Source organism: Clarias gariepinus, chromosome 2 (genome assembly GCF_024256425.1).
Source record: "Clarias gariepinus isolate MV-2021 ecotype Netherlands chromosome 2, CGAR_prim_01v2, whole genome shotgun sequence".
Taxonomy (NCBI): Eukaryota; Metazoa; Chordata; class Actinopteri; order Siluriformes; family Clariidae; genus Clarias; species Clarias gariepinus.
In genome coordinates this window covers 40,876,783-40,948,871 of record NC_071101.1, presented here as the reverse complement: position 1 = coordinate 40,948,871, position 72,089 = coordinate 40,876,783, and the positions used below count along the sequence as shown (strand labels likewise).

Sequence of the window (72,089 nt, the reverse complement as noted above, 5' to 3'; positions counted from 1 at the left end):
ACTCCAAGTCCTAGTGAGCCTTAGCAGGCGCTACTGCGACGTGCTCAGGGGACGTTGTTACAAACATGTTATTCGGGGACGTGTAACCGTTGGGAATGTGCAGGCGTGTTAGGAAAGTGTACGTGAGGTTGGTTGCATTCCCGTACGGTATAACACCAGGTGCCGGGGTAATGATAATGCTTATATTTTGAAATGAGTATAATGTCCAGGTTGACTTGTTTAAGAATAGAGTGAATAAAAGGAATAAATAAGTGAATATGTGTTTTAAAGAGAAGCAAAAAGAAATGCCAAAAAATGAACTGGAACAACATGCACAAGGACCATGAGTCAGTTCAGTGTCTGATTCAGAGAAAGTCGCTCAAAAATCTGAGAAAGTGTACCATGTTTTAACTGGCACTCGACCACCAAAACCTTTTACCCATTTCCTTAGTACACATTGTACAAGGAGTTGAGTGTGTGTACATCTGCACGTTAATCCTGCCTCTTATCTACCTCTTATCACTACACCTCCTATCACTATTACTTTATGTTTGTGACATGGGGTCATGGATTTGAAGACAAAGTCAGACGTGTACCATAAGCAAAAAGCAGTATAGAGAGTATACTGATACACACGTGATGCATGTCGACATGTGTAGCCAGATCTCACCTATTATACCATAAGCCAGGGTTAGAGGAATTCTATCATATACAGTACTGTGAAAAATGTCTTGAGCCAGCACCTGTTTCTTCATATTTTGCATCCAAAGAGCCAAACTTTCTTGTATTATTAATATAGTATTGAGGAATAGTTCTCCAGGCTTCCTGATGGACTTTTTCGCCTCTCATTTTCAATCTAGTCCCTCTACCTGACCCGTTTCAGAGGAATGTTTTTGTATGTCAAGCCAAACAATGACCCATGGCATGAGGAACATTGTGAGGAACAGGTGCAGATGATGACAGATGATCAAGATGGTGATTAGTATACTGGTGATGCTGAATGGTCAGAACAGACGAGAGGGGAAATGAGGTTGCTGCTGAAGTTGAGGATCGAGGGTCTTGCAAAAGAAGATAGAAAACCACCATACCAAACCACACCACACCGCACCATAAGAAGCTTTTTAGGATTTTATATTGGATATGGAAGATTGTGCCACACTGTTGTTTCTCAGATTCTAAAATCTCATTGGTCAGATTGCAAGGCACGGCCCGGGTCACATTAATATCCTTTATTGTCCAAGATTATTTTTTCTAATAGTAACTTCGTTGACTTGCATGGTAGACCCTGCACATAATCTAGAGCCAAAATATGGATTAAATATATAAAAGTAATAAGATACATGAAGCCGATCTTTGATAATAAGTGTATTACAGTCATGTTAGCTTTCTGTCTTAAACAACACACACACACACACACACACACTGACCATTAAATAATCTACAATTTTATTTCTTATGGTAAAAATTCATATGCCGAGGTATAACAAAACCTACTTGCACTTAGACTTGGTGTACGATCATTTTTTTTCACCCAGCACCTGTACCTCCTAACTGTCTTAACTAAACCAGAACAGTGTGTTTAACCTGGGATCATGAGACAACACCTCTCCCAACATTAACCTCTGTGATAATACCCACTCTTCTGGGAGGGCTTTGCGCTTTGCACTGGATTTGGAAAGTGGGTGTGTGACCCTTTCAGCTACAGTAGCACAGTGTTATTGTGAGTGTTCATGTCAGTTCATCCCAAAGGTGTTCACTGAGGCTAGGCACGTCTTTAGGGCGTTGGTTAGTGCACAGGGGTGCCGTCATGTTCCTGTTAAGGGAAATCTGACAACTTTGTGTCGACAGTTCATGGAAGAGCCACATATGGGTCTGATTTGGCCATTTAGTGTGTTTACATTAAAAACAACAATCACGCATCCTTTCTACAACCACGTTGATGGTACTGGTGGTAGGCTACACGGCTGCTGGTTTTGGCTTATGATGTAAACACAGGCAACGGAAATGGCTGTCATGTTCTGATTTCCTGTTACAAAAGGAAATACATCAACGTATATAGCATTGCATCATGTTTAGTGTAGAAACACATATAGAAATGATTGAGAAAGATCTAAGAGAAAAATATAGGAGAAAGATCTAGAATGATTTCTAACATACAAAAACGTTCATGGCTTAATTTGAGTCGTTAGTTTTATTCAGCTTTGCTAAAATGAACAAGATGTGTAAAATACACCGCCACGAGACGCAGCACGGAAACCGGTTTCATCCGCCGTGGCCCCGCCCCCTGCAGCCTGTACTTTTCCGCAGGCGGGGCTAAGCCCCCTGACGTCACTGTCGGCGTGGCTTCCGTTATAAGCGTGCGTCGGTTCTGTGCAACTGAAAGCTCTCGCGCCCTCACGTCTAACGTAAGGTTCGTGCTTCGCGTGGATACCAGTCGACCCAAACCCGACCCGACTCGGACCCGTGCAGATCCGTTCGCCGTTTAGCCGCTGCTTGCTAGACAACTTCGAGTTGAACCCAAATATGTCTACCATCGTCTGCTGGCAAACGGATCAGGTAAGAGCGCGCGCTCGCGCGTGTGTGTAATGTAACGTTACGTGGAAGAATTTGATAACGGGCGTAGGGTGGCGTTGAAATCTGACTTTAAAAAATTTATTTTCGTTATAATATTAAATATATACAAAAAAGAATGAGGTATGTTTTGTTAAATTTACTCAAAGCGTAAAAAAAAAATAATAATCCCCATTAATGAACTGGCGCGCGCGTGGTTTTGGGGTGGTCACGTGGCTTACTCTGAGTTTGGTTTGCATGTTGACAAGGCAACAGTCAAAGAAGGATTTATCAAATCTTTTTTTTATTTTTTTTTATTAAATTACCGTAAACGATTTTAATGTCGGATAAAATTGACTGATTTCATGATTGATTTTTAAGAAAAGTTACAAGCCTGGATGCTAATATATTATAACGTTAAATAAAATGATTAAGCTCGCTTCTGGAAACCTGTCTAATATAATAATAATAATAATAATAATAATAATAATCCTAGCTAATATTTCTTGAGTGAGCCATAACCATGCTGAATCCGTGTCCAGCATATGGGAAGTCCTATTTCTGCTGATTGATGTTTGTTCTATCCAATAGCATCGCGCTTAATTGATCCGATCTGGCCAATCAGCATTCAGGAGGGTGTTGCTAAGAGGTTGCTATGCTGTCTCTAATGAGATTTTACCCCTACTTGGCTAATCAGGATGTGAGTGCTGTATAGGCTGACGCATTCGCATATTTTTCATTTATTTAGACTGTAAAATATATATTGTATAAAATAATTCAGGTTTTCAATAAGATTGATGCCTGATTATGTATCTGAAATAGGTTTAACATCACTGGTCTTCAATGCGCATGCGTGTAACGTGCGACCAGACAAAGGCTGAATACTGCATACTGCACCAGTGTGTAGTATAGTGTGTGTGTGTGTGGATTTGTCCTTGGTTTACTACATTTGTGTGACCTGTTGGTCATGTTCACTTGTGGCCCAGGCAGGTTTGTGAAGAGCATTTTTAGTTTGTGTTTTACAAAATCAGTTACAATCCTATTAAGACACATTTTGACCTCTACTGATGTCTAGGGAAGCACAGATCATTGTAATGAAAGCATTAGTGTACTATGTGCTAGATCTAGCCTGAAAGTTACCAGCTATATTCCTAGCTACATGCAATTCCCAGATGTGGCAGCAGTAGGCGCTGTTTCCAACCGAGCTTTACAGTTCTCGTGTCTAATAAGATGCTGTGTATCACAGAAACAGATGATTTAATAATAATATTAAGGAGGAATGTTGCTTTGTGGATGTAAGGTTACAAGAAAACACTTTGCAGTGTACGATGGTCCTTACAGGTTCATTACTTTATCAGGTAAAGTACATGGTTACAAGCAGAACTTGTTCAGGTTTCATTGTGGAAAGCGGCACATGGGACAGAGCTTTGTTGCACTTGTATTTGACCCAGATTCAATGTGCATCAAGTATCTTTTACATGTTTGCTTTCAATGGCCATGTAAGGCAACACAAGGGGTGAATATGGTGGGTGTTAAGGGGGGGGGGGGGGGGGAGGGGGGGGGGGGGGAGTACTTTTGTTTAAGTCACTTGTTATTAACGTTAAACAATGTCCTTGAAATGTAGATAAAATTATTCCCTGTATTGTTGTAAAAGTAAAACAACCACTTACTTTCAGGTTCATTTATTACTTGGAGGTTACATTTTAAAATAATTACATATTTAGCGCATATATTGCTGGTGTTCGAGTTAAACCGGGACATCCTGTTTTGACTTGAACATCCCTTTACAGTTTAAAACTGTATATAATGTAAAGCTGTTCTTGGTTAAGAATATTTTTAATAGGAGTAACATTTTTTGTGAGGCTTATATCTGACAATAATTATTTAAGGGGAAATGGACTTCCTTTCCCATGTATTAACAGCTGGTTAAATGAAATACAAGAAAATTTGGAAATGACTCTGGAGGAAGTAAAACTGCAATTACTCTGGAGAAAGTGCTTCAGAAGCTAATGACTAGTTTATACAGTATTACTGCGCTTGTTCTGATGTGTTGTTATAGAAACAGCCAGCCTTAATGAACTTGTCCGGTTGGTGTGTGACATAATTGAAACCTGGTGCCAAGCTAATGAAAAGACGTCAAAGGAAAACTGCCGATGTAATAAACCGTTCTCTAAGGAGATTTCATTTATTTTTAAAAAGTTTTTTGACAGGAGTTTTTATTATTAAACATTACTATAAGTGGATTATAGCATTAAAGTATTCTCTTATGTAAGGGTTGATCTGGTATAATAAAAATAAAGCACAGTGCAGTAGGATGTAAAGGAAAAATCTTGGCCACATGTAAAATATCCACTGCAAATGATGTCATTTAATGCAAATTATGTCATAATAAAGTTTTTACAAATAAATAAATAAATTAATTAATTAAAAGGCAATTAACAGTAATTAATACAATGTGTGCAGTTTTAAATAAAGAAATTAGCTGCTTTTTCTTCTGAACATCCTGCAGAAACAGCCACAATCCTTCCTGAAGTTTTTGTATGTCGCACCCGCTTCTTTTTTGCATGCAACACCCAGCAGCTTCCTTTTTTTTAATTTGAAAAATCGTCTTTAACATAATATTCTACTTTTTTTCTGGCCTATAGATATTTTTTGTACTGACCTGATCATAAACCTGTATAACAAAGTTTGTACTAAACCACAGAGTGCCAATATTAGTACATATATATATTTTCCCAGTATTACAGCACCCTTGGTTGTCTTATTTTATTCTTTGTCCTGCAACAAGACACTTTAAAATCTACTCAGGCCTTCACCTTCCCCCCTGGCAGCACTATAATAGAAGTAATGGAACATTTAGAACCGCTATAAAATGATTACCATAGTACAGATATTGTGAATCTTTATCGTGAATCATTTTTGTTGTTAATAGAATCCACTGGAAGCCATCAGCACAGCACTGTACCGGGTAGCTGCGTTAAGAAGGCGCTTTATTTGTTTAATATTTTATATTTGTAAGGATGGAGTGACTCATCGGATGGGGGGGGGACGGCTTGAGAGAAGGTGACGGTGCAAATGCAGTCTGATGATGCAGACTTTCTTTTTTTTTTTTTTTTTCCCTTTTTGAAAAATTTGAGGATGTGTAACACTCAACACTGGATTTTAGGCATGGGAAAACTTTTTCTATGGAAAGTCCACAGTATCGTTTTTATCCTGGTGTGTGAAAATAACAGAAAAAAAGTCTCTTTTTTTTTTTTTTTTTTTTTTCTTCTTTTTTTTCTCCCCCTTCCAAACCTGTAGTTAGGCAGTTCTGTTTTTGAGTAAAATATGATTCACAATGCCTGGGCTGTACATTCCGTACTCTCATGCCTTGGTTTTTATACTGTTGTGTAAGTCTGGCATGTTCTTAAAAGCCACATGCGGGTGTAGGCACGCATTCGAGTTCCGAGCACCCGGACTGATCTCATCTGTTCGGTCCCTGCAGATCAGACCCGATCTACCCAGAGTAAACTACAGACCTTTGGTGAAAGCTGGGGACTGGGGTGGCTTTAAAACTTTTTTTATTATTATTTTGCCAGTCTTGGCTGGGGAGCCTCACGATTCACGAATAGCGTGAGGAAGGGTCTCATGGTAGTGATTAGCGTAATCACAAACTCCTCGCAGCCTTACACGAACAGCTTGAATGCGTTCTGCTCATCATTTCGCCGTTTTTCTCCACAGCGAGCTAGTCTTGGCTGAGCAAAATTCTTTACGAGGCAGCAGAACAAGTCCCTCTTTATTACAGAGGTCACAATGCAGAAGGATGCACAGTAATGCCTTGTCTTCTTTTCCAGAACTCATTTACTCGTACAACCGCACCCCACTCCTCTAACCCCCCCTCCCCCCCAAAATGTCTCTGTCCTACCGTAAAGGACGTCATGGTTGTCTGCACAGAAGGTGGCTTATTTATGTATTTATTTTTTGCTGCGTCATGCCAGATTTCTTCCTGCAGTATAAGGTCTTAAAGTGTCATCCGGTGTGTTTAAAAAAAAAAACAAAAAAAACTGTCTGAACATCACGTTGGCTTTCAGGGAACAGAACAGTATAAAAATCTGTTCCTTAGAGATTCGTGAGACGTGTTCGAATCTTCTACCTCGGATAGCTTTGCTGACCGGGCTCATGATGGCATTGGCTCTGAGCCCACTGCAGTCGTTCATGTGAACATTTGAATCATTCGAACCCCCCCCAATACAGTCCTGACATTGCTCCACATGTTTGGAGTTCCTGGGAGGCCAGGCAGTGTGACTGTGGCTCTGGAGAACTGGGAGAGCTTTCTACCTTTTATTGTATCCAAGCGCTAGTGAAATGCTGAGAGAAATGGGGAGTTAAGTCGAACTGAGTGCAATCAAAAGTCCCAGTTTGACTAGAACACATTTTACATCGAGCGCACCTCTCCAGATGCCTCCCTACAATGATGGGCGTTCATATTGAACGTTCCTTCATACAGCCGTGGATCGAGACATGATCAGAAGCAGACAGCATTCTCCAATCCCCCCATACATGCCCTGTTGTTAACTTATTGCAAAAAATTTTTGTAATAACCAAGTCTGTAATTTTCTCTACCTGAGGAAGAAAAGGGAAGGCTTTGAATGAACGTGTCTGCAGGGTAAGTTAGTCACGCAGCCAAGCCCGATTATGACCGTGTTGGCTCAGTATTAGCTGCAGTAGTAGCTTAAGCCTGATTAGTATTTCGTGTTTGCACTCTTTTATCCACGTGACTGAAACACCCAAAGTGAGCTTTTGTTTTGTTTTAGTTTTTACTTTCTCAGTTTGGAGAAGAAAACTAGCTTTCAGGCGTCTACGACAACCAAATGTCTGCGTCACACACACAAATCAGCAGCCTTGCACAAATCCTAAGCCTGCTGTTAAAAACGCAACATAACGATCAGAGTAAAAAACAGACCAGTACGAGCATGTACCCAATGTTACATCAATCTAATAAATCTGCTCCGCTCTCATGTTCTGTGCCATTCTGCCTTTTTTCTGTTTTCAGGTTACAATACACGACCAACCTAGTAAAGGCTTCATTCTATAGCCAACGGGATCCCGAGGACTTGATTACAGTCGCTCTAAGCCTGAGAGTTTGCGTTAACGCGGCTGCCCCGCCCTTCCATTCGCCCTGGTTCTCTGGCATCACCTCTGCCACCTGCTCAGACGTGAAGCAAAAAGACCCGAAGCACAACGGTTTCTCTAAAAAATCTTCTAAGAATTTCTGATTAGGTAACATGACTTTTCTGGAAACAATTTAAAGCACATGTATTTAAATGTTTTTTCCTGTGTGTGTGAATCATTACAATTAATAGCTTCTTCTTTGTTTCATCAAAGGCTTTAACTTTCAAAACCAGCAAAAATGATTCCCAACGGATACCTGATCTTCGAGGACGAGACATTCCTTGACTCCACCGTCGCCAAGATGAACGCCCTGAGAAAGAGCGGACAGTTCTGTGACGTCAGACTGCAGGTGAAAAAAATAAATATATCAGTAAAAAGTAAAAGCTTTTTCATTCACTAGGAAATTAATTAAATGCAAACACTTATTAAATCATGTATTTGCGTTTCCCGTTTGTGCGCACGTCATTTACAGCATGATTTAAATCCCTATGCAAAGCACAGATTTCCAAGGGTTTTTCCTGAACGATGATGTAGAGCTGCTGTCAGAATTCTAATGCAAAATCTGTTCAGTGGTTAAAATGGTCATGAGTCATGAGGTCATGATTGACACCAGTACAGTCTTGTTTGCATTCTCGCTGTCAGTCAGACATTAGGGGTGTGGTGTTTTGGAAGAAATGAAAGAAGAAACAGTTAAAGTTTCTGCGTATAGTTGAAAGGTGACCCTTGATTGTTAAAAATATGAAGGCGTTTGAGTCAGTGATAGTTTCTCAAGAATGAAAGGCGCAAAATGAATGACATTTACAGGAGACTCTTAAAATACCAACTCCTAAAACATTTGAATGGCGCGAATATTTTATTCCGGTAAACAATCAAATCCCTGTTTGGCTCGAATGCCCCTTGTACGCACAGCTGTGTTTAAGTTTAGTGTTTAAAATGAGCGAGTTCGGGGCGTTACTCGAAAGTCATAAAAGCTGTGAGCACCACTACACTTCTTAGTAGCCATAAACTAATCACTAGAAGTTAATCATTATAAGTTTAATGATAAATTTCAAGCATTTTAAGATCTTTGCCAAAAAAAGGCTCTTATTTATTGCATAGGCACTTCTTGAGGTCATTTTTTTCCCTCTCCAAACAGCTCACTTGCTTACAGTTTATTTCAAGGTCATGAAGCAAAGCTTGTATTTCACATGGAGCGTGGAGACTCGGTACAGGGTTAAGCCGAGTCAATCCTGAAACACGATGCAATACAGGGACAAGAAGGAGGAGTGTCGTTTCAGTAGCGCAGATTCCGGGAACTACGGGTGGCTGTAACCTAAGCAGCACCCATTAAGTTGCTAATGAAGAGAAAAGACCTAGAAAGGACAGTCCTGGTTCCTGTGGTTAGAGAGAGAGAGAGAGAGAGAGAGAGACACTGAGGTGGGGGGGCTAGATACTGTTTTGACGCAACATTTTATTCTAGGCTGATTATTTGTGCTGCTAAACCCTTCCCTCTTATAAAACTGGCCCAATCATCATATGAATCTGAAATGACTGACAGTAAAGCCTGATCTTTATCTCTCAACATGTGTACCTGGTGTAACTTTTTATTTATTTATTTTTTTGCTGTCGTTGCCTCCGGACCTCTCCAGGTGTGTGGTCATGAGTTGATGGCGCACCGCGCCGTGCTGGCTTGCTGCAGCCCGTACCTGTTCGAGATCTTCAACAGCGACCTGGAGCCTCACGGCGTCTCCCACGTCAAGTTTGAGGATCTGAACCCTGAGGCTGTGGAGATACTGCTCAACTATGCCTACACTGCCCAGTAAGTGGGGGGAGGTGTGTGTGTGTGGGAGGGGGGTATTTCTAATGGGTGCCATCAGTTAACACTAGGCATTCTTTAAGCCTTGCTCACCAATTGTGCTGCTTCCTTTTCTTTCTTTTTTTTTTTTTAGACTGAAAGCGGATAAGGAGTTGGTTACTGAGGTCTACTCTGCAGCCAAACGACTTAAGATGGAAAGAGTGAAGCAGGTAAAAATATACGATTGTTTATTTAAAAAAAAAAAATTGGCTGCTCTGGCTATAAACCATACAAAGATCTCCATGTCTCTCTTTTTTTTTTTTTTTTTTTTTTTCCCTCACAGATTTGTGGAGACTACCTGCTCTCTAAGATGGACTCCCAGAACTCCATTTCCTATCGTAACTTTGCCAGCAGCATGGGTGACGCTCGTCTGCTCGCCAAGGTCGACTGCTACATCCAGGAACACCTTTTGGAGATCTCAGAGCAGGAGGATTTCCTCAAACTGCCTCGTCTTAAAGTGAGTTTGAGAAGAAGTACAGAAACGACTAATTATTCTGAGAAGCACAGGGTGTCCCAAAAAAAAGTTGGCATCATTTGAAATAGGACTATCTGAGTAACTCCATGTACTAGGCAAAGGAAATTAAATAGGCTTCTTGTTGAAAAATAAAAGAATAATTTATCAATTTAAACAAATATAGATGTTCTAACCAATTTCACATATGTTCAGTATGCCACCGCCTGTGACACGACACACACATCAAGTCGATAGTCCAGCTCCTGCCAAACACGCCATAGCATATCTTTGCGTAACATTTATCTCCAGCGGCTCACTGATTCCCTGCTCGAGTTTCTTTAGGCTTTGTAGGAAGAGGCGTGGATAAAAACCAGACCAGATAAAAAAAAAAAATCACAAGGTGTCAAGAGAGGTGAACGTGGTGGCCACCTTAATCACGACTGATCCATATTAATCATTAAACTTGAAAATCATTTGAGCGAGATTTAGCCATGTTTTTGGGACACCCTGGGTTTATGCATCTAGTACCACACCACAGACGTATGACGAAACGTTTTGTGTGTGCTCACAGTTGGAGGTGGTGCTGGAGGATCATCTGTGCTTGCCCAGTAACGGGAAGCTGTACTCGAAGGTGATCAGCTGGGTGCAGCGCAGCCTGTGGGAGAACGGGGAGCCGCTGGAGAAACTGATGGAGGAGGTCAGTACTGCGGTCCTTTTTGTGCTTTGCCTGCTTTTTTCCCCCCCTTTACTCTTTCTTCATTCCAACCTTTTTCCAATCAGAGATTCAACTTTTATTGTAAAGCTCACGCTCATCCAACAGACTTGATGATTTTTTTTTTTTATTGTATTCTGTATTCCATCTTTATTTTTCTTTATTTTCTTTGTTGTCCTTTTTTTTGCCTCACCACCAACTCCACCCCTTCCCTCTCCCTCCCCCTCAGGTGTTTTTAAGAGTATATATTTTGCAATAGGTACAGTGCGGGGCTGTTACACACTCTGCAAAGGCGAGAGGTTAGTCCAGGTGAGCAGTAAAGCTCAAAGTGACTCGAGAGCCTTTTGCTGTCTCACAGATGTCTTTGTCTTTTTTTTTTTTTTCTTTTCTAAGCAGGTGTGTGTGTGTGTGTGTGTGTGTCAGAGTGTGAGTGTGCGCACATATACAGGCGTGAAAAAACTAACAGTTTTTCCTCCCCATTGATTTCTTTTCTCTTTAGGTTTAATAGAGAAATCAACTGCAGGACTCTCTGAGCTGAGCGAAGAAGCCACGGCTGGGGCCTCCAGGGTAATGAGTCAGGAAAAAGAGAAAGAAAAGTGACGGAGCCACAGCCAAAGGAGAGCTGAGCTCCCGTCTGTTTGACGCAACACACTTGCATTCGCACAAAAAAAAGGCTCGCCAAAAAAAAGTCCAGAAACTACTGAAACCGAAACGTTCCATGTTAGAGGAAGCTTACTTTTTTATTTTTCTTAGGATTTCGGATTCAGAGTAACAGAGAGAGAGGAAGTTGTTTTCCCTGCATGTGTAGCAGTTTTTAACACTTTAACACAGGATTTCAGTTAAATCTCCCATCCAGTGTTGAGCGCCGAGTGTGCTCGTTCATCAGAACATCACTCTGTCTTTTAATACCTCCACTGTTTTATTTGACTGTATTTCTCTTCCCGTTTGGCCTTTTTTATTTTTTTATTTATTCTTTTCCCTGTAACCTTCTCAACTGTTTAGCTTGAGAAGAACCAAGTCGTCAGTTTAACCAACCGTTTCTGTGGGGGGAAAAATGTATGATCTCACTTCTCCAAGCTTAACTAACCAACCTCCTCAGTCGAGAAGAAGAGCGAGCGGCACTGTGGAGAAGAGCCGACGGCCGACACCTTTTTCTCCTCTTTCTCTCTTCAACCTTAACTGAATTCCTGGGTTGCAAAGCTACCAGCAGTGTGTGTGTGTGTCATACATATGTATGCGTGTGTATGTGTAAAAAAATAAAGCAGTGCAGAGACCTCTGGAGCACCGAAGAAAAGCAGCTTTCAAAAACAACTCCGTCAACAGAAGCCAGACTTTAAAAGATTTCTCAGCATTCTGCAGCCAACTTTTTTTTTTTTTTCTTTTTTTTATTCCCTTTCCAAACCCTCCCTCCTCTTCCTTGTTGTTGTTGTTGTTCTCCTTCTCCGGGTGTGCTGTTACCATGGAGACCGCCACATGGGTTCTTGTGTCGCTGTGTGTCTTGCAGGTGCAAACGCTGTACTATTCGGCCGATCACAAGCTGCTCGATGGGGGCCTGCTTGAGGGCCAGGCCGAGGTGTTTGGCGCTGAGGATGACCGCGTTCAGTTCGTGCAGGTACATCAAACCAGCACCGAAACCGGTTTAGTCCTGCCTTTCAGTATAGCTGACGCTGTTAACTGCGATATTTTTAGACTGAGAAGTCTAGAAAGGGCTGACTTATTTATTTATTTTTTGCTTCTTATTTTTTTTTTCTTCTTCTCTGCAAGAATGCATAAGTAATTAATTTAAACTTTTCTGGCTTCTGCCTCTTTCTTGTATGTGCGTTTGAGATTAGATTAATAGTCTTTTTAGCCTGGATTTCTAGAAGTACTTCCAGGTTGTTAGGACAGAGAATGCTAAGCCTTGTAGGGTGCGCCAGTGTAGGTCTCTGTGGGCCTCAGGAGTGTGTGTGTGTGACTGTCGGCCTTGGGAAAGGGTATCTGTAGCTGCACTGTGCATCTTTTTAGAAAAAGACACCGCGAGAGAACGTTCACAGGCAGCTGAGCAACAGCTCGTCCGGCAGCCTCTCGCCTGGCTCGGCTAAACAGGAGTGGAAGTACATCGCCTCCGAGAAGACCACCAGTAAGTGTCTTCCCCTAGTTACGTGCACGCACAGATTACCATATATGGAAATCGAGAGATCCTGGTTAAACAGATCCAGCAATAATGATAACTAGAGCTTCGTCGTAACAACTGACGATTTGTGTAATTCCATCCTCACAGACAGTACGTACCTGTGTCTGGCGGTGCTCAATGGCGTGCTGTGCGTCATCTTCCTGCACGGCCGCAGCAGTCCCCAGGTCTCGCCCTCGGCCACGCCCTGCCTGCAGAAGAGTTTAAGCTTTGAAGCTCCGCCCATCGAAGAAGCTCCGGAGCGACAGCTGGCTCCCATGCACTACGCCCGCTCCGGCCTCGGGACCGCCGCGCTCAACAACCGACTCATCGCTGCAGGTCGGTGCTAAACCTCTTCTTGACACTTTATTAGGAACACCTAGTCATTTCACATAGTAATCCAATAATCAGTGATCATTTGGCAGCAGGAGCAAGTACAAGCGTACGTTACACAGACAAAAAACAAACCCCGAGCGAAACCTCGATGTGTTGTTGTAGCTCATTCACATCAAGGTTCAGAGTGTTTCGGATTCTGTGAGATGCTTTTCTAATTCAGATGCTTTGATTTGAGCTTCTCGTCCCTCCCCCAAACCAGTCTGGCGATTTACCTTTGACCTCTCGAATCAACAAGGCGGGATTGAGTTTAGCGTAGTATTTACATTTCATAGTTGTAGTGTCTGTTCCTTTATGGTTTTTCCACAAAATATATTGTTAATTTTCTGTCCAGCCAAGTTTAAATAAATAAATATTTTAAGTGGGATGGGTTATTATAGCTGTGTAAGGTTTTTAATGGACGTCTGTTGTTGTGTTCTGTTTGTCAGGTGGTTATAACCGTGAGGAGTGCCTGAGGACTGTGGAATGTTACGACCTGAAGACCGACAGCTGGAGTTTCATCGCGCCCATGAGGACGCCTCGGGCCCGCTTTCAGATGGCTGTGCTTATGGTGTGTAGTTGTGCTTCTTCAAACCAGCATTTAAAAAAAAAAAAAAAAATTAATTTAAAAAGGATAATTTGTGATTTTGTTTTTTCCATAAACCAATCAGGGTCAGCTGTACGTGATGGGTGGCTCCAACGGTCACTCGGATGAGCTGAGCTGCGGCGAGATGTACAACCCGAACGCGGACGAATGGACCCAAGTGCCAGAGCTCCGGACCAACCGCTGCAACGCAGGTACGACCAAGATGCACGTGATCATCACAGCTAGTTTGCACGCGCCCTGATTAGATCTCGCTGACCCGCTTTATCCGTTTCGCTCTAGGCGTCTGCTCCCTCAACAACAAGCTCTACGTTGTGGGCGGATCCGACCCCTGTGGGCAGAAAGGTCTGAAGAACTGTGACACTTTTGATCCCGTGACCAAGGAGTGGACCGGCTGTGCCCCTTTAAACATCAGTGAGTGTCCGGGTGCATCTCTCTGTTCCACAGGTACTTTGAGGTCCGGATCTTGAGATCAGTTTCTAAAGGGTGTGTGTGTGTGCGCGCAGGGAGGCACCAGGCAGCCGTCTGTGAGTTGGACGGCTACATGTACGTGATCGGAGGAGCGGAGTCCTGGAACTGTCTAAACAGCGTGGAGCGCTACAACCCTGAGAACAACACCTGGACTCTGGTCGCGCCCATGAACGTGGCTCGGAGGGGTGCCGGCGTGGGCGTCTACGCAGGTAAGGAGAAAATAATATCTATCTGAATAAAAAGCTCTCTGCCAGACCGCTGAGATTAGCTCATGTTGGACTCCAATAAAAGATTCTCTCTCACAGGGAAGCTGTTTGTGGTGGGCGGGTTCGACGGCTCACACGCCCTGCGCTGCGTAGAGGTCTACGACCCGGCCCGCAACGAGTGGAGGATGCTCGGGAGCATGAACTCGGCACGGAGCAACGCCGGAGTGGCCGTACTCGCCAACCTCATCTTCGCCATCGGCGGCTTCGACGGGAACAACTTCCTGAACACGGTGGAGGCGTACAACCCGGAGCTGGATGAGTGGAGCACCTGCGCCGAGGCTTTCAGCAGCGCCCAATCGGCGTGATGGAACAGGGCGGGGCGGGGGGGGGGGTATGGGGAAGAGGAGGAGGAGTGTTAGTCGGTATTGTCTCTCTCAAACTAACAGGCTTAGTGACGTAATCGTGCTTCGTGATGTCATGTATGTAAGGGGTAACGGGGGCGGGGATTCCTTTGTGGGGGGTTTACGCGGGTCTTCAGTGAAGACTGATTAGAGGGTGGGTGGGAGTTCTGGTGGGGATGAGTTCTCTAGGGACTGTGGGTGGGAGGGAGGGAGGGTCAGAAAGCAACTTGTGCTGTACATATTGGTTTTTCTTTTTTATATTTGCTTTTTTTGGTGAATATTTTGCCAATCTTTACTGCAAATTTCTTTGATTGTAACTTTAGATATTTAAGTTGGGAAAAGATGACCAGTTGTCAGGATTCATTGGTTAACTGGTTTCAGAAAGGAGTAAATTTTTTTTTAAACCTAGTGTTAGCTCACACGCAGTTACATAAAAGCCTTATTCAACAAGATCACTTGCGCATAGCTTTCGTCGTTCTGTTTGCTTTCCGCATTAACTGTTATGCAGGATTGGTTTACCAATCAGTACCGATGGCCTTTTTATATTTTTGATACACAGCTGATTGATAGACGAGCTACTCTGACGCACACGAACTTTACACCAGTGCCAGTTTAGTTACAAACACATTTCATAAACCTCTCATAAACTAAAATCTGCAGTTAGACTAACCTCCTGACTGTTTTTTTTTTTTTTTTAAACATCTAACATGTTCTGTGTTAAGAATTTGAGGTACCTAGTTCAAGTTTTTTTTCACATTACACTGAAATGGTTAATGAGACTCTGTAAACCACTTGTTACAAGCTATTTCTTAACAAATAGATCATTTCAGCCTCAAACTGTTGACTCGTGTCCTTTTTTTTTTTTTCTTAAGCGTGACTACAGTGCAATTTTAATGTTCATCTTATCAAACATTTATTATAAATAAGCCTTGAATGGCTCCTGAAGTGAATAGTATTGGGATTAGACTAATCTTTGTGTCTTGAAACAGAAGTCACAATCTTTCCATGACACAATTTTCCATTTTTCTTCGGCCAAATAAAACAAGATGCATTGCTCGTATTTTTAATTCATTAAGCTGTGTGATTAGAATTAAATGAAGCGTATAATTTTAACATAAAAGGACATCTTCCTTTTAATGTGTCAAATCTCTGCTTGGTCGTTATTCATCAGCTAGGATGTGCAATGCTAACATCTTTCCCCCCCGTATACCATTTGCTCAAATATCCTGTTTAAATCCCTCCTCCATTCCCCTCGGTCAGTAGTATTAAGAGTGTGTAAGCAGCAGTGACGCACATGTCGGCCTCTCTCGGGGGAATTGGGCCATAGTGTCAGACCTGAGGGTTAAAAGGATTTGAAGAGGATGTTTCCGTGATGGAGTGCCAACAGCCGAGCGGCGGTGCGCTGTCCCCAGATGACCAGGCAGTGACTCATGAAGACGCTCAGCTCGAACCAGTCTCTGCACAAACTGTTACGGTTTAACAAGAACGTCTCAGGTTATAAGAACTGTCTGAAACTGTTGCCAGGAAGGAACGTGGTCACTGTTTTTTTCAAAACAAGAAGTTGTTTGAAGGTAACGCAGGAAAGACGCCCTTTCTGAGAGCGTCGCTTAAAATGCAGAACTTTTTTTTTTTTTTTTTTTAGGTTAACACGTGCAGTGTGTTTTGCTGCCAAAAGCAGGCCGTGTACAATGGAAAAGCATCTGCGTGTTGCTTGTACACATGGAGCTGCATCAGTGACTCTTTAGAAAAGTATTTGGGGCCGTTCCAGCGTTATAGGATGAGCCATTTGGACAGAAAGCCTTACAGGAATAGTATCAGTGAATTGATTCACAATGTAATCTTTAAGAAAATATATTTTGAAACCTTCACCCAGGGCTCCTGAGTGCTCCAGAAACAGACCGGAGAGACTTGCTCACACCATAGGGGAGTTAGAAATGTTTGTTTTGGACGCTAAAGATTTTGACTAAAATCTGTTTAACAACAAAAAAAATTACTGTGATAAACTACTGCTCTGACTACACTTTTGAAAATATACAAACAACAAAAAAAATAAGATTCTATCAACATGTTCCCAAGGTACCTGACACAGAATCAGAAATGTCACTTTATGCTTCAGCTCAAAGAAAGGGACTTCACAAAGATGTGTTGCTCTGAAAACCAAGCCAGACCACACCCCTTCCATTAAATACACACACACACACACACACACACCCAGGATAGGTGAATGGCCTCATCTCAAGAACCTTGAATGTCCTACAGATCACCGTTGTGCCCATGAAGAAATAGAAAAAAACGAAGCATCCACACACCCATTACTTCCCCGTTTCTCCAGGAATAGTCTTTAGTTTTAAGTAAGTTTAAAGACTTCTAATAACTCTGGTTTTCCCCTGACAGTTTTCTGCATTTTTAACAATTTCTAATTGTTAGAACCTCAAACACACTTGATAAACCCCACTGTGCGAGTTCCTCACTGCCCCGACTCTTGCTCCGAATGTGATCTGACTACAAAGCCTAATCCTGTCATGACCTCATCATCCTACAGTTACGTCAGAGCTCTTACCCGTGTTAACGAGACTCGCGTTAATCTCCATGAGCTCCGACGTCTCACCCTGATCCTGTCAGAGCTGGCGCTGCTCTCTCCCAGTCACCGGAAATAAAAACTTCCTCACAAGGAAGGTAGATGGAAATGACAGGACGAGACCAGACATGATGCAAAATGATTACAATTTACAGCAGAAATAAATATATAATACATACATACAGTATATATTCACAGACTGCATTTTTTAAAGGAATATAAAATGCATTTGTTATATAAAACAAAACTGCTCAATGATACAAAAAGAGGTATCGCGATAAACAAACGTTCGTAAATCTTTATACAAGAACATCTTCAGATCAGATCAGACAGAAAAACAAAAATCATCCCTGTTGCATTTATTAATTATTATTATTATTCAAACTGTTTTTGGAACTTAAGGCTTTAAACATAGCTTGCATTCAGCACCTTTTTATTTTGAGGTAGTTCCCCCTTTCAATCACAGCAACTATTGAATAGTTTTTTTTTATTTAGTCTTTTTTTAAAAAGAAAGAAAAAAAAAAAAGATAAACCAACTTTTCTGCAATTTGCTAACAGCAGCTCCATTCGGTTCAGAAATCAGATCCTAGGATCTGGTCCCTCATTACACAAAAACAAACATACTCAGCAATAACCTCTAAACCACTCGCATGCTTATTGGAAACCTAGAGGTTAGATCATAAGGTTTTGTGTTTGGATTCGTGGAAATTCTTCATCACAGTCTCGACCAGCTGAATGATACCTGAGTGATGAGTCCCTGGCGGATCACTGAGTGATTACGTGAGCGTCAGTGCAAGTTTGGTTTCTGTGTAGACTTCTACACGTTGCCAGATCTTAGTTTTGAGCTCCGTTCGGACAGCATGCAGCGGCTGCGCAGCGATGCAGGTTCTCCCTCAGTTCCATCAGCTGAGCTCCTCCTATACACAGCTTCTCCCTGAAGACACACACACACACACAGATTACTGTAGATCAGACCTGCAAACTGTAAGTTTTAGGAGGTTCTAGTGAGCGTGATCTCAAGCATGACAGTCATCTAAAAATCCATGATGCCTTAAGATGTGGCAGGAAAGAGAAGCTTCATATAAATGTCGTAATGTTGTAGTTGTACCAGGAGGAAACGTAAAGCTGTGTTAATAATCTGTTATGCAATTTAAACGATCATGTGCTGGTCGACTGAATTAATTCAATCGATTGGTCGGTTATCATTTACATTTACATTTACATTTAGTCATTTGGCAGACGCTCTTATCCAGAGCGACTTACATTATTATCTCATTACACATCTGAGCAGTTGAGGGTTAAGGGCCTTGCTCAAGGGCCCAACAGTGGCAACTTGGTGGTTGTGGGGTTTGAACCTGGGATCTTCCGAACCGTAGTCCAATGCCTTAACCACTGAGCTACCCCTGACCTTATCATGTCGGAAGCAATTCACACAGCTTTTGCAGAAAATACTCGCGTTTTGTGAGAGTACTGCTTCTATTTATTTATTTCTTTTTTTAGTTTACGAGCGGTTGGTGCAATACTGCAATATCTTTTTTCCCTGTTAATCAGACGAATGCTTCAAGAAATGGACAAAAGTCCAGTACCAACAGTTTAACTACTTAATAGTATTAACATATTGTTGCTGACAGATTAGACATGTTGTGTACCTGACAAGTCTTAATTTCTTGGAATTGTACAACAACATGAATTGTTACCAAATTGCCTCCGTTCCCCCTGTTCCCTCCGATCCTCCAGCACTGCTCGCCTCGTTCCACCATCTTTAAGGGATCGAGGAAGACATTCATCCAGAAGTTCCTCTAGAAGTCCTTGACAATCTTTAAACAAGGACTCAAGACATATCTGTTTCTTCAATACTTGGACTAACACCCCTAAAAAAAAACTTTCCCAACTGTGTTTGACTGACGGCACTTAGTTAGTAACCTGGTAACCCAGTATCTATTCAGTGACGGAAACTTCAAAGCACTTTTTGTAAGTCGCTCTGGATAAGAGAATCTGCCAAACGCCTAAATGTAAATTGTACTGAAATAAAAAACAAAAAGAATGGAGACAACAACAAGGAGACAGACGAGAAGTCCTCTTGGTTCCTGTTTGAATTCTGGTTTTGGATTTGAGTCAAAAGGCAAGCTATAAAAATAATGAAGTTTGCTTCTCCATAAAGGCTCCACTAAACACACCAAGCGGCACAAACACGATATTGAGTGTCCTGAGGAGGAGCATTATTGTAAAAAACTGTACAGAATGTTTAAATGGATAAAAGCGCGTTTTCAGTGAGGACTTTAAACAGCCTCCGGGCACAGAGCATTCTTGTGTTTACAGATCGAGATACGGTCCATGTCCCCTGTGACATTTTACACCCGAGAGCATCCCGAGTGTTGATTTCTGTTCCGCACAACCGACTCGCAAAGAGGAAACTGTTCGTTCTTGCACAGGAAGTGGCTGTGAGTCAAAGTGAAGACTCAGACAGGCTGACTCATTAGAGACTCTTTATTTGGAGAAAGACTTGTTTATTTCATGCTGTTGCTGTCAATCACATGGAGGATCGGCAGTGGAGAGAAAGCAGGATGATCGAAAGGCAAATTCTGCCTGCGCTATTAAGACGGAAGAGTGTAACAAAACAAAAAGTGTTATCTCATGTAATCTTTTTACATTCGACCTGCAGATCAGTTCCTGTCTCTCTTCCTCTGGCAATGAGCTTTCTCTTCACTGGTGAATGTTACATAAGAAGGGAAAGAAAAAAAACCCGTAGGAGGAAGATTTCAGAGCTGTGTTTATGTAATTCTGTCTATAGCAGAAAATGAGAGAAAGCTGAAAGTGAGTAGAGACGGTGCGTTTCTGCAGAGTACAGGTACCGGCCTGTGAGGAAGACTGGAAGACTTTAAAGTGCAGCCCACGCGTATACACACACACATTCACACACGCACAATAAACCACAGAGGCCGCGTGTTGAATACAAACAGGACAGGACACACACACACACAATGAAGCAGGTGATGTGACAAAGCGATGTCGTCATTCTGCAGAGTCACCGTTCTTGTCATTCTGGGAATTTTACATTTAAATGCTGATGCAAAAAGAAAAATGACGACATGGAGACGAAAGTGGAGAGAAAGCACACTTTGTGTTGTGTACTGGAAAGCACCACCCACGATAATGCACAAGAAACGAGTCCGCTAACAAACACTTCCCATAACATTAACGCATTAATATTGATTTTCATTAATACAGTATATCAGTAAACTGGTGACAGGATCAAACTGCTCAAAAAATATCAGTGCAGGCCATGAGAGAAGAGCACTAAAACACCCAGTGCACATTAGTCACTTTCAGTATTTCCATCTATTTTCTATTTAAGTTCCAACTTCATTTCCACACTAAAATTTCTATATTTGTACAGAATCATCTCCTCTCCATATTTCTACAGCTTATATTTTTCTTATATTGTATATTTTGTCTTCTCTAGACATATTATTTTTATCTTAGCTACATTTATTTTCTATTTTATTCATATTTCTTTTCTATCAATAACTTTTCTTGTATGTTTAAGCGTTTCACTGCATATCGTACTGTGAATGACTGTGTATGTAACTTATAAAATTAGAATTTGATTGGATTTGATTTGAACTGGCTAGTGTTTAGTTTGATCGGGCGTACCCGGTGATCAGTCCCCGAGAGGGCCACAACACAAACGCATTTTTATGGTGTTAGATTTTCAAAAATAGCACGTCTTAAAATGCTCCATTCTGCCTTTTTCTCTAAACTCTGTGAACGAATTAGTCTCGAACCCTCTCATTACACACGCTTACACCGGTCTCAAAACACAGCAAGTGCAAATTAGCAGAAAATTGCTTGTGTTTAAAGCTTTTTTCAAGCTGTGTGCACCCGCATGCTCGCAGCTGCTCAACATGTACACTCAGTGTCGATAGTGGTTCTGAGATTACGGAGGAGTTTGAGGAGGTAAAGCGTCACCGTTTCTTTATAATCCTACAGATGAAACACTCTGAACTATTGACACATTTTCATCCGGTGTGGTGGGAGTGAGTTATTGGCTAAGTTTGTTTAGAAATAATCATTATGGTGGAGGACAGAGATACGCGCCATTCAGCAAAAATGTAGCTTTTTTGTTTAAAACGTTTAAACTTTTGTATTTGAAGTTAGTTTGTATTGTTTTTTTCCCCCAGCACTTGGTTTTTTTAAATGAGAAAACTAATTACAAGGTTAAAGTTATAAGGAACGGGCTGCATTTAATTGATCGTTACATTTTTAAAGGTTTAAAATTGGAGAAAATTAAAACAGCTGTTAGGTTTTACTGAACATGCTGGAGAATATGAGTTCTTCTGGTAACTTTGTCACACTCGCTCCTTTCTATTCTTATGCAAATCCCAGGAGCGTACATTAGGTTTTTTTGTTTCCGTCTGAAAACTGGTCTGTCTTGTACTATATATTTTTTCTTTACAGTCAGGCATATATTCTCCTGTAATGTTATTTATTTATTAATCTTTAAGTCATATATAAAAATACTGAATTAATTTGTACAGAATTACGCAGACATATATAACAAAGTTGGTACAGCATATAATATGGTGCCTAAGACTTTTGCACAGTACTGTATGTACAACCCCACTACACACCTACCACGGATGGACCGGTGGAAATATTCCTACTCCTCCACCATCATAAAAGGTGCAGGCTGGATGCTTGAGCACAGATCTGTGATCTAACACTCCATTAGAGCCACTCTGCTGCCATGGTGACCACACACACAGGAATAATACCATTACACACATACACAGTCAGCATAAGCTCTGCTTTCCCTGAATGCCCTCAATGTCCAGACTCGATTACTCTCCAAATAAAGAGCAGTGTTTAAAAAAAGAGAGAGAGAGAGAGAGAGAGAAAAAGGGCAGAATGCCAGCGTGTGCGGTCAAACTTCAAATGGACAGCACTCGTCTAGACCAAAGCTTCGTGCCCTAGACCTCCGGCGGAGATCTCTGGACACTGCCCTGTCATCTCTTGCTGAGTGGAGGGATAAAAATAACATCCAGTAAATTATTCCTAGTGCACTTAGGCTTCTGTGAGCGTACCCGAGGCTGGCCGAGGAAAGCGGATGTACCGCATATGTGAAGGCGTGATAGAGGTTTTTTTGTCATCAGACTGCCTTTACACGACTTCTGATACAAATTTAAAATGGTTGTGACGTGTAAAAAGTCAGATCGGATATACACAGTGTTGGGTGTAGAGTACTTGGTTTACTGTTTTTGATGTAACGAGTAATCTTTGATGTAAAACGCATTAAGTTCGCCATTTAAGTACTCGGTTATTTAGTTATTTTTTCAAAAATGTAATCCGTTATTTAAACAATTAATGTAATCCATGAGCCAGACAGCAGTGATTCCGTTAGTGTGTGTGTGTGAGAAAGTCATCATACAAGCCACGCCCCTGATAACCCGCCCACATTTGTAATGTAATTAGTTACTTTAAAAAGTAACATCCTCCAACAATGGATATGGGTGACGTCTAAATACATTGTCGTGACAGAGACGGAACAATTTGAGTGGTGCCTGAGTGATGACTCTGTCTTGACACTAGCCGATCACTGTCTGTGAGTCGATGTATGCGGAAGAGGGAAGATAGCGCTAGATAGACTGTTTCTGTTGAAATCCTCAATGTGAACAGAAACAGACTCCTCACAGAGGAATGTGTGTGTTTAGCGGTGTTGAATATCAGTCCGAGCCGACAGAAAGCGCTTAAGGTATGTGACGAGTTCGTCAAGACAGGATACGCGCTTCAGAAGTCAAGGTTTACATGGTGATCTGTAAACAGAGATCAAACCGAAGTGCTGGAAAGATGTTCATTACGAAGGTGTCAGACTATTGGCACGGAGGTGTCTTTGGAGATGATCCTGCTGCATGTTATGATAAATAAAACACATTATATTAATAATAATAATAGCGTTAGAAGATTGCGGCATTGTTTTAAGAACCTTAAATCTGCGTTTGGATAAAAATCTTGAGATGACGACGGAATTAAGAATGACAAAATCTCTGTTTTGTTCACACAAGGTCGTTTAAAACCAAGGTAAAGGACAATGTCTCACTGCTTTTGTTTTTTGGTTTCATGTAACGAGACCCCCTGCAGAGCTAAGGCAACAAGACATAACACAACACAACACAACACACACCTAGTTAAAGAGTACCTACATTTAACAGTTTTTTAACATGCACAGTTATGGTACACAGTCCATGTCCAAGGTTACAAAAAAAAAAGTTTAAGACTATTCTGAACACATCCTCATTATTATCTATTATAAAGGATGATCTTCACTCCTCCCTTCCCCTCCTACTCTTATTAACAGAGCTGTGATTCAGGACGAGGCTCTGTACAGTACGTAACCAACGCTGAGGCGCATCATTCTTTTCTATTACTTTTGTCAGACTGTGTGTTAGTTCATGGCAAATTGAGTTAGTTATGAATCCCCAGATTTCATGCTGTAGATTCCACTTCCGTGTGTGTGTGAGTATGTGTGTGTGTGTGTTCTCATTTAACTAACCTGTACTCCTGGTGAGACAGGCACTCAAACAGGTCCTTGGCAGTGAAGCGTGGCTCCATAGCAGCGATCTGAAAGGCAGTGCAGGGTTGTTGTTTTTTTCCACTCCACACACACACACACACACACCATTAAAGCTAATACAAGAGCCTGGGCCAGGACTGATAAAACGGACCATTTCATTATTTATCCTCCACAGAACTAACCACGGGCACTTTTGAAAACACTGGCGCTGTACTGCCTGAACCCTAAATGTCTTTTGGGAAAGCGTTTAATCCACGGTCAATTAAATGTCACGGCTTAAACTGCATTTTAGTGCTGTTGTGCTTGTTGTTCGATGGCAATAAAGTTGAATCTAATTAAAATGGAATCTAGTGAAAGGCCTGAAGTGGCTTAACCTCCAATGAGTATAAGCTATAAAACACTTCTTTTATAATATTCATTAATAGCTCGACTATCAGACTTTCAAGGTTGAGCACTGCATAATATCCTGAAGTGTCATTAATGGCATTGATGTGTTCTTTTCCCCTTATTACAGCGGGACATGCATTATTAATCCCTAAACCATCCCTCTGCTTTATAGAAGCACAAATAATTCATGTTCATGCTGCAGGTTGTTTTTCTGTCTTCTATTTCTCTCACTCATCATCTATCCCGCTTTTATATGTGTAGCCGATCGTAGAAGAGGGCAGATAGCACGTTGGTCAGGTGTAACTTCCAGCTACTGTATATACACACACATCTCTAAACTGTGATTTATACACATTTAATCACAAGTCTCTTGATTTAAAAAAGGAAATGACTATATAAGAAATATATACGTAATTCTTACCTCGCTAGTGTGAATAAAGGTGAGCAGTGCCTGAGCGTCTTCTATAGTGCTGCTCACAGACAGTAACCTGCGCGGGAGAAAGGCCACATTTAGTCATCTTCACTTTCTTTCAAGAGCAAGTTTTTATCTAGTTAGTGGTAAATGCAAAGCAAATCATCACTTGTATTATCTTTTAGGATTATTTTAATCTCGCATAAATTTTAGGTGCGTGACTAGTTTATTCAGGAATGGGGTGTGAGTGTTACTGTATAACACCCTAAAAATTAGTGATGGGTCATTCATGAACGATTCGTTCTCTTTGAATGAGTCTTTAACGTGACTCAGAAGAACGAGTAGTCTCGGAGAGTGATTCGTTCATTTTCTACTAGGGCCGCATGCACCAAGCATCGCAAAACCCCTGTAGGTCATGCCCAGGAAACAGAAACAAGTAGTTACCTTCAAGTCTTTGGTTCGAGTCTTTCGTTCTTTTGTCACGTTCTTTTGACGCTATGCGATGCAGTACACAGGAAACAGAATTGAACGGTTCTTCTCAATGAGTCTTCAAGTCCTAATCATTCGTTCTTTTGTCACGTGACTCCCATAGACTCTATACAGTGCAATAGATTCAGAAGAACGAACGACTCGGACTAGAAGATACAAGAGGTGAGCTACTCATTCTGTTTATTATAATATATCCTTAGCTGCATTGTAATATTTTCATTACTGGAACTAAAGCCAAAGTTTTTGTATGTAGGCGTGTTGGGGGTCTGTTTAATGAGAATGTAACATATTGTTTTATTTCTGATTAAAAGAACAAAATGAACTAAATGACTAAAAGATTCGTTCATTTTGTTGAACGAGATTCAAAGAACCGAGTCACTAAAATGATTCAAACTTTCCATCACTACTAAAAATCCCATAGACTAAACATTGAGACCAACTTTGATGGATTCTAACGCAGAGCAAGAATTTTGTAGAAATATAAAACTCACCACATTTAAAGAGGCTTGCAAGCTGTCTCAAAACGTACCCCGCAGGAGGGTACAAGTTGTCCCCTGAAGCGCAAGAAGTGCCCAAATTTGCCCCATTGACATATACAGTAATGGTAAAGACGACTTCCCAGTGAAACAGGAAGTGCTCACAGTTTGATTTCCTTGTATGGAACTTTGGATCCTATTGTCATAGAGACATGGGGGTGGGCTTATTTGACTCAACCAATCAGTCTCTCAGGATCATTGCGAAGTTGTCAAGCCATGCCCTAGCAAAACACTTTAGAGCAACTGATCCCTTACACTGTCATTATAAAAGGCCTAGAGGCCCGAGTAAATAACGGCAAACGCGGCAAGCACCACTCACTTCTTCAGAAAATGTACCTGTCTAGTTATTTTTGCAACTTTTGTGTCCATAGTTTTGGATTTAGTTTTTTCGTAGAGGCGCTAAACTGGAACGTGCTACATTACCCAGCTAACAGGCTACGCAGCAGACGACACATTAGATTAACCAAAAATAGAAACATGATGCTACACAGGGCACAAACACACACACTGAAAATAATCGGTTGTCGTTTGGAAAAATTGCCTGGACTCGGTTTTTAGGCTCATAAGAGATAAAAAGTGAAGAGAGTCTCAATGAAAGGTTAATTAAATATAAGAGCTATGTTATAGCCAGAAGAAAGTGTAGATAATAAAAGAGAAATGGAGCAATAAGTGAGAAGACTGAAGTAGGCATTTCTGCATTTATACTTCGGCTTGGGCTTTTTTTTTGTGTTGTTCGTGTGCCTGCCTTATGAGTCATCTCAGCTTCCCGCACATGAACATTAGTCGAACCATATCTATGGTAACTGTTATGAATCTGACGCTACACCCTTCGCATCACTCCTTGACCGCTCTCGACTGGGACGAACACCAAATCTGAGTTAACGGCTCTCTGACGGACATCAGCTCCTCTTTTGTTGATTATTTTTTCATTGATTATTCAATTATGAACACACGCAAACATAATTAGAGAAACGCTTCCGCGTGAGTGTAAAAAATGAAAGAAGAAATGAGATATATAATAAATAAACTAATAAATAAATGAAAAAAAAAAGGATAGGTGGGGGGAAACAAAGGGATAAAAGTTGCACACATGGCTTCAATTGACATACCGAAACATCATTAAATCTTTAACAAAATCCGTAGCAGCTGTCCAGTTATTAATTGTTCAAGATGTAGCGCTATGGGATCTGGCTGTTGCATGTGCCAAAACTAAAATATCTTTACGACAAGTGGAGTAAAGTGGATATCCACAGTGGAAATGTGGTTCAAACCAGCCTTTCAGACGCAGTCAATGCCGCCAGTAATATTATCCTTTGCTGTTATGTCAGACATCAGCATCATATTTAAACAGATGAACTAGAAATGAACACCATGAATTGGGTGAACAAATTCATGACTTCCATAAGTGAAATTAATAAAGTAGCAAACATTCAGAGCTTTAATAAAACATCTTAGCGTTTACAGTTTACATCAACCAGATATCTAACGGTAAAACAGACTTCCGTGGAACATTCCTAGACAAGACTGCTGATGTTTCTCGAGAATTCATGCTTCCTTTGACAAAGAGAGATTAGATAAGGGGCACTTAAGGGAATTCGTTATGAGCTGTACTCCCCAAGGCACCGACATCATAACATGCCCCGAATTCTCATGAACTGAAACCTCAGTGCCAGTTGCCAGCTTCTGAAGAACTGTCACGGCGTGTGAAAGCAGGTCAGGTCTCAATTCATCGCATCCTGACTTTATAAAATCCGTATGAAGAACATACACACAACAACCAGGTCATTAGGGACACCTGTTCAACTGATCGTAAATGCGAATATTTAATCAGCCATTCACAAGGACGCAACCCAGTGCATTAGATGACCAGCTGAAGTTCTAACCAAGCATTAGAATGAGGAAGAATTGAGTGACTTTGAATGTACTGTAGCATGGTTGTTGGCGTCAGACTGAATATTTTCCAAAATGCAGATCTACCGGGATTTTTATCTACTGAGGGTTTACAAAGTTTAAAAGAGAAAATATCCAGTGGGCAGCAGTTCTCTGGGTGAAACTGCCTTGTTGATGTCAGAGGTCACAGGAGAATAGTTGATGGAAAAGGAACAGAAATTCAAAAAACGTCTCGTTACAGTCGAGGTACATCAAAGAGAATGTCTAAATGTAGGACACATTGAACCTTGAAGCAATGTGCTACAGCAGCAGAAGACCACACCAGGTCTCACTCCTGTCAGCTAAGAACAGGGAACTGACACTGCAATTAGAATTTTTCCAATATTTTCCTGGCCTGATGGGTCTCAATTTCTGCTCTAACATTCTGAATGGGGCAAACTTGGCGTAAACAACATGAAGGCATGAATCCATCCTGCCTTGTGTCAACGCTTCAGGATGCTGTTGGTGGTCTAATGGTGTGGGGTACTCTTGGCCCCCTTAGTACCAACCAAGCGTGGTTTAAATGCCACAACCAACCTGAGTATGGTTGCAGGTCATGTCCATCCCTTAATGAGCACAGGATAACACGCCACAAGGCAACAAGGTAACAAAGCTTAAATCATCTCAAACTGGTTTCATGAACAGGATGTCAGTGAAGTCGCAGTACTCAAAAGAGGTCCAAAGTCACCAGATCTCAATTCAAAAGAGCACCTTTGTGACGTGGTGGAGCGGAGGATTTGCACCATACATGTAGATGCAAAGCTGACAAAACTGCGTGACTGAATGTCAATATAGACCAAAATCTCTGAGGAATGTTTTCAGCAGCTTGTTGAATCTACTGTATAATCTACGCCATGAAAAATTAATGCAGTTCTAAAGACAAAACATGTCCAATCCAGAAGTAGCACGGTGTACCTAATGAAAAGACCGGTGCGTGTATATCTATTTACAGCTATCTGTAAACCTAACCTAACCTAAATCTAGGTTTGTTAAGTCATTGTCCCATATTAAAATGACCCTGGGAGAAGTTTCTATAATAACGTTATTAGTAGCTTTATAGTATATTGTGCTTGTTCTAATATGTTATAATTTTTACAGCAACACCTCCACAGTTCCATAATTAATAAGAGTTAATTAGACCTGATACCTCATGTCAGCCCGTTTAATAACAATCTCACTTGTTTAATTACATTAAAAGGTCACTATGTGCACACACAATGTACACAAACCTATTGGATACAGTAGCTGCGATCTTTTCCCCTCCACAACTACTTATAAGAGCAAAAGAATGTATTAGTACCTCTGGAAGGCCTCCAGCAGCTGCTCGAGAGCAGCGTTGAGCCTGTGGAGGCAGCTAAGAGCGTCTTCGGGAGGCGGCGTGGCTCGTGGCTCTAGTGAACCCAATGAGCCTGGAGAGAAGTCCAGTGCTGAGAAGACAGCCGAGCTGATGGAGACATGGAGAGGAGGACGGAGATAAAGGAATACTTTTTAACAAAAACATACAATTTACTATTTTTAAACTTATACCAGATACATGCCGCGTAAGGAAACAGAAATCAGATTAATGCTTATATCTTACAGTACGCTGCAAAAGTATTCTTACCCCTTGAACTTTTTGTAACGTGACAACCACAAATATAAATGTATGTTATTGGGATTTTAAGTGATATACCAACACAAAGTAGCACATAATTGTAAAGTGGAAAGAAAATGAGGAACCTATAAAACCGATTGCCTTCAGAAGGCACCTAATTAGTAAATCAAGTCCATCTGTGAATTTAATCTCAGTATAAATACGGCTGATCTGTGAAGCCCTCAGAGGTTTGTTAGAGAACATTAGTGAAGAAACAGCATCATTAAGCCCAAGGAACACTCTAGGCAGGTCAGGAATAAAATTGTGTAAAAGTTTAAAGCAAAGTTAGGTTATTAAAATATATATCCCAAGCTTTAAACATCTCACGGAGCGCTGGTTAATCCATCATCTAAAAATGGAAAGAGTATGGCACAACCGCAAACCATGACCAAGACATGACCGTCCACCTGAACTGACAGGCTGGGCATTAATCAGAGAAGCAGCCAAAAAGCCCATGGAGGAGCTTCAGTAATTCACGGCTCAGGTGGGAGAATCTGTCCACAGGACAACTAATAGTCATGTACTCCACAAATCTGGCCTTTATGGAAGATGGGCAGGAAGAAAGCCATTGTTGAAAGAAAGCCATAAGAAGTCCCGTTTGCAAGTTGTGACATGCCATGTGGGGGACACAGCAAACATGGTAAAGAAGGCGCTCTGATCAAATGAGACTAAAACAATGCATGGTGGTGGCAGCATCATACTGTGGGGAAACCTTTCTTCAGCAGGGACAGGAAAGCTGGTCAGAGTTGATGGGAAGATGAATGAAGCCAAATTTCTCAGAAGAAAACCTGAGTCTACAAAAGGTTTAAGACTGGGGCAAAGGTTCAATTTCCATTAGGACAACATACAGTCCTAAACATATAGCCAGAGCTACAATGGAATGGTTTAGATTAAAGCATATTCATGTGTTCGAATGGACCAGCCCATGGTCCAGACCTTAATCCAATTGAGAATCTGTGGCAAGACTTGAAAATTGCTGTTCATAGACGCTCTTCATCCCATCTGACTGAGCTTGTGCTAAAAGCGGCAAAAATTTCACCCGCTGGATGAAAACTGGTAGAGACATACCACAAAAGAATTTCAGATCTAACTGCAGTGAAAGGTTGTTCTACAAAGTATTGAATACAAATGCGTAGCACACTGTTCAAATTTTTATTTGTAAAAAGATTTTTAAAACCTTTTATCATTTTCCTTCCACTTCACAATTATGTGCCACTTTGTGCTGGTCTATTATATAAAATTGGAATGAAATACATTTTAAAATAAATTTTATTTGTTGGTTTGTGGTTGTAACATGACAAAATGTGGAAAAAGTTCAAGAGGTATGAATACTTTTGCAAGGCACTGTATATAATTTATGTTACACTGAAATATATAAGTAGGAAAGAGTTAAATCTTAAAACTCAAGCGGCCCAGATCTGTTCCGGCAACACTGCATTGGTCAACGATGATTTAAAAAGGTAAACAACTCCTTATATGGAAGTCCTGCTGGTGTGTGTCAATGGGAGAGGCTTCAGACATCAAAAACATTTGTGTTTATGGATCATCATGCAGAGCCAAAGGTATAGTTACTTTTAAATCATGCTACTGGAATGTAAAAATGACATCGCAACTGTCAATGTCAAACTCATACAAATGATCGAATTATTATATGTATTATTATTATTATTATTATTACTGATCATTGAAACAACCGAAAACAACCATAAAAATACATGATCATGTGTATCTGTTGCTCTTATTTTTCCATATTTTTTGCTAAATGTAAAGACTTCAAATTAAGACAAAACAACGAGGGAAAAAAATTGAGACACCTGACACGGCACACATTGTTCCAGATGCTCTCGAACACAGCCCACACTTCCTGATGAGAAGCTTGTGAAGGCGGAGCTACATCCTGAACTGCATCAGCCATTAGAGTGTCACCCTCTCTGTCAACCACTGGGGATTTCTGAGGCTGAATCCAACACATCACACACACACACACACACACAGTTACTTCTCTTTGCACTTTCATTTGCAAGGAAACACAAACATATCAGCAGTGTAAGAGTAGACTCCTATAGCAGGGCTGAAGTGTGAGGGAAAGTGTAAAGGAGAAGCACTGAAGAGAACAAATTTATGTTTTAAGATGAAAAATGGGACGGCGAAGAAAAAGATAAATCATGACAGGGCAGCGTGATGCAGCAACACGAAGTGCTTTAGTTTCCTAGTTCTAGAAGAACACTGGCAAAGCAGATTGCTTTTAATAATATATTTTCCAAATGTTGATCATTTACTGCAGATATCTCTTATAAACGCACCTTGGCTTGTAACCTGTGCTGTAAGTTCTCAAGGTGGGAGAGGGCCGAGTCCACATGGCCGCTGTACGGAGACCTGCAGCGCAGCGCTGTAAGAAGCTCCTCGGCCGCAGATACCACGTTAAGAACAGAGCCGCGGTCCACTTGTACGTCTACACGCATTAAAACAAACACATGCACATGATGGCTAGAGGGAAACAATCAACTTTGATTCAGTGAGCAATTTGCAAACCAGTCATCATAAGATAAATCCCATGCGGTATATACACTGTGTGTCTAGGGTTAGGGTATTATATACTGAAATCTATACAGATTTGTTTCATAATGATGTTTGCATGACTGACCTTCCAGGAAAAGTGTTCTACAGAGCAGATGTATGCTTCCTGGTTTTTATTATTTATTTATAATTATTTGCATATTTATCACATTTTAATGATTGCGATCCTCAAATAAACTTTAATCCTGCGCAATGATAACCCGAGTAAATACAAAATTCAGTTTTTAAATAATGAAGTCATTTATTAAGAGAAAAAAGCTGTTCACTCTATGTGAAAAAAGTCCCTTCTTACATCTGATTGAGATGCTTAAACAGGCCGTTCATGCTCGAAAACCCGCCAATATGGCTAAACAATTCTGCATAGGAGAGTGGGCCAAAATTCCTCCACAGTCATGTGAAAGACTCATTACTAGTTATCGCAAATGCTTGATTGTAGTTGTTGCCTTCAAGGGCGGCACAACCAGGTATTAGGTTTAGGGAGCAAATACTTTTTCACAAGTTTGGAGAGCACTTTTCCCTTAATAAATAAAATCATCATTTGAAAAACTGCATTTTGTATTTATTCGGGTTTTATAATGAAATTTATTGTTATGATGTCTGATGATCTCAAAATGTGACAAATGTGCAAAAAATAAAACATAATAATAATCAGGAATGGGCAAATACTTTTTTTTTTTTTACAGCTCTGCAAACTTAGAGCTATAAATACATGTTCTTCTTTAACAGTAGTTCAGTGGAGTAAGCAAAGAAAATGTAATGTTCTTTCAGAGGATTTTAGAGATCCATCACTCGAAACAGGCTGGTAGTAAACAGCAAGGAGTTATTTGTGAAAGGTTTATGGCAGCACACTGCAACTGAAGACAATGTTCCCATTTTTGTATTTCTTTTTTTTTCAGCTGAGGAGCAGTTGACGGTATTGCATCTTCTAATGAGAAACATGCATTTGGGTACAATTTGTACCATTTACACACTTTGCTATACAAAGGGGTGAAAAAGTCAGAGGGGGAAAAACAAAGACGCTATGGAGATTGAGAGAACTCCCACTAATGAAAGCCCTTCACACACACACACACACACACACACTCTTTAGAGGTCATACAAAGATATATCCCCACCCACTAAAACACACACACACACACACACACACACAAAGAGACAGACCAGTACTTTTCCACTTCTCTACAAAGTTTTACAATGCCCTTTTCACTTTCCCAACTTTCCCTGCCTCCATTTCTCACTCTCTCCCTCACTCGCTTTTTCAGGCATGGCTCCCAGCCAAGGAAACTAAGGCAGGGAAGTAAAGCAATGCTACCATGAAATAAATGGAAAATACCAGGTCTAATACACATTATTGCATACACACACACACAAATACACACTGGATATGATGACTTGATTCAGTCCTGAATTATACACAGCCAAAAAAACAAGACCTCGACCTGGGACTGTCGATAGTTTTTGTGCTCAAGATGGGGCCAAGCACCAAAGCTGGACCATGACGCACTACACTATATTCATTCAAAATCATTCCTATTACTTCAGTGGTACGGCACTGTCTGAGGCCAATAATCACAGTGACATTAGCCGATGGTGGATATTTGGGAACGCATGGAGAAGGAAGCAAACAGTGCATTCTTCATGCAAGTTTATTACAAAGCGGTTTGAAAAGATGACAGGCTTTATGTGTCTGTAGCAACCTTGCAGGCGAGCAGTGGAACACAGACAAAGAGAGGCAAGAGAGTGTACTTATTTAATACATTTGCTGAGAAGTGAAAAGGAAAACAAAGAGGCGGCGTGGGCGAGTTCTTCCTTGTGTGTCGGGTGCACGGTACAGTAAGTGGCAGCCCGTTTGGTGCAGCGTGCAGATGATTTTAGCTGAGCGAGGTTCAGGGATTTGTGTGTCAGCAATAGCCGATAGCCGGGTTTGTGATGCGGAGTGACTTCAGCTGAATCTGCACGCAGAATGTAAGCGTTTATTGCACTTTTGAGAGTAAAAGGCTTCCACAGTGTCTTAGACAGAAGATCCCTCTTTATGTCCATCGTTGTTGGTTGCTGAAGTTGGAGTACCAGCCACATGAGGGTCTCCTGATTTGTTTTAAGGCTCAGTCAGCAGGGATACCAGGTTATGTCTACCACCTTCTTGAGTATGGTTATTAGGGTTTTGATAAAATGCTTAACAAATCCATTGGTCGGAGGATGTAAGACATAGGTTCTGATGTGGCCCAATAAAAACAGCTGGCAACGATCGTTTATTGCTTTGGACATAAATGGTGCTTCCTGAGCTATTAGGATGTCCATGGAGAGTCCCACTGACTGCAGAGGAGCGGGGAACGTTTCAGAAAAGAAGAGCATTGGTGCAACTTCTTCTCCAGCAGCAGACTCCTTCTGAGCCAGGAAGGCATCCTGAGCCTGGGATGCAGCATGCGTTTATTTCCTTCTCTTTGCTACAGGCAGCACATTGAGGAACCCTGGCCAGTCTCGCCCTAGGAGTCCAAAGCAAGGCCTACACCTCTTCCAAGCTTCCAACCAGGACCTCTGCAGTCGAAGCCTAATAAGGCAATCTGAGGACCCCAGGTGACCTTTGTGGTGGGTGTTTGTGCTGGAATGAGATGTTTGGATGGATTGGGTTCTGGGAAATTTGGAGATCAGATCAATTACAATGAACTATAGAGTCTGCTACGCCCCATAAACGGTAATCTGTGATGCACTGAGTGTCCAGATACCTTTCTCTCGTGGCCAATATTGACTTTTTCCCACAATTTATGCTACATTGGCTTTTCTGTGTAATTGGACCGTTGAGCCTTAAGTGCAAATGATCCTGTCACCAGTTTACTGGTGTATAATTGATAATCAATATTATTCAATTCATCTGGTGGTGGTGTTAGTGTTGTGTTGTATGCACTCCAGACTGGAGCTCCAAAAGACAAAGTTTTAAACCAGACAAAGGTAATTTTTCCTTGGCACCAAATGTGGAAGTCATCAGAATAGCCTTAGATATTTATTTGAAACCATTTCAACAGCTGTGGTTTAAAGATGTTTTAAGAGTTTTTCCAAAATAAACAAATAAGAAATATAGCTGCAAGCAACGATAAGCGGGCCCAAGCACCCTGCGCCATCGCCATCCAGGCACACCAGAAAGACAGCAAGCACATTGGGCACAAGCATTTAAAGGGGATATCAAAATACCATTATGACATAATTTTAGAAAAGGGTGTGTACACAACTGGTGTTATTTGAGCATGAAAAGATCTACAAAAAGCCATCACCGGCACACGGGACACTTTAAATATGGCTGAAGTCAGTTTGGGCCCTAAATTTTTGTTGAGTGCGTTAGTGTGTGTGTGTAAAGGTTTTCCCCAAAATGAACAAATAATACAAATAAATAACCAAAATGAAACAGCCAGAATAAAAATCAAAACACAAATAGGGATAATAAGGCGAAAAAAGGGAAAGAATTACCAATAAACCACAAAACAAGAAAGAGCACACACACACACACACACACACACATACACATACCTGTGTTGACAAACCTGCTGAGTGTCTCCACACAACTGATCAGACTTCTTCTAATAATGGCTCCAAACACAGCGATCCAATGCTTCCGGAAACACTGCAGCAACGCATCCAGAGTCCATGGAGGCTTCACGTACACGATCTACAAAGCATGTATACACATCTGATTTTTCAAAACATAAATGTACAGACACAAACATTAAAACAAACTCTATACGTACAGATTTAATACGTTGATAGAAATAATTCAAATATATATTTCTGAACAATCTACCCACTTCTGTAAGCAAGTTAGACTAAAACGTGTGGAGCTGAATGATGCTGATGAAGTAGTTCTATGGTTCACACAGAATAATCAGATCAATTCCAGTCAATTTCCTACAGTAATAAATAACCGCCAGACAGGAAGGGTGGTGCTTCAGAGCCGGAGGTTGTTATTGGCAGCAAAGCAAACTAATCATCAGTTGTTTCTTAGAAAGTTTATTTTCCTTTGACCCAGGTAATTATTAAACGTCCTTACTGAGTCAATCTCACAAATCTGACTTTACAGCTGCTGAAGAAGTATCTTAAAACTCAGGGATTTTTTTTTTTTTTACAAGAATATTAAGACTTTTATGATAAAAAGCAAAAATTAAACAATTCATCTTACACTTAAAGCTAGATATAAAAGATTCGGATATGGAGTTTGTCATTTTCCAAAAACAAAGACTAGGAGATTAGAGTAAGATTTAAAAAAAAATGTATGCTAATAAAAAAATGATAAGTTAGCATTACACAAACCATACGTCATTTAAAAGAACAGGTGGAACAAACAGAGATTATAAAACACACGGGAATGTGTGGAGGTGTGCACGTTATGTTTAAACCAAGGTCACCTCTAGCCACAGCTCTCCAAACGCAGCCTTCATCTCTTCCTCCAGGACGGCAGACAGAGCTCTCTGCAGGCTGCTCTCGAACACGGACACACACTCGCTCAGTTCTCGCTCCGTCTCCTTCTTCCTGCTCGCTTCCACCTTTTCACATGACCTCTGTACCTTCTCTGCTTAAACAGGGGAAATCATTATAGCCAAAACAGTATTGGTGCTGGTTAGATTTTTTTATGTTATACACATAATACAGAACATGTTCGTGCCAAAGAAGCTACTGTACTTCTAAAGTTTATGCAACATAGAAGTGACCCATCTTGCTTCCATAAAAATGGTTTAAAAATGACCATTTTCCAGCGTTATACTGTCATTAATTATATTTATTTATGAGTATTGACACTAAAATTGGTGTAAGCTTCTAGAAGCATATGAGCTGTAAAAAGCAAAACATCTGTAGTGTCCGTAACCATGTCAAATTTGTGTTACGATATCTTAACAATTTTAATTTTAGAATGATACACAATTATATCAGGTTCATGTCTTTTCATGTGAAATCTAAATTGGCCATCTGTGTGACAATTAAGATCACAGAAGGATTTAAATAAAAAAAAAGTTATAGGGACTAAAACATAAAAGGGCTTGAAATTGTAAATTAGCAAATTTGTTTTCATCGAATAAAAATATGATGAAATGTGGTGTTCTATGACTCTATCTGATAATTCACTTTTTCACGAGGTCAGTGACTTTTTAACACCAATATCATATTTCGAAATCACCATGAGGGTGCAAGACCTTACTCATAGTTTGAGACTGTGAGGTGAGGATTGAGTTTTAAAGAATGAAACACAGAGCCATGTCACCTTCCAGCTGTTGCTTATCAGGTGCTGCATGTGTATAAGCAGAAGTCAGGTCCAAACGTTGATGAAAGTTATCAGGGTTTACTTTTGCTTGCTCTTGTAGATCGGCTTTACTCAGGGCCTTGACTCCACTCAGCAGAGCTTTACTGCACAGGTTCTTATCGTTACTGTAATTATATAGAAAGGATGAATGAAAAAAAAAAAACCTAAACAAAAAAGAACAAGGAAACATAATGAATAGGCAAACAGTTTATGGATAACCTCACCTGGATGCTCTTACGTCGGGTTTTAGTTAGTGTTTGACTTTTTAGCATGCAATGATTTATAAAGGTGCTGTCCAATGTCCAGAATGTTTGTGATGTCCCTTGTTAATACTAAAGGTCAATTCACACCACATTCTGTATAAATTATTGTGTAAATTCTACATCATTTCATTTTTTTTTTACTAGTTTTTATACATTATTTGTTAAAGATTAATCTGCTCATGAATGTAAATTCACCTGCTCAGAACTGTGATACAATCTGATGTTAAAAACGCTATACAAATAACCAAAAGCGTCCAGCAGGTGCACGTTAGCAAATCAGTTCTGTCGTTAAAAACAAGGTCAGCCCGTGATTAGCAGGCGAGTCCCAGATGTGACAACAAAAACAAACAAACAAACAAACAAAAACCCCATCCACCATGAAGAAGCCTTACGTGCACAGCACTACGGAGCCCTCTGGATATAAAGCCTTGTACTGCAAACAGCACTGCAGCACCCGATCGTCGTTATTCATCGTGTCCAGCCCACCTGTTAACAAACAAACAGCGCCATCAGCTGGTAAGCTCCTGCATGCACTCATACACAACGAGAAAGTATACACAGTCAGCAGCTCACAGGCAGCCTGAGACACTTGCTGCATGGACTGGCCCCAGAGACGCGGCTCCTGGTCCTTCAGACATGTGTAGATGTAGTTGACAGCCGGCTGCGCTTTCCTTTCCACGTTCTTCGACAGTTTCCCGCTTTTTAAAGAGTCCAGCTCCTGGAGGACAACCCAGGGAACCAGCAGTGTTGGGAATCCCAGAGCTGCACCAAAAAACAAACAAAAAAAAAAGAACAACATGCAGAGTTACCCAAACTTTGTAAAATGATTGCAAACTATTTTGTTGTGTATCAACTGATCTATAAAAAATATCCATTGCTCAGGTACCTGTGGCACAAAAGTCTGGATCTAAAAGCAAAAAATAATTCACAAGTGCGGACTAGGATGTTCTGGGAAAAACAAGCTCTGTGTTACAATCTGTAATTACACTTCTTTTAAAAGTAAACATTGATAAGCAATGTTTTGGGCATGACAACACCGTCTTCTTACCTCCAAGTCCATGAGATCTGATCTTCTTCACAAAATCCAGGTGGCTGAGGAGAACATTAGTGTCGAGTACAATGAGGAGGTCCTGCTGCTGCTTCTGACCTGGACATGACAGACACACACAACGGCACAGAGCTCGTCTACATCAATATATATATATATATATATATATATATATATAGCTTGATTTTGTCTAATAATTTGTGCATGAAAGTAGAAAACATTCTAACAGAGTACTCTATGCTTAAACATATTCATACGCACAATTATTGGCACTTCTTATAATGATTAGTAAATAGGGTTAGGAAAAATCCACTTTTAGTGAAGTAGCCCTATCTAACACTGAAAAAACCCCCAAGAAAAATCCAACCTTTAAATAAAAATACTGTATATGATTTAAAGAAAAAAAATCCCTCATCAATAATTTATTAATAATAATACAAACTTTTGTACCACAATTATTGGCACCTCTGCATTCGCCCTATCGCCAATATGAGCTTTATTTTTTTGAAGGAATCTCTCAATATCATTAACTCGAGGTCCCAGGCCCCACAGGTTTTCAACAGCATTTAGGTCAGGTTAGGTTTTTCCTTCTATGAAAGAAGCTTGATTCTGTAGTTAGGCAACCACTTTATGTATTGATTTGGACTTGTAGATCATCACAGATCATTGTTCTGTTGAAAGATCCAATGACGTTCCAGATTTCGTTTCCTGACAGAGGCAGTCAGAGTTTGATTTAAAATGTCCTGGCATTTCATGGAGTGCATGACACCATGTACACTAACGGTGTTTGGATAAGGTTAGAGTAAGGTTCTGTTCATTACCGTCACCGTCCTTTTTACTCCAAATGTACTCTGAGTTTTTATTGGGGGAAAAAAAACAGAAAACTAGTTAACAGAAAGATAAACCTTTTTTTTCCCTGCCATACCTTTCAAATGATCTGTTGGCATGAAAGTGGCATCTGATGGTGGTTTTGGAGAGTTTGTAACCCCAGGATTACTCACTGTACACTGAGGCAAAATTCATTTCTTTCCCATGTTTCTGGGTGATAATGGAATTTGCCCTTTATTTAGGAAATCATGGATAACAGTTTGAAGTCTCCTACACACTCCAATCAACTAAAATGTACTTTTTTTAATGGAATAAGTTAATTCTAAAATAACTAAAGATTGATTTTTTTTTCCAGTGTAGTAACTAAAAAAAACATTGATGGGTGCCAATAATTCTGGAGGGCCATATAATCTATTTACGAGCTAGTTAATAAAGATGGGAATCACCAAATACGATATCACTACAACACACGAGTGTGTATTACAACTTTATAAATAACTGTATATAATGTTTTCCGGCCAAACGAATGATCTTTTGTTCATTGACGTACTGGATGCGGTGGTGGCGCTCTCGTCTGCAGGGTCCACATCCATGCTGGTCAGCTCTCCGTAACTCTCCTCCACATTCACGTGCAGTTGCCTGTTAGAGCGGGCCAGGTGCAGCTCTTCAACTATCTGCATCTAAGGTCGTGACAACAACGTGACCCTCAAAGACATACAAAATATTCACTGTAAGGAATTAATTTTATAGAAATTACCTCAAAATCATCGTCATCAGTGGTTTCTGTGCGTTCAGGAGAATCATAACAACTAACCTAAAAAAAAAAAAAGAAGAACATTTTCTGTTGGAAATACAAGTTATTAAAAAACATATATATAAGAACATTTAACGTGTTACAGTTTTGTTTTCTGCTTTATGACTGGAATCTGTGTTACTCCAAAACTTACATGCTGTAATAAAGCATTACTGCTGCTTGTCACTCCCGTCTTTTCTGGTGCACCCGACTGCAGGCCCTGGACATGAGGAGAACTTGCAGGAACCGGAGGAGGAACCTCTGTAGGGCTTGGTGTAGTCTGTTCAGGAGTTACTTTCACAGTTGGAGCGTCTATCGCTTTAAGAAGACATTTACTAGTGATGGGAGATTTTTTCTCATTTTGCCAATTGGCTGCGACTATTTTCTGTGTTTTCACAACACTGGACTTCTTTGGGATTTTGAAACTTATTTTAAAAGATGATGATGATGATGATGGCTTATCTCTGGAGGTATGGGGAGAGATGGAGTCAGATGCTACATGTTTCAACTCCTTAAACAAGCTTTGGCTCGGACCTTTCTCATGACTGCTCCGTTTCCATTCTGAGACGCGCTCTTCTTTCCACTTCCTGTACTCCTTCTCGGCTAACTCTTTTCTCACTGTCTTGTCAGCCTCAGTCTGTTCTTTGCCAGATCTCTGCTTGGTCACTGGGTAATCATCCTCCGTGGATGCCTTTCTTTTTATGAGCTTCTTCATCTTTTCTTCACCCTCGGTTGCTCTCTTTCCAGGCTCCTCTGAAGAAGACTTCCTCTTCCCCAGGTTCTTACTCCACTCATGCTGCTCTTTGGCTGGGGCTTTAGGAATAGAACTACTGGAGCTCTCTGTTGAGGTAGACGCATCAAGCCGTGAGGAAGAGTGTTTTACTGAACAGTGCTTACGGCCATGAGGATCTTTCTCTGCTTCTGATTTCACCTTCACGCTTTCTTTATCTGATTTTCTGTAAGCTCTACTTTTTGCCTGGATTTCCTGCGCTGATCGTGGACAGTCAGTGCTTTCACTGGAGAAATAAGAACAACATTAAATTAGCTAAAAATTAGACATTGAATAAAAAACACTTTTAATTAAGTCTTGAAGTTTTTTAAGTTTACTTATACCACAACAAATCGTCATTTTTTTATTCATTAACAAATGACACTTTTTAATTTAGAACTTTAATGTTGTTAACCAACCTCAAAACATTTTATTTAATAATATCACTTCTGTTACAAAAGCATTAAGCAGTCCTCCTGTTTCTCATTTCTATCAAAATCTTTTCATCTTGTTGAAATGAAACAAAAACCCAGCTTGTTGTGTTACCGAAATTCATGTTAACAATTTTGCATTTTAGAATAATATACTTGCAGGTTTATGTCTTTTCATGTGAATGTAAATTGGCCAAGTTTCATCTGAATGACAACTAAGATCACTGAAAGACTTGAATAATTATAAAAAAGGTTACAGACACTACATAAAAGGGCATAAAATTGTATTTAGCAAATGTTTTTCATTTTATCTGATAAAAATATAAACGTGTATGTATATTTACAAAAAGAGAAGAAGCATTAAGTATTATAAAAAATGTTGATGTCAGACACTTTTTAGCACCAACACCATGTTTCGACTGATTGCACATACTGTGTGTAAGATTGTCCACCAGCTGCGAGAATAAACCTATATAAAGTGGCAATTCACTCCTTATCGGCAATATCTGCTCTGCAGAGACCCATCAAGGAAGTGTTTCCCAAACCTTAGTCCAATCTCTCAGGTGTCTCTTCCTGGTGCTCCTATTAAAGCGTCCAGCACACTTACATCAGCTGATATTATGCGTATATGAACATTAATATTTAATCTCACCTGCTCACATGCTTGTGTTTGTCCCTCTCACCGCTTCTGCGTCTCTCTGTGTCCTCTTTTCCCTAAAGCAACATATAATAATAAGGAAACATACAAAAAAAAAAATGATTTGAACAAAAGCGCCAGTACAGCATGCAGAACATTCAGGCCAGAACAACTGGAATTTCAAACATGTAATGCTTTAAGAATCTTCTCATTGTACCTGATCCTCACAGGAAGACGTTGAAGCTCTGCGTTTCTTCCGTTCTTTCTTATTCTTCTTTCGTTTAGACTTTTTCCTGGGCATCGCTGCTGCCTGTGAGGAGATACAACAATGTGAATTCCACAGGGACATCAGCGTCTTTTCACTTAAAAACTTCAATCTTAATACTGCAATCTATTCTTCTATGTTAGAGAAAACTTGTGTAAAGTCTTATTGACTGGCTTGTTAACTGAAACCCAGATGATACTCTATAAAATAAAAACAACCTACAGACATAGTAAGTGTCCACATATAAGGATTATCAAAGGGTGTTCAAGTCAAACTGGGACTTTTAATTGTGTCGAATAACAAAATACATTGAACTCCCTTTATTTTTCTACATAATTGCCTGCTACATTCATGCACTTATCCTGTATTTGACTACGTATGTTGGACCAGTTAAATGTTTTCAAATGGAATGGGTGGAGAAAAGTTTCAGGTGTGTTGTGCGATAATAGAGTATCAGCGAGAGTGAAAGGAAAGGTGTACAGGACAGTGGTGAGACCAGTGATGCTCTACGGCTTAGAAACATGGGCACTGAAAAAAAGACAGGAGGCAACGCTAGATTTAGCAGAGCTGAAGATGTTGAGGTTCTCCTTGGGAGTGACAAGGCTGGATAGGATCACGAATGAGTTCATCAGAGGGACAACCCATGTTAGATGTTTTGGAGATAAAGTCAGAGAGGCCAGATTGAGGTGGTTTGGACATGTTCAGAGGAGAGATGGTGAATATATCGGCAGAAGGATGCTGAGGTTTAAACTGTGAGGTAGGAGGTCAAGAGGAAGACCAAAGAGGAGATTTATGGATGCAGTGAGAGAGGACATGAAGTTAGTTGGTGTGAGAGAAGAGGATGCAGAGGATACGGTTAGATGGAGGCAGATGATTCGCTGTGGCGACCCCTGAAAGGGAACAGCCGATAGACAAAGAAGCAGAAGAAGCTCCAGTTAAATGTTTTAGTTGGTCTAAGTGTCACATCACCGTACTGAGCTTTATTGAAGTCTTCTGAAAATGTCTATTAGTTTTATGCCTTCGTTCACCACAAGTTTGACACCCATCGTACAATAGCGACATACTACAACATACCTATAGACATGCTATTAACTATGAGTATATTAGAAGCTGATATATAATATACTGTGTAAAGTTCACAAAGATCCCTTCATTAATTAATCTTTATTAGAAACATCTTTATCCTTGTCAGGGTTATGGTGGATCTGGATTTTATTCTAAAACCAGTCCATCACATGGAAACACATAAGGGTAATAAAGCATAATCCCAGTACCTGCATTTTTTTACAGTGGGTGTGGGGAAACTGTAAAACCTGCAAACACACACATGAGAAGAACACAACGTACTGTAAGAAAAGATACCGTCTTTCACCAACACTTTCAGGTTAACTTTGATTTTTTGAGAATGAAGAAATGATCCACTTCAAGCTGAACATGTTTACTGTAATCAGTTCAATACACTAAATATTATTTAAATGCATGATTATGTTTCTCACAACACACACACAGAGGCAGTGTAAGCTGACACACACACACACACACACACACACACACACACACACACACACACACACAGAGTGAGCTGACACACACACACACACACACACACAGAGGCAGTGTGAGCTGACACACACACACACACACACACACAGAGGCAGTGTGAGCTGACACACACACACACACACACAGAGGCAGTGTGAGCTGACACACACACACACACACACACACAGAGGCAGTGTGAGCTGACACACACACACACACACACACAGAGGCAGTGTGAGCTGACACACACACACACACACACAGAGGCAGTGTGAGCTGACACACACACACACACACACACACAGAGGCAGTGTGAGCTGACACACACACACACACACACACACACAGAGGCAGTGTGAGCTGACACACACACACACACAGAGGCAGTGTGAGCTGACACACACACACACACACAAACACAGAGGCAGTGTGGCTGACACACACACACACACACACACAGAGGCAGTGTGGCTGACACACACACACACACACACACACACACACTAAACTCACTAGTTTAATGATTTCCCCTGACTCTAATGCTAACTCTGTGTACATTATCACTAACTATCATTATTTCAGTTTTAACAGACCACTGAGAATTTCACCAAACCTTTAAACTTTAACTTAACGTGTTAAAATGAGAGAAAGTGTCACTTGCTGTGCTGTAGTTTGACAGACCGGAGAGAATCTCTAGCTTCTTCACATTCAGTCGTGTTGTTATTTTTATCCCACTCGTATTCAGGAGCACTACGTCATAGCCTAACCAATCATGACAGGTCCAACCACCCCACCAGGAGGCGGAAGCTGTCGCAATACGGGTAGGCTATAATTTCCGGCATTGTGATTGGACAATTCTGTTGTCACGTGTACATCTCGGAGGATTACGATTGGCTCTCGGTCATAAAACACGCTGGATTCTTCCGGCTCGAGCTTGAACAGCTTTAAAAATTATACAAAGGCGACATCTGGTGGTGCACACTCTTTATTGCAGCCATAAGTGATAATGAAGCGGTTGATTTTATAGCTTGAATCAGTTATGATCCTGAGAGGTTTTAATCATTGTAGTATACTGAAAAACTTTCCTGTTCTTAATAAAAGTGTTTGTGCGTGTTTTTGATGTATTTGTTTTCTTTGCCATAACTAAAAACTTAAATTCAAATTTTATTTGTCACATACAGTCATACACAGTACAATATGCAGTGAAATGCTTAGACGACTGCTCGTGACCTTAAAATAAAAGGCTATTAATAGGAAAAAAAATATGAAAAAGAAAAATAGAAGGTAAATTTAACCAAGAAGAAATAAAATAACTGTACAGTACAAAAAATATAATATAAGAAAAATATATGAAAAATCTAGAAAAATAAGAAAAACAGCTGTACAATATAGAAATATAGAATTTATTGATTTTTAAAAAAAAACTTTTTAACGTGGGAATGAAGTTAAATTAAATAGAAATGTCCACGGCGTGTGCAAATGCCTGAAAGTGTCATAATTCACATATTTAAAGTGACTATGTGCATAGGAGTATTTCCGGGTTCGAATCCCGACCAGGCTTGATTCCAGTCTCTGTGTGCATGGAGTTTGCATGTTCTCCCCGTGCTTGGTGGGTTTCCTCTGGGTACTCCGGTTTCCTCCCACAGTCCAAAGACCTGCAGATTAGGCTAATTGGCGTTCACAAATTGCCCGTAGTGTGTGTGTGTGTGTGTCCTGCGATGGATTGGCACCCTGTCCAGGGTGTAACCTGCCTCGTGCCCTAAGTCTACTGAATACAGGATAAAGCGGTATAGAAGATGAGTGTGTAAGTGAGTAAAAGGAGTATGAAAGTCTATAAACTATAGGCATGTGTAAAAGTTAGCGCCTTTTTTGTGGTCTTTGTGTTAAAATATAATAAAAAATAATCTGATCATAGTGGGTCTCAGTATTAAGCAAATATAACCTCAGACAAACAACAAATAACTCCCCCCCCACCCCACCCCACATTGCCATTTTTATTTAACAAACATGAAACCATAAAGAAAAAAACACCAACATGTGGACCCCTAATTCAATAGCTTGTTGGTCACATTAAGTAATAATTTTAAGTAATTGTTTCCCGTATGAAAATTTAAGTCTCTCACATTGTTTTGGTCCCTTCTTTTTTAATAAAATGTTACAAAGAGTAATAAAATTTTGTACTTAAGTACAAGTACTTTTACTTCAGTGAAATTTTACTGAAGTTACCATTATAAAAACCTACTCAAGTAAAAGTAAAAAGTAGCTCATAAAAAATTTACTCAGAGTAAAAGTTACCGAGTTTTTTTTTTTTTTTAACAGCAGGGGTGGGATGAGGCATTCTAGAGTAGTTAAAAAAAGATGAGCAGATATAAATTTTAAACTAGTTGTTTTTAACTGAAGGAACACCTTTGCCTAATAAAGCTGTTGTTTTTCTTGTGCTTGAAAATCAAAGTGGTCACTTAAATATGGTGTTACATCCCAGTCTAGGGTTGGGCCATACAGCAAAAGGATGGCTCAGGGTTCTATTTTAAACTGTATGGAAATGGTGGTATATGGCAGAAAGAACTAGATCCAATCATTAACTGATGAAATGATGAGGTTTGTATATACAAAAAAAAAAAAAATACACACACACAAACACACACCAGGGGGCCGTTCTTCGTACGCCGCTAACTCAGTTAGCTGGATTTGATTGTTGTGGATTTGTCCTGATCTTGGATTGTTTCGTTTTTCAATGTGCTTCTCGCATTTGTTGTCATAGCAACATATCCGTAAGCTTGAACCTGCTCGGAAGCAGGTTTATTTCATGTAAACAGGATTTAGCCTGCGCTCCTGGCGGTTTCTGATTGGTTGAAATGGCGAGGTCACAGCTGATTGGTTAAAGAGCACGACTGACATGGACTGACTCATGTGGGAAAAGAAAAGTATTTTGCATATATATATATATATATATATATATATATATATATATATGTGTGTGTGTTTAAATACATCCATATATATAAAATTGTATATATATATATATATATATATATACAGTGGTGTGAAAAACTATTTGCCCCCTTCCTGATTTCTTATTCTTTTGCATGTTTGTCACACAAAATGTTTCTGATCATCAAACACATTTAACTATTAGTCAAAGATAACACAAGTAAACACAAAATGCAGTTTTGAAATGATGGTTTTTATTATTTAGGGAGAAAAAAAAATCCAAACCTACATGGCCCTGTGTGAAAAAGTAATTGCCCCCTGAACCTAATAACTGGTTGGGCCACCCTTAGCAGCAATAACTGCAATCAAGCGTTTGCGATAACTTGCAACGAGTCTTTTACAGCGCTCTGGAAAAATTTTGGCCCACTCATCTTTGCAGAATTGTTGTAATTCAGCTTTATTTGAGGGTTTTCTAGCATGAACCGCCTTTTTAAGGTCATGCCACAACATCTCAATAGCATTCAGGTCAGGACTTTGACTAGGCCACTCTAAAGTCTTCATTTTGTTTTTCTTCAGCCATTTAGAGGTGGATTTGCTGGTGTGTTTTGGGTCATTGTCCTGCTGCAGCACCCAAGATCGCTTCAGCTTAAATTGACGAACAGATGGCCGGACATTCTCCTTCAGGATTTTTTGGTAGACAGTAGAATTCATGGTTCCATCTATCACAGCAAGCCTTCTAGGTCCTGAAGCAGCAAAACAACCCCAGACCATCACACTACCACCACCATATTTTACTGTTGGTATGATGTTCTTTTTCTGAAATGCTGTGTTACTTTAACGCCAGATGTAACGGGACACGCACCTTCCAAAAAGTTCAACTTTTGTCTCGTCGGTCCACAAGGTATTTTCCCAAAAGTCTTGGCAATCATTGAGATGTTTTTTAGCAAAATTGAGACGAGCCTTAATGTTCTTTTTGCTTAAGTGGTTTGCGCCTTGAAAATCTGCCATGCAGGCCGTTTTTGCCCAGTCTCTTTCTTATGGTGGAGTCATGAACACTGACCTTAATTGAGGCAAGTAAGGCCTGCAGTTCTTTAGATGTTGTCCTGGGGTCTTTTGTGGCCTCTCGGATGAGTTGTCTCTGCGCTCTTGGGGTAATTTTGGTCGGCCGGCCACTCCTGGGAAGGTTCACCATTGTTCCATGTTTTTGCCATTTGTGGATAATGGCTCTCACTGTGGTTCGCTGGAGTCCCAAAGCTTTAGAAATGGCTTTATAACCTTTACCAGACTGATAGATCTCAATTACTTTTGTTCTCATTTGTTCCTGAATTTCTTTGGATCTTGGCATGATGTCTAGCTTTTGAGGTGCTTTTGGTCTACTTCTCTGTGTCAGGTAGCTCCTATTTAAGTGATTTCTTGATTGAAACAGGTGTGGCAGTAATCAGGCCTGGGGGTGACTACAGAAATTGAACTCAGGTATGATAAACCACAGTTAAGTTATTTTTTAACAAGGGGGGCAATCACTTTTTCACACAGGGCCATGTAGGTTTGGATTTTTTTTCTCCCTAAATAATAAAAACCATAATTTAAAAACTGCATTTTTTGTTCAATTATATTATCTTTGACTAATAGTTAAATGTGTTTGATGATCAGAAACATTTTGTGTGACAAACATGCAAAAGAATAAGAAATCAGGAAGGGGGCAAATAGTTTTTCACACCACTGTATATATAATTTTTTAAAAGAAAATAAATCTATCTATATATATTTATATATATGCCAGATACTTTTTGTTTACTAAAATTTTATATATATATATATATATATATATATGGATGTATTTAAACATACATACAGTATTTGTATTCAGGTGTGTGACTGTGGTCATCATTTGTGTGTTAATCGCCGTATATGTCTAATAATATGAAACATTCTATCCCCCAATTGCGTCTATATAAGTGGAGGTAATTTTCTAAAATTTGTCGCAGCCATGTCTTGTCCGTTTATGAAGAAGCAGCCGGTTACCGAAGATGCGAGGATTATTCGCAGAGTTTTTCAAATTCCTCGTGTATTGCGTGATAGACAAGATCCTTTGGCGCAGCATGACAATATACTTATTGAGAGATACCGCTTTTCTCGTGAGGGTATCCTTTATATAATTTCTTTGTTAAACCCTCATGTGAAATGTTCAACTCGCCGGAGTCGAGCGTTAACAACCGCACAAACTGTGTGTATTGCCCTGAGGTTCTTTGCGAGTGGCACTTTCCTTTACACTGTTGGAGACGCAGAGAACGTGGCGAAAAGTGCTGTCTGCTTTGCCATTCGCAAAGTTTACTTGCCACTCAAAAAGTTTTTGAGGGTATATGTGTTATTCCCAAGTCACTTAAGACCCCAGGCTGTAAAACAGAAGTTTTTTGCCATTGCAGGTACAGTATATATATTGTTGATAAAAATAATGCAATTAAGATCATTCCAAAAGTATGAAGTGTGTCCCCAGGCTTTCCTAATGTGATGACTGCACCCACATTCCTATCAAGGCCCCATCAGGCCCCAATGAAGGGGATTTTGTGAATAGAAAGGGTGTTCACAGTATTACTGTGCAGGTAAGTTTATATAAGGGCTATTTAAACGTAATGTAATGAAAAAGTATGCCTTTGACTGATTTCTAAGATGGTGTGCGATTCTTTATGCCACATTACGAATGTGGAAGCCAAATGGCCTGGTTCAGTGCATGACTCCAGAATTTTCAGAGAGTCACATTTGTTCCAACGATTTGAACGTGGTAAGGGAAATAAAAAATGTGAAGCTCAATGTTTTACGTACACTTACAGTAAGCTGGGGCTAAAATAATTGACTTTTCCCATAAAACAGGTGATTACGATGGAGTTCTTATTGGAGACAGGGGTTATGCCTGCAGGCAGTATTTTATGACTCCATTTCCAGGCCCAAACCCAGGTCCACAAGCCCGATACAATGCAGCTCTAACTAGGACATGGGCACGCATTGAAATGGCAACTGAAGGGAAGATTTCAGTGTCTGAAAAGTCTGAGGGTTGCACCTGACAGGGCCTGTGACATTATTGTTGCACAACATCGCCACCATCAGAAAGGAGAGGACCCCTGTGGTGGAGGTGCATCCTGATGATGACCTCCAGCCAGTGCACTTGGAAAGTGGACTTAGTGGAAAAGCTGCACGGGACAGAATTGTGGAATATCATTTCACATAATTATTTACAAAATAAAAGAACACTGCACAAATAGTTATGTGTTTTATTTGAAATTCATCACATCTTTCATCTTTTGCCTGCATAAAGAGAGATAGAGAGTGTTATACAAGGTCAACAATAGTAGGGTACCATGTGTGAAAGTCACATCACTTACTGTGAAGTTCCTTTTGAAGCAACTGAATCTCAAGTGCTATTTTTTGTTTTTTTAAATTATCCACATCAATTTGTCCTTCCACTCTCCGTTTCATCAACAGCAAGTATTCATTTTTAAGCTGCAGGTTTCGTCTGTACAAAGAACGGATGTCACTCTGTGCCAGTTGTGAAGGAGAAAAAAATAGAAACACAAAAACTAAAGGGGGACACCTCCTCAATATGTGCCTTTCACAACAAAATTCAATGACAAGTACAACACTGGGCACCTCAGTTTTACTTCTGTGCCTGGAGTCTTCTGGAACACTTTCTATGGGCTTCTCTGGAGCCCTATCTGTGGACGTCTCTCGAGCTGGAGACTCCGGCACCTCACAAATAATAAAATACCGTCATATTAGGGGTACAGTAGCTCAGTGGTTAAGGCATTGGACTACGGTTCGGAAGATCCCAGGTTCAAACCCCACAACCACCAAGTTGCCACTGTTGGGCCCTTGAGCGCGGCCCTTAACCCTCAACTGCTCAGATGTGTAATGAGATAAAAATGTAAGTCGCTCTGGATAAGAGCGTCTGCCAAATGCCTAAATGTAAATATTACATACACTAAGATATATACACCTGTATCATACATTCTTACAAGTAATTTCTCCAGACACTTGTCAGACAGGGTTTCTTCACTGTCCTGTGAAATGGAAACAAATAGGTCATGACAAAAAGGTGCGCACTCACCTCATTTTCTACAGTATAATTAAAAATAAAAAATTAAACAAAAAACACAATAAATACTTGACTTACTACACATGCTTCAGACATCACTTGTGGGACAGGTAAAAGTGTGGGCGTGTTGTTTCGAACTGCACATGTGGCAAAACAGCATTACATGAACTATACTGTAAGTCATCCAAAACTCATGTACAAATGTAGTATTAATTTATTCTTACTTATGATTTAAGACGGTTCAACTGACCAACACACATTTGTTGTTTAGACTTTAGGGTAGTTAGAAATCATTGCAGCTGTAGTACTTTTCCAAAACAAATTAAATCAATTACCTGAAATAAAGGTGGTGCTGCTGCTGGTCCCTGGCTGTGGGTCTAAGGAGGTGCTACCCACAGGGATGCCCTCCACAATTGGTCTCTTACTCTTAAAATCCAGGGCTAGCTCTTCTGCTGGAGTATAGGGAGAGGGGGCCGGACCACCACTTGTTTTTTTCTGTTTTGCCTTTTTCTTGGTTGCTGTTTTAAACCATGTAATACATTGATTCGCCAGTGTCTTAAAATAAAAATCAAGATAACTACGCTAAAGGTTACCATTTTGTAAGATGTTCTTGTACTTTACTTTTACTTGTTCCAATGTTCGCATGGGTCCACTGCTGGCTCTGACATTAAAGATGACAAAGAGATACAATTAATACAAATAGGATTTGATATATATATACACACACACACACACACAGTATCTAAATTAAATATAAAAGAACATCATGTAACATGGGCAGCACTCACGCATTTAATTTATTTGCTACTTTTTGCCAGCCCTCTCTCCTGGCTTTTGCAGCATTTGATGTGTTTCCCGGAGTCTTTATTAAAGTTTGGAATTCCCTGTAACCTTCTAATAAAAGCTCTTGCTCTGCTTGAGAAAAAAAATGCGCTCGCTCTTTTGCCATTTCGTCAACCAATCAGAGGGCTTGTGATCAGTGTTTCCACTGTCGATGCATATCGCCTTTTAAACCAACGCACGAACGCGCAATAATCCTAGACAACTCAATCCAGCTATACTAATCATCAAAAAACAGGTGAGCTCGAAGGACCGACTTAGCCAGATCGTAAGTAGCACGATGATCTCATCTTAGATGTGTCACTTCATCTCGGATGTGTCAAGCGACGTACGAAGAACGGACCCCAGGAGGAGGATCAGATTCAGGGTGGACTCAGGCCAAAATAATAAACAAAATGGTATCTATATTTAGTAGCTAGATTATCTGCAAAAAAAAAAAAAAAAAACACACACACAAAAACAAAAATACAGGTAACTTCTCTGACTCCCTAAACCAAAAACAGTGAATTAATTTCCTCTTCCCAAAATAAATAGCAGCCACACCCCTACTACTAGTGAGTGCACAAACATACAGTGAAATTATCTATATACAAAGATCAACCAAACCAAAGGGACAAAGCAATGGCTAAAGTCAATGGGAGATAAAAAGCAGAATACACAACCAAATATCAAACCGCCAAAATCACAATCTCTTTCCCGCGTCTCTCTCCGGTTTATATATGGTCGCGCTAGTCGATGACGTCACTCTCAGGGCGGAAGCGACCGTGTGGAAGGTCAGGTAGATGCTGATGTGGGGACAGTCAGAAAACCTGGAGTGGAATCTGGCGCGGCGCGCGACCAGGACATGATATACACACACGCGAGCGCAACGAAGCATTTATACAAAGCATAATATTTTTATTTTAGCATTTTTATTCATTTGTTTTACTCAGTAGCGAATATGATTTAAAATTTAGTGATGTACAATACTTTAAACAAAACATACTTAAGTAAAAGTAAAATTACAGATTTTAAAAACTACGTTAAAAAGTAGAAATACGCAAAAAAAACAAAAAAAAACTAAATTACAGTAACGCCTGGGGTCCGTTCTTCGTACGTCGCTAACTCAGTTAGCTGGATTTGATTGTTGTGGATTTGTCCCGATCTCGGATTGTTTCGTTCTTCAATGCGCTTCTCGCATTTGTTGTCATAGCAACATATCCGTAAGCTTGAACCTGCTCGGAAGCAGGTTTATTTCATATAACCAGGATTAAGGCTGCGCTCCTGGCGGGTTCTGATTGGTTAAAGAGCACGACTGACGCGGGTGGACTCACGTGGGAAAGGAAAAGTATTGTAGCGTTTTACCGCCAGAAAGGACGTTGGAGAGACGAGCAAGATTAATAGGCTGACCAATACAATAACTGGGAGTACTTTATTGAACACACAGCATCTATGCATCATTCACACGAGAACCACGTACAATTTAGCCTTAGCATAAACCGGAATACTTTAACACGTCACACACTCAACAAATAAACAAACAAACATGGCCGAAGCCACTAACCCAAACACCCTTCCCCAACATGGTGAACATAGCAACCCCTCCCGCAAAGCATGATGGTCGCCAGCCCAAGCCCCGCCTACGCCACAGTATCTTGCATATATATCGCTATCAGATATTATATTAAAACATAAATTCAGAGGTTTATTATCCAACTATATTCGCCAGACATTCGCATAGTTAACACTATCAGATAGCCTACTATCAGTAAATTAAATTAATTTCAATATAATTTAAACCGAGGCATTTCATTGTTTTGTCCCTGTTAAGACATTACAAAAACTATATAAGAAACTTATTAGGAATTTTAAAGCAATTTTGGGCATCTCATTTCATCATTATGAAAAAAATTATGAAGCACATATACACACATTCATTATGAAAGATCTATTGTAATACAAGATAAAATTCCTGTTTGCTTCAGCATTGGAAACAATATTGTTTTAGGCTAACTAATTATACACAATTCTTCGTTGTACTTTGTCCGACTTTTAGATCAATTCCTTTCATGCGCCATCTGGTGGATATTCAGTAAAGCACAACACATTTATTTAAATTCCTGAATGTTTTTGCGACACGCAAAAGATGAATTGCAGAATTGCGGCAGTTCGCCGGAAAAAAACTTGCATTTTTAATGGCTACATCTGTATATCAAGCCAAAATCCCTAAGTTTTTTTTTCTTTTTCTAAAAATAGAAAGCTATGCTACAAGCAAAATCAGGTGGGTAAAGTACCTACTTAATATTTTCAGATTTATTTCATAAATTTATTTAGCATGATTAAAAACCAAGCTTAAAACAAAGCATCCTACCTTGTGATACCTTGTGCACAAGATCAGATGTAATTCATGCCGTGCAAGGTTTTGGTCACCTCAGCAGTTCTACACAATATCTATTTTCAGCATTATGAAACAGATGGTTTAATCCGTGCTGTTCAACCACAGTTTGCATGCCTGAAAGCACATTTCTCAGGCGAAGAAATCAGAGAGCTCTTTGCAGGTGGAGAGTGTAGGGTTTTACTCTCAGGCTGTTCTGATGGAGGTGCTCTGTCTGTCTGTTTCTTTTATTCCTACAGAAAGACACAACTAATTTAAAACTACTCCACTGACATTTAAATCAATAATGCTTACAAACAGTAATAAAAATTGTGTGTTGTGTGTGTGGAAGTTTCTCTTTTTCCTACAAAAAGACAACACATTAACACTAAATATCATTTATATTTTATTACTGTTAGTAATATGGCACATGACACTGGAGTAAAACATACTCACAGTCAATAATGAATAAGTGTACCTTTAACAGATAGTCTTAAATCTTTTCTATCCTGTTTAGGGTAAATTTCCTGATAGTGACTGTTTCTACTAAACTCCCATTTTAGATCCTGTGGTTTGTCCTGTATGTCAGTGCAGACGCAGGGCAGAACTACAGACTCTCCTGTGAACACAGTCACACGCTCTACCTCTGTCTTCTTCACCAGCTCACAGCCTGTAAATATTTACTGTTAATAACAGAAGTACTCAATTATTAATGTTGCCTGCTTGTAAATCACAACATTTCCCTTTAAATTATGACAGCGTACACATTTTTTATGTGTCCGTATGTTTTATGTTTTATTTTTTATTAACAAATGTGACTCATGAAGTGTGTTATATGAAGGCTTATCAAGTATTCTTTCACATTGACAAAACATGTCGTGTATTTAAGTACTTTACCATCCACATAAAGCTTAATGTCTCTGTGTTCCTTCCCAGTTCTGCACCTGTAGACTCCCTGATCCTCTACTTTCAGGTGGGATATGAGCAGAGACAGATTAAACAGATGAAGTTTGCCACGGTAGTGCTCATCATTTAACACTTCTATCAGATTTCCTGTTCTGAAGGTCCACCGTGTGGTTTTCTGATGTTTGAGATGGTCTGAGGCTCTGTTATCAGAGCAGGAGCAGGGTAACAGCACTGAAACACCTCTGCGTCGTGTGATTTCTTTCTACTTATCACCAGAGAGAGCGCAGCCTACAGGAACAAATAAACACTCAAAAACTAATAATGTATGAAGTACAACAATTAATTTTTTTTTAAAGAATATACAAAAATCCTTATTCTTAAGGGCAAAAATTGTAAAATCTTGAAATGTGTTTTACAGGCACCTTCCAAATTATTGTTAATTAATCATATAGAAATTACATTTTGGGATAATTTAAAACCTCCAGGAATCCGATAATTATGTTATATTATTTTAGTGTTCATAATTTTACAAGGTTCTGTCAGTATAAAGCTCACAAGTCAAAAAACAAGTAATAAGGCTCAGCTCTCCATGAGGCTGCCTGCTGAATCCGTTATTTTACAGACTATAGACCTGCTGTATGCGTTTTAACTCACCCCTCTAACACCATAATTAAATTTGTTGATAATACCACAGTAGTTGGACTCATTGAAGGAGGAGATGAATCAGCCTACAGGAATGAGGTCTTGATCCTTTTAGCATGGTGCTGAACAATACAAAAAAACAAAACAAAAGAACTTATTATTGACTTCAGAAAGCAGTCCTTTAAATGCCTGGTACCTACATCTCCTAAAAGATCAGCACAACTGCAGTTTTTCAGAAAGCATAGCAGCGACTAAGCTTCCTAACAGTATTCAGGAAAACGAACTGCCCATGTCATACAGCAATGGCATTAGGGGTGTGCGTTTGCTGGCTTTACCGCTAAGTGGCACAATAACTAAAGACTTACATTTAGGCATTTGGCTCTTATCCAGAGCGGCTTACATTTTTATCTCATTACACATCTGAGCAGTTGAGGGATAAGGGCCTTGCTCAAGGGCCCAACAGTGGCAACTTGGTGGTTGCGGGGTTTGAACCTGGGACCTTCCGAACTGTAGTCCAATGCCTTAACCACTGAGCTACCGCTGGCCTAGACTTAGTCTATTCTTACAAGGATAACAACGCCGTGGTTGCACATAAATTCAAGTAAGACATTAAACAAACGAGTGTCTATGTAGGTTTTTTAAAAAAAGCATGTGATTTGAGGCTAAGCTCTAATTGGATTTTTTTAAATCATTCTTGCAGCATTGTGCACCCCAAACCCTCCCACTTTTACTCTTAGCAAACCAATATGGGTTTTAAATATTTTGTCTAATGTGTTTGGACCATTCTCAACGAGTCTTATTAACGGTCAGCAGATTGTAAATTAATGTATTAAATAGTGATTAACGTGGAAGCCTGATAAATATAAGAGAAAATTCTGTAATTTCTTTGCTAAAATGCCCCTTTGCAAGGTAATCAAACGAAAAGAAAAGAAAAAACGGTTAAAGAGCTTGGACCAGATCCTCCTGCGGCCTCATGTATCAACGCTGCGTACGCACAAAAACTTTGCTTACGCCAGTTTTCACTCTCACGGTCGGATTTACTAACAGTGAAATTAATGTGAGAACGGGATCATCCGCATGTCTAGCAGGTATATAAGGTTTCCATACCATGCAGTTGACCAGCCAAACATTAAAGCGCAGTTTGCAGCGATCCCCGGTTTTCCTAATGTAATCGGAGCGATCGACTGCATGCACATTGCTATAATGTGCCATCTGCTATAATGTGCCATCTGAAGACGAATATGCATACGTGAATTGGAAACATTTCCATTCAATAAATGTGCAAATAATATGTGATGCTCAAATGCGCCTAACAAATATTGTGGCAAGGTGGCCTGGGTCAACCCATGATTCATTCATCCTCACAAACAGCATGGTTGGGATGAGGCTCCAAGGTGGCAGGATGCGCGATGGGTGGCTTCTTGGTGAGTGATGTATTTAAAGATATTATTCCAGCTAAGTTTTATTTTATTTTATGTTATTGAGCGTAATTATGTAACTGCATATCAGGAGACCGCGGTTATCCATTAAAGATGTGGCTGTTAACCCCCCTCAACAACCCACAAACTGACCAAGACTGACTGAAGACCCCCCGCTTGGGTCATTACCATATTTGTATAGGGGAGGAGGCAGGGAGGGGTCTTGCGCTCATGCATGTGCGCTCAATTTCACGTTAATTCGGATGTACAAAGAGAATATGCGTGGGATTCCGCATATGCAGTGTTTCATACATCAGATTTTTTTACTGCGTACGCACATTTACAACTTTGTCCATATGCAATGTTTTAGTATGAATTCAACGCTTTGAATTTGTACATGAGGCCCCTGATCTTCTGATTGAGCAGCAGTCAAGTGATTACGGCCGAGCTTACACTCTGTGCTTCTTATGGCTATTTACCAGCGATTATTAAAAGTTTAATTTTAATTTTGTTTGCGCCAAAAATTTGCAACAGCCGCCACTGAGCAATAGCCAAGTTGAGATAAATAAATTTCATTTAATTGAAAGACTGCCAACACTGAAGGCCAACATGTCATGAAAAACAGGGTCAGAGCAAATTTATCAAATTATGTGCAGATTACCAAGGGAGTACAGACAGAAGTTGGATCTAAACTCACTGAAAATCCCAGAAAAGGCTAGAGGACACTCAGTTTGCTAGCAGCTATACAGACTGGGGAATACAGACATTACAGGTGGGGCGCAATGAACGGGAAGGAATTAGTGGAAAATAATAGGAAAGTACCTATTCTAATTTATGCTTTTCTTTATTGACAATAAAGATCGGACACTCGAAACTAAACAATCACACACAAAGAAATGGATCATTAATACAAGTAAATGAAAATAACATTAGAGAAAAAGTGGAACCGTGGTGCAACAATAACGGTTTAACGTCGGCATGTTAATTGCAGAGGAACAATAGTATATATGTATAGAAAGCGAAATATCGGCTTTTATATAAACTAATGAAAAACAAGTTATTAGATTATGTAATTCATATGAAAAGTGAATTATAGGCGCGTCCACTGCTGCGGAGACGACGAGATGACATGATCACCTTCAGCACAGCCGAAACCAAAGAAATCACTAATTTATCACTGAATTATCAAAATGGTCAGAGTGAGTTTCCTGGCTGTTTTAACAAATATTTGAAGTAGATACCAATGGTCCACATTTATAAAAGCATTTTTATTTAGACTATAAAAAATAATCGTGCATTTTCCCCGACACATTCATAATCATTACTTCTTTGTTTCTACAGTGTTTCTTAGCCCCACCCCCATTAAAAACACGTATTCAGAGGCTCGCCCGCGAGAGGTTGTGCGCGCGCGGCCCACTACACAGCAAAAATATGTTAGTATATTATGACTGAAATAAAGCGGCTCACATCGGCGTGCGTTTCGTGCGTTTGTTTCAGTCATAATATTCATAAAGAGAGGCGACATATACTTGCTGATTAAACACTGCTTTTTTTTTTTAAGTGAAAGTGCACGCGATGTGAGTAGCTTTAATTATTGATGATTAAAAAATTATTAAATGCTGGAAATAAACAGCAAAAAGAACAATATTATTTTTTTATTTTTATTATCATGTTCTTTTGCTGTTTGAGTTCAGAGTTAAATGATTATTTGAAACTGAAGCACTTTGTGTAGATTCATGCCACGAGTTATTTTATCATACAAAGATTATTACGTTCTGCTCAGACCACTAAGCGTCTGTGGATTCCAAAATTTTTACTGAAATAGATGAGATATAAAGTTTCCTTATCATAACACGCCTTGTATTGTTTATAATCGCTCAATACACAACCCATTGTTTTTAATGATATTTAACAAAGGGAAAATACACATGGACTAATTTTATTTGGTTTATTTATTTATTTTTAAATAAAATCTAAAATTAAAACATTGTGGAGTAATTAAAAACAGTGTAGAGTGATTAATAACAATACATGTTATGGTTAAGAAAAATCTCATTCCAGGGATTAAAAACGGTAACAATGTCAATTTTAGAATTTAGAATGCAGAAGATTTTAAATTTACACAAATTTAAGAAGCGGCCTGAAGCAAGATCCAAGATCGTTCCCAGTTTGCTGAAACCATGCACAGTGAGGCCCCCGGACCTGCATGTGCATTTCTTTCCTTCCCCTTTCGGTCTGTCCTCCCTCCGGTGTTATGCGCAGAGCGCCGGAAGATTTCCTGAAGCTCAAATCTCCGAAAACTACACTTGTACACAGTAACAGTAATATTTCAAACATTTTGCAGGCTGTCGTTTGGAGAAAACAGAAAATAAAGAATAAACCAGTTGTTGGGTCAAAATAACCCAACCAGGTGTTCATTTTCAAATGACTCACTACATCTCATATGACCCAACATGAGCAACACAACAATGTGTTTAAAGTACCCGAAATAACCCAGAATTTTGACCCAGCATAAACCACCCAACGATGTGTTTACAGAAACAACACAGCATTTTTAGTGCGTCTAAAAATGTTATTGTAATGTTTTATTCTGAAAGTCTATTTTACCAGTTATTTTTATATTTAAAGGTTGATGTATTTTTGAATTATTTTTTTAAAAATAACAATAAACAGACACAAACAAAGATAGGCTATATAACAGTTCATTCTTTGTACAAATAAAAGGATCAGCTACTGAACTTGATAGTTTGTCAAAACAACATTTAACCAATGTTTGTTTTTTTGACTCATTATTATACAATAAATATCAATATCTCTGGTTCAGATTTTTCATTTTTGTTGTACAAAGTTCTAAGATGTGGAAATTACAATCACTGTACACACAACATATTGTTAACACTTTTTATGACTTAATTATATTTAAAACTGCGTAGTGAAAAAAGGCACCTGGCGGTCATTTCACGAATGACTTTAAAATGCAACTGATTTATTTTGACTGCTGCCGTTTTCCCATGGCGGTGAGCGCGACGGTAATAGGCATTCTACATGTGTACCTAACTGCAGGTTAGCTGTAGTTGAAAATGTTGTTTTCTGTATGAAAATGTCTTACCATTTGCCTTCACACAACATAGTTCTGTTATACAATTATTAACCTTTTTGATTTTTTTAATTGCTTTACTTTTTAAGGATTTAGACCTTTGCTGAGTCTTAGGTACAATCATTTAAAGGCCCTGACCAGCTGTATGAGGCAAACACTGCAGTAAGGAATACATAATAATGAGTCAGGCAGGGGCAGTCAGTCCCTGTTTCAAGCCTTAGCACCACTGGGAATGCCACTGTTGGGCCCTTGAGCAACCACTCAGACACAATTATCCCCGGCCCAATCCCACCAAAGATCCCAATCCAATCGGGAAACTCATGGAATGTACCGTCCCACAGAGGCCTCACCCCACAAGTCACAGTGCCCAAAGTATCCGCTGCCAATTTCCATGGTGCCAGACCATGGTTTATTCTCATAAGAATAAAAGGATCCATTATTAACATTGAGTGGAGATGAAGGTTATCTCCCTTACATCTCAAGGAGGATCCTGTTGCTAATTGTCCTGTCTCACCTATTTTGACTAAATAGACAGAATAGAAACTAAATTAAGACTGCAGTGAGAGTTATAGAAGAGCAAGCTTTAAGCAGTAAAAATTCCATTTACAGTGTAATACTATACACTCAACAAGCATGCTATCACACACACCTTAGTAAACTATAAGCATTAGGACGGTTTCACTTTTTTTTTTCTTTTCTTGAACTACATGTTCAGTCCAGGCAGATTTTTACACTAGAACTTCCATAGCAATTGTCTTATACAATTAGGATAATGATGAAAGACTTCTAAAAAATAAATAAATAAATAAATAAATAAATAATAATAATAATAATGCAATATAAAAATTGTACAACCCCCCCCCCAAAAAAAAAAATACACTTAAAATATTATTTTCAAGGTTACCCTTCAGCACCAAAATATGATTAAACCTGCTAATTAGGGTAACAACAATCAGAAAAATAATCAAAGCCAATTTTGTAAATCCTATGTGCAACATTTAATATACTGTATGTGTTCAGCGTTATTCTATATATGTACTGTTACTATATTTTAATATTTTATGATGCTGGCATATTCATTTTCCTCTCCACCGCTGGTCTGGAACCGTGCTTCTCTGGCAGTGGTAACACACGTCACATTAACATAAACAGCATCAGGTACAGTCTGTGAAAAGACACAACATGAATATTATATACATAACACACATACGAATATTTGGCACTTTTATTGTTGAGCCTAAAGACACAACTTACAATTATATATCTGAGATGAAGAGGGTCTTGCCTTCTGCTTTATCTCACAGTCCTGATGTCCTTCAGTAATCATTTTCTCTCCACATCTTCCTCCTAATGAAAAATAGAATTTTTCTCATATTCTTTGAAAAAAGTTTAAAATGTTGTACTTCATATGTTATGAAATCAGATGATATATGATTTGTTCATCTCCAACAAATTAATGCCGCTACAGCAAGTATCACGAACAATAAAACACCCGAAATGCCAAAAACTGGGTAATAAAACACACTGTATGTTTCTTGTTCCAGTGTTGCTGAGGATGATTACACACACACACACACACACACACACACACACATGCAAAAAACATTAAAAGAGAGCTTATGTGAACTATTACACATAAGTTAAAGTCAGTACAAAGTTTTACATTTCTTTTATGTTTTTCGTGTGGGTTTACCAAGGGGTCTCCAGTCTCAAAAATGTGTACATTTGCTTTATTAGACTAGCTCCTAGGTGTGAATGAGTGTAAGTAGTGCCCTGTGATGGACTGTTATCTCATCTGAATTCTCCCACTTTGTGCCCAGTGTTATTAGGCTCTGTATTTGAGATGATCCTGACCACAATAAAACAGTTGCTGAAAATAAATAAATAAATAGACAAAACTTATAGCTGCTCTATACTATATCAAGCCAAAATTTATAAGTTTTTTTTTCTTTTTCTTGAAATAGGATGCTATGCTACAAGCAAAATCAGGTGTGTAAAGTACCTACATAATATTTTCGGCTTTATTTCATAAATTTATCTAGTTTTATTTATTATTATTTATCTAGGAGCTCAAAAATGAAGCATAATTAAAAATCAAGCTTAAAACAAAGCATCCTACACCTTGTGATACTAGTGCATAAGATCAGATGTAATCCATGCAGTGGAAGGTTTGATTCACCTCAGCAGTCCTACACAATATCTATTTTCAGCATTATGAAACTTAATAGCAGCATAGATGATTTAATCCATGCTGTGCAACCACAGCTTGTATGCCTGCAAGCTTCTGTATGTAAAATATGTCAATTAAATTGTATAGATATTTAGCATATTTAGCATTTATGTTCTCACAGACACTATGAAGAATGACCACATACTTGTGGCCAAGGCAACATTCCTTTTTCCTAGAAGAAAAAGATGCAAAAAATGGCAAATTAGCCTCCTTTGAACTCAAAAACATCTCAGCTTTTGTTCCTCTTTTCAATCTCAGACAGAGGAATCAGAGAGCTCTTTGCAGATGGAGAGTGTGATGTTTTACTCTCAGGCTTTTCTGATGGAGGTGTTCTGTCTGTTTTCCTTGAGTGTATTTCTTTTCTTCCTACAGAAAGACAAAACTTAAAACTAATTTAAAACTTGTGTTTTTTTTCCACAATAATGCTCACAGAGAGTAATAAAAATGTACCTTTAATAGTCTGAATATCTTTTATTAATGAAGGATTTCCAAATTACTCCTACATAAGCTTTTAATGACAACTGAAATGGACCTAAATACAGTAAATATTTATAAAGAATGATTTTAATAATTGTACATTAATGTAAAGACTATATTTCCATATATTAATGTAATGCTGGGGGAAGAGCTCATGTACTGTTTTAGATTTCTATTAAGGTTATGTTATGACTTATTATAGATCTTTAAAAAGCTTACTACGTAGCTCAGTCTGCTTCTGCTCTGTCTGTATGACATGGTATTGATGTGGCCAATATTTTGCCAAATAAGAGTAAAAGTGTGAAGAAATGGACAAAGGGGACATTTTTATATTATTCTTTAAGCTTGCCAACTGGTCTAAACAGTAAATGAGACTGAATTTAATGAGTCATATCACATTACCATATAAGGTAAATTCCATGAATCAGAAATGAACTTGACATAAGCACTGACAAAACAACATAAGACCGACTTCTGAAGCATTCATAAATGTTTATCTTGGGTGATGAGAGTTGTAATGAAATTTGCTCTTTACCTTGTTCCAGTGTTGTTGAGGATGATGCAGTTGTGGAGTGTGTTGTTTTACCCTGAGGCTGTTCTGATGGAGGTTTTCTGTCTGTTTTGTTTGAGTGTATGTGACAAGACATATTAAAACTAAATATTATTTTTTATTACTGTTGGTAATATGTGAGTAAAACATACTCACAGTTAATAATGAATACAATAAGTGTACCTTTAACAGATAGTCTTAAATCTTTTCTATCAGCCTGTACAGAACATGTGTATTCTCCCTGGTCCTCTTTAGTCAGGTCTGATATGAGTAGAGAGAGGTTTCCTGGAGAGTTGTTACTGACCAGTTTGACTCTGTTTCTGTGATGTCCAGTCTGTTTAGGGTAAATTTGCTGAAAGTGACTGTTTCTACTAAACTCCCATTTTAGATTCTGTGGTTTGTCCTGTATGTCAGTGCAGACGCAGGGCAGAACTACAGACTCTCCTGTGAACACAGTCACACGCTCTACCTCTGTCTTCTTCACCAGCTCACAGCCTGTAAACATTTACAGTTAATAACAGAAGTACTGTGATTATTAATATTCCCTGCTTGTAAATCACAACATTTCCCCTGAAAATATGATAAACAGAGTACACATTTTTTTTTATAACAAATGTGACTCATGAAGTGTGTTATACAGTGGTTACTCAATCGGAATGTAGGTTCTACCGTCGCGGCGCTCGGCGGTACCGTTTGGCTTTGTGCGTTTGCTGGCTTTTACCGCTGAGTGGCGCTATATAACTACAGACTGACGCCTCATGCCTTAGTTCATTGTAGTTAAACAAATTTATAATCACAGAACTAAAATTACAGTACAAATGTAGAATTCAAATTAAATTAAATCTTATTAGGATCAAATTTAAACAAAATAAATGTTAATACAGTGAGCCTTTGGATTTTATCACGTGTAATTAGAAAAGATGCGTGTAGGGTTTTGTGTCGTCTTATATCTTGTGTACGAATTTACAAAACTTTATGCGTGCGATTAAGCGCTGATTCTACGTAGGAAAATAAAGAAGAGGACCCTGATGCTTAACATTCCAGAGACCAAACCCCATTTAAATTAAATTAACAAATATTGCAAGTAAATAACAATAGCCCACGTTTAAAAAAGCATTTTTTATTTAGATTATAAAAAATAATCCTGCATCTGTTTTAGGTGTTCCAGCTGCCACTGTTCTAGAATTTAAATTAAATCAAATCTTATTAGGATCAAATTTTAGCACAATAAATGTTAACACAGTGAGCCTTTTAATTTTATCACTTGTAATTAGAAAAGAAGTGTGTGGGGGTTTTGTGTCATCTTATTTTTTGTGTTCTTTAAATTTATACTAGATTTATTAACTGAAATAAATGACCATAAAATTAAAACAGTGTTAGGACGTTCTACTGCGTCAGCAGATGTCGGTCTTTCAGCCCCGCTTGTGTTTTTGCGTTATTATAAGAATGAAATGCAGTAGACTGTTATGATCTGTAACGGGTTCGACCCATGTTACTCAAACAACTCAGTTCAGGTGTAAGTAAATGGATAGAAAGTAAATGTCTGTGCTGGGGGAGGGAGTTGCTAATGATTTGGTCGGCTCTGTGTGTGTGTGTGTGTGTGTGTGTGTGTGTGTGAGAGAGAGAGGGGGGTGTCGCGGTGGTTGATTATTCAGTGTGATGTGTTTGGTTGATGTGTTAGGCACATCAGTCACTTAACCCCCAATAAAAGGTATTTAGTTGTAACATAACAGATGCGCACTAAATACCAAACCTAAACCAGGCACAAGGATTAATAAAACAAGATAGCCCCCATCCCCGTTTTTTTTTTTTTAAAATACCAAAAAAGATTATTGTGTATAGACTGATTAAAAACAATGCAATTTACGCTATTATAAGGAAAATCTCAAGTTCTTCCATTCCAAGGATTAAAAAAGGTAACAATGTTAACTTTAGAATCTAGAATCCAGGAGATTAAAATTACACAAATTTAAATCACTGAAAGTCAGCCTCAGATTCAAGAGGTTTTTAAAGTGGGGAGAAGTGCATTTCAGTTCCTCTGAATGTATAGGTGAGAACAGCCGATTCACCCCTGGGAAGGGTGGATAATTTGTATTTGAATGCTGTCTGGCATTGTAAAGCACTATAGTGACACTAAAAGAACAACCCAGGATTAATAGGAATTATTATACTGCATAGTTATTATTTAGCACAAAAAAATTCCTCGCGCTCGGGAAAACTATGCGTGCGGTTGAGCGCCCATTAGACTTTAGGAAATTAAAGCGGGGGTTTTTTATTTAGACTATAAAAAAATTACCTGCGTCTATTTTTAGGCGTGCCAGCTGCCACTTTTTAGTTAGAAGTTTTCAATACAAATCTTATAATGCCCACATGACATGACGGAATAAAGGCACGGCTTATTATGATCCCGGGCTTGCACCCCGCGCTATAAAATACTTAGGGTTTGTTGGGTTACAGTGGATTTTACTACGCGGTGTGAGTGCAATGGCCATTCGTCCGCTCGCGCTGATTCTGCTCTCCGCGGATGGCCGGACCGGCCCCTCTCACCTCTCGCTCCTTTAAAGTCCCTGGGGCGCGTTCCATTTGCCCTGTCGCACGCGCGTTGCATACACAGCGCGTTGTAAAATCCACTGTAGCCCAACAAACCCCGAGTATTTTATAGCGCGGGGTGCAAGCCCGAGACCATTAGCAACGATAGCTCACCAGTCATGTGTAATTCTGCGGTCCCGCTGCTTCACATGTCTGAAGGGGAGGCCGCCTAACTAGTGAGCGAGGAGCGATTTTGATTTGGGCGGACGCCGTGACAGGCTGAAAAAACTGTTGTCAGATTAATGTGCAAAAACTATATAATAAAACTATATAAGACTACATGGCCTATATAAGACTCAACTTTTATTTAAGCGCACTCACAATAACGAAAAAACGTTGTGATTTTGTAAATGTTTGAAAGCAAATAAGGTGCGCTGTTCTGTATTGTTTTTGGTGAACTTAAGCGCGTCAGAAAATAAACGCAAACGTTTTTTTAAACGGTCAGAGTCAGATAATCAAACTTCATGGAAAACTTCATGAGTGCTGATTTAGACTATGGAGTAAATTAAAGAGGAGAATCACGATGCCGAATCGAAGTCCTGAGCCCAAACCTCATTTAAATTAAATTAAATTAACAAATATTATAAGTAAAAAACAATAGCCCACGTTTAGAAACGGTTTATAAATTCTTTCCGACATGAGTTGGTCCAGTGTTATGCGCAGAGCGCCGGGAGATTTCCTGAAGTTTCAAAATCACTGGGGCATTTTTTCTAAATAGATGCTATCTTTAATAACTGATGGAGGTTTTGAGCTGTATACACACGCATTCCTGATTAAACAACTCTTAAAACTACACCTGTGACACAATAACAGTAATATTTCAAACATTCTGCAGGCTGATATTTGGAGAAACGAAAGAATAATGAATAAACCAGTTGTTAATTTGTAAACTACATCTCATATGAGCCAACATGAGCAACCCAACAATGTGTTTAAAGTGCCTAAAATAATCCAGAACTTAAATAACAATAAACAGATACAGAGATACGCTGTATAACAGTCACTATTGTATTTACTGCAACGAGCGAAAATGTCACTTTGCGCCCCCTGGTGGCCATTTTACGAATGACTTTAAAAAGCAACTGATTTATTTTGGCCGCTGACGTTTTTACACGGCGGTGAGCGCGACGGTAATAACCATTCCAATTGATCAACTACTGTATGAAGGCTTATCAAGTATCCTTTCACATTGACAAAACATGTTTTGTGTATTTAAATACTTTACCATTAACATAAAGCCTGATGTCTCTGTCTTCCTTCTCAGTGCTGCACCTGTAGACTCCCTGATCCTCTACTCTTAGGTCAGATATGAACAGAGACAGATTAGCAGGAGAAATGTTATTAAACAGCTGAAGTCTGCCACGGTAGTGCTCATCATTTAACACTTCTGTTGCAGTCCCTGTTCTGTAGGTCCACCAGGTGGTTTGCTGATGTTTGAGAAGGTCTGAGGCTCTGTTGTCAGAGCAGGAGCAGGGTAACAGCACTGAATCACCGCTGTGTCGTGTGATTTCTATCAGTTCATCACCAGAGAGAGCGCAGCCTACAGGAACAAACAAACACTGAAAAACTGATAATGTATGAAGTACAACATTTTAACCTTTTTTCAAAGAATATAAGGAAATACTTATTCTTCAGGTCAAAAATCATAAAATCTTGAAATGTGTTTTACAGGCACCTTACGATTTATTATTAATTAATCATATAGAAAATACATTTTGTACTTAATGAGCCACAACTCTGTGGTAGCAGATAAATTCAAGTAAAACATTAAAATAATTAAAAATCACAGTATTAAAATTAAAATTAAATGCAGGCATTTCTTATTTGCCCTGATTTAAGCAAAGTACAGTGGAACCTTGAATTGCGAGCATAATTTGTTTTAGGATTGTGCTTGTACATCAAAACACATGTATATTAAAGCGAATGTGGAAATTACCACATTAAATAATCACTGTAGTATTTCTTTGATACAACTATAGCAGTGGTGGCCGGTCAATAAGGGGCGCTGGGGTGCCGTCCCCTTAAAGTTAGGCAGATAAGAATACTACTTTAACATGTAATTATTTACCATAATAATTATTTATTTTAATAATGAAATAACGTCATTTAGTCACAATATTCCGCTGTATTTCTATTTACAATAAAAAAAAATTGTATTGTAATGTATTACTGTACGTTCATTTGTGTTGGTGTACAAAAGCATGTAATTTGAGGCTGAGCTCTAATTGGATTTTTACAAATCATCCTTGGGTGCACCACTGTGCGCCCCGAACCCTTCCACCCTTCAGTGGAAGCCAGATAAATATGAAAGAAAATTCTGCCATTTCTTTGCTAAAGTACTCCTTCGCAAGGCGATCGGATGAAGAAAGAAAAAAGTTAAAGACCTTGGACGAGATCGACCTGATCTTCTAATTGAGCAGCAGTCAAGTGAGCGTGGCTGAGCTTACTGTACACTCGGTGCTCTTCCAGCACTTCTTATGGCTATTTAAAGGCGTTCATTAAAAGTTTAACTGTACTTTTCTTTGTTTTGGTAAAAAAAAAATTTTTTTTACACCAGCCACCACTGAGCAATAGGCAAGTTGAGTTTAATAAAGTTCCTTTAATTGAAAGACTGAAGGCCAACATGTTGTGAGAAACAGGGTCAAAGCAGATCACCAAGGGCGTACAGAAAAGAGTTGGATCTAAACTCACTGAAAATCCCAGAAAAGGCTAGGGGACTAAAACCAAGCAGCTAAACCTAGCAGGTTTCCAACTTCCATAATTTCTTTTGATTGTGTAAAGCTGCTTTGCGACAGACAATTGTTAAAAGCGCTATACAAGTAAAATTGAATTGAATTATATTGAATCAAAGGCGCCAAGTATATGCAGTATCTGATGCACAGAGTGAAAGCGGGCTTTTGAATTGAGGCGCTGGTGATTGAACTTTGATTAGGAAGCACGCATCTGTAATCCAAGTAGCAATAATTCGGAGAATTTAGACAGAGTCGTGGTCAAAAAAAAGAAGGGAAAGATCGAAGGCGGTAAATCCATCAGTGTATTGAACAAATCCAATTAGTGAAGCAAAAACGTAACCGAGGACAAAAGGGTCGACAGTATGAAAAAATGAAAAAGCAACTTGGCAAAAAGGCACAAAAACAATGGACTAGGAGCACACAATAATTTCGCAAAGAATGGTAGTTTGTGAAAGCATTATATAGAGAGCGAAGTGATAAGATGAGGAACAGGTGTGCTCGAATGAAACGAAATGGCAAAATGGAATCAGTGGCCTGGAGTGCGGAAAGTGGTCGCGGGTGATTATGGCTTGGCTCGAGATTCAGGAGTGACCTGGCGTGCGGTGACAGGTGGGTAAGTTTGTTACCTCGTTACCTTATCATTTGATGTGTCCAGTGTAATTCTAAACAGAACCTCTCATAATTTAGAAGAGTGTCGCGTCAATATGTGAGGGCTAGTGCAATAATCTCTGTCTCTCTAATCATTACTTAACCACCTCTGCCATTTTGTCTGAGCTGTATCATAAAAGAAATGTGGATCATGTGTTCTCTGTAATATACAGAATTGTTTTAGTTTATCTGTGCTTCCTCCCTTGCCTTTGAAACTCTGGCCTGCAGGCTTTCTTTTAAGATAACTTTATTTAACTCTTAACCAGAGCTGGCCTTCACTTATTATTCAGTCTTTTTTTGTTGAAAAAATAAACAGTGATACACAGTTCACACCACATGGACTACAGATGTGATAATTGTGTGATAAAACGAAGAGATAGTAATGTAAGGTAAATGCATATAACTATCTGTTTAAAAAAAAAAAAACAGGTGTAATGTAGGACGTGAAAATGGTAGTCACTGACAAAAGGATATCAGAAAAGGTGTGAAAATGAACACTCATCTATTTACAGCGATGACCACAATGAACATATGACATCCAGGTTACAGGAAATTACCTTTTATATTTCGTTTTACGTGCATTATAATAGATACATGAAGTTGGTCATCTAAGGTTGCATTTGTCCAATACTAAGGCCTGCTACGCAAAACATAAAATTAATTATTAGGGGGCACTAACTTTTACACATTACTGTACATTTAACTAGACAGAGACTGTGAGAGATGTAATTCGGGGTGTAGAATCCTGCTTATTCATTAGCCCACCTCTCTTCATCAATACATTTTAGACTGAAGGTAATCAGGACGAAAAATTCACATGATTAAAACTGAACCGCTCTAAATAAGGACATTATAACACAAGACATGACGTGTATGTTTATCTTGCATGTAAAGATTACTGCTGTCTTTGGACAGTTTAACTAGAACTACACGCTGGTCTTGAAATGTAGCATTTTAGTAACATTAGATTTATAAACTATAAAGCCATAATCAAATATTTCCATTGAATGTGTTTATCTCTGTTGGTCCTATTAATATTATAACACTGTGGTAAGTAAAACTCCAAATTATAAACATTCGACAGTGTTTGGTTTGGTTGTTCTGAAACAGGGCTGAGGTGAACTAAGAACTGGCTTATATTCTCTCTCCTTTCTGTAATAGAAAATAACTTCACTCACCTGCAGCCACATGAAACACAACAAACACAAGATACAAGCATGTCATCATTACTGAATCTTTTGCACACACACCAGTTCTAAAAAGTGCAACACACATTTTGGGATGATTACATTACTATCTCACTCACGCACCCATGCACACACACTGCCTGAGTGTCTCCTTTTTCTATATATTTACAGGAAGCCTCAACAACCACTACGTCATTTCTCTTTTTAGAACATATTTTCATCACTCTATAGATCACCTTACAAGTTCATATTGCAGCGATGACCACAAGGGACATATGACATACAAACAACAGGAAATTACCTTTTCTGTTATGTTTTATGTGCATCATAATGGATACATGTTGCTGGTCATCTGAGGTTGTTATTTCAACATGGGTACACCGAATTTAATAAAATAGGTAATAGCCTTCCCCTGCAAAATTACTCCAGTGATTAATATATTTTAGCTGGCAACAAGTAATTTAATCCTAACGATGCAGTATGTAGTTTCTGATTTCCTTAACAACCATGTCAGAAAACATCCTGTGGTTGTGGCAAAGATATTACTCTGTTTCAGGTGCAAGGGACTGCCCCTAGGGGGCACTGTGGCAGTGTTTGTTGTTTGTGGTTTTGTTAGAAGACCCAGTTTCCCAGAAGGCACCTCAGTCAGGTGATGACTAAGCTTCACCTGAACTGAGGTGGCTCATTAGAGATCTTATAAAAAGCTGTTAGTTCTGGGAAACTGGGTTGAGCATTAATATTGTCTAGTGGGCTTTTGTTTGGTTTATTTGTGTTGAACTGGTTCTGTAGGCTTGTTTTAAGGTGAATGTATTTAAGTGTGTTTTTTGGGTTTACCTGTGTTTGTGAGTATTGGGAAGTGCGATGTTTCTCATTATGTTCAGTTACTCCTGTCTGTTTCTTACGGTGGCCCTGAAGTGCAAAACAAATTAACGAAACTGAAAACAAAATAACAAAATTCAAAACCAAATTAACAAAACGGAAAACAAATTAAAAACCAAATAACAAAACCCAAAACTATTTTTTTTGGAGGGGGGGAGTTTTGTTGTTTTGTTTTTGTTATTTTATTTTCGGATTTGTTAATTTGGTTTTGAATTTTTTTATTTATTTTCCGTTTTGTTAATTTGTATTGCACTTCTCGACCAGTCCGATACAAACCGGAAAAGGTAGGTATAGTTTGCAAATGAAATGCTTACTGCTGATTGGACGAGACATCTGTCACTTAAGATATACATGAAGTAGGAACTTGTTTCTTTATCGTTGTTTCTTGTGTGTTCTTCTTCACTTTAAACTATGATGGCCATAAAGTGCAAAAAAACAAAACAAAACTGACTTCAGGGCCACCGTAAGAATGCCATATTTGAAACCACAATAATGTTTGCACATTCATACACACACAAATCTACCGCTAATACAGTACTTCCTGTATGTCTTGAGTGACAGATGTCTTGTCCAATTAGCGGTAAGCATTTCATTTGCAAACTATACCTACCTTTTCCGGTTTGTATCTGACTGGCCGAGAAGTGCAATACAAATTAACAAAACGGAAAACA

General features: G+C 39.4%; 3 protein-coding genes across 4 annotated transcripts; 1 reads left to right on the top strand and 2 right to left on the bottom strand.

Moving 5' to 3' along the window:
* The first annotated feature begins 2,323 nt into the window (after positions 1–2,323).
* ivns1abpa (influenza virus NS1A binding protein a) lies at positions 2,324–14,881 on the top strand. The gene is made up of 15 exons (XM_053479350.1): positions 2,324–2,535; positions 7,562–7,788; positions 7,894–8,029; positions 9,309–9,478; positions 9,609–9,684; positions 9,798–9,971; positions 10,540–10,665; positions 12,185–12,292; positions 12,685–12,799; positions 12,941–13,168; positions 13,651–13,772; positions 13,873–13,999; positions 14,088–14,219; positions 14,312–14,485; positions 14,582–14,881. Exons 3-15 carry the CDS (start codon positions 7,919–7,921, stop codon positions 14,845–14,847), a joined length of 1,929 nt encoding a protein of 642 aa, XP_053335325.1. The 5' UTR covers positions 2,324–2,535; positions 7,562–7,788; positions 7,894–7,918; the 3' UTR covers positions 14,848–14,881.
* Positions 14,882–17,601: 2,720 nt separating this feature from the next.
* swt1 (SWT1 RNA endoribonuclease homolog) lies at positions 17,602–44,586 on the bottom strand. Of its 2 annotated transcripts, none has more exons than XM_053510959.1 (19): positions 44,534–44,586; positions 43,585–43,623; positions 42,263–42,355; positions 42,061–42,122; positions 40,363–41,224; positions 40,173–40,229; positions 39,966–40,095; positions 38,588–38,686; positions 38,113–38,301; positions 37,932–38,025; positions 37,238–37,401; positions 36,387–36,550; positions 35,515–35,653; positions 31,722–31,870; positions 31,233–31,375; positions 29,086–29,229; positions 24,841–24,907; positions 24,012–24,079; positions 17,602–18,395 (listed from the first exon to the last, which is right to left on the bottom strand). In XM_053510959.1, the coding sequence occupies exons 2-19, from the start codon at positions 43,588–43,590 to the stop codon at positions 18,296–18,298; spliced, it is 2,730 nt and encodes a 909-aa protein (XP_053366934.1). In that variant the 5' UTR covers positions 43,591–43,623; positions 44,534–44,586; the 3' UTR covers positions 17,602–18,295. The 2 variants fall into 2 exon arrangements, with proteins under 2 accessions (XP_053366934.1, XP_053366925.1); XM_053510950.1 differs by having other exon boundaries at positions 44,466–44,550.
* A 16,591-nt stretch (positions 44,587–61,177) lies between these two features.
* Positions 61,178–70,579, bottom strand: LOC128541059 (junctional adhesion molecule-like). The gene is made up of 8 exons (XM_053511163.1): positions 70,531–70,579; positions 67,198–67,512; positions 63,567–63,878; positions 63,358–63,449; positions 61,866–61,887; positions 61,569–61,633; positions 61,412–61,480; positions 61,178–61,297 (listed from the first exon to the last, which is right to left on the bottom strand). The coding sequence occupies exons 1-8, from the start codon at positions 70,577–70,579 to the stop codon at positions 61,178–61,180; spliced, it is 1,044 nt and encodes a 347-aa protein (XP_053367138.1).
* Positions 70,580–72,089: the final 1,510 nt, after the last annotated feature.

Bases quoted from the DNA above. Each gene is read 5' to 3' on its own strand.
- ivns1abpa (XM_053479350.1), top strand. From the start codon at position 7,919: ATGATTCCCAACGGATACCTGATCTTCGAGGACGAGACATTCCTTGAC. The intron at 9,685-9,797 runs GTAAAAATATAC...TTTCCCTCACAG, and splicing joins AGATGGAAAGAGTGAAGCAG to ATTTGTGGAGACTACCTGCT. The intron at 13,169-13,650 runs GTCGGTGCTAAA...TCTGTTTGTCAG, and splicing joins CAACCGACTCATCGCTGCAG to GTGGTTATAACCGTGAGGAG.
- swt1 (XM_053510959.1), bottom strand. The intron at 37,402-37,931 runs GTAAGGCTTCTT...ATATAATTACAG, and splicing joins GGCTCCGTAGTGCTGTGCAC to TAACGATAAGAACCTGTGCA. The intron at 29,230-31,232 runs GTGTCTCAATTT...TGTCTCCATCAG, and splicing joins AACAATGTGTGCCGTGTCAG to CTCGGCTGTCTTCTCAGCAC.
- LOC128541059 (XM_053511163.1), bottom strand. From the start codon at position 70,579: ATGATGACATGCTTGTATCTTGTGTTTGTTGTGTTTCATGTGGCTGCA. The intron at 67,513-70,530 runs GTGAGTGAAGTT...TTGTTCCTGTAG, and splicing joins TGTGTTTCATGTGGCTGCAG to GCTGCGCTCTCTCTGGTGAT. The intron at 61,481-61,568 runs TGAACAAATCAT...AAATTCTATTTT, and splicing joins CGGCATTAATTTGTTGGAGA to TCATTAGGAGGAAGATGTGG.